The sequence below is a fragment of the Dermacentor albipictus genome, chromosome 1, assembly GCF_038994185.2.
Source record: "Dermacentor albipictus isolate Rhodes 1998 colony chromosome 1, USDA_Dalb.pri_finalv2, whole genome shotgun sequence".
NCBI lineage: Eukaryota > Metazoa > Arthropoda > Arachnida > Ixodida > Ixodidae > Dermacentor > Dermacentor albipictus.
The window spans coordinates 465,459,344-465,530,239 of NC_091821.1; the positions used below are offsets into that span (position 1 = coordinate 465,459,344).

At 46.9% G+C, this 70,896-nt stretch overlaps 1 protein-coding gene across 5 annotated transcripts; it reads right to left on the reverse strand.

Annotated features, from left to right (window-relative positions):
* Positions 1–478: 478 nt before the first annotated feature.
* LOC135905614 (uncharacterized) lies at positions 479–57,157 on the reverse strand. Of its 5 annotated transcripts, none has more exons than XM_065436566.1 (16): positions 57,049–57,157; positions 54,709–54,750; positions 54,531–54,576; positions 48,525–48,661; positions 45,671–45,688; positions 34,139–34,171; positions 32,996–33,022; positions 27,713–28,009; positions 26,564–26,596; positions 23,419–23,571; positions 22,663–22,883; positions 16,325–16,425; positions 13,984–14,089; positions 11,504–11,668; positions 8,999–9,124; positions 479–675 (listed from the first exon to the last, which is right to left on the reverse strand). In XM_065436566.1, exons 1-16 carry the CDS (start codon positions 57,065–57,067, stop codon positions 484–486), a joined length of 1,716 nt encoding a protein of 571 aa, XP_065292638.1. In that variant the 5' UTR covers positions 57,068–57,157; the 3' UTR covers positions 479–483. The 5 variants fall into 5 exon arrangements, with proteins under 5 accessions (XP_065292638.1, XP_065292642.1, XP_065292637.1 ...); XM_065436570.1 differs by having other exon boundaries at positions 8,999–9,057; positions 32,996–33,025; XM_065436565.1 differs by having other exon boundaries at positions 32,996–33,025.
* Positions 57,158–70,896: the final 13,739 nt, after the last annotated feature.

The following is a 70,896-nucleotide window of genomic DNA, read 5'->3' on the forward strand; positions in this document are numbered from 1 at the left end:
TATACTGAGTTTGAACTTTTCTTATCGCTAATTCAACATCTTCATAAAATGTGCTTCCTCATCGTCGCGACTGGACGTTGGAGCGTAGGCTTGTACAACCTTATTTCTACACCTGACTTTAAGTTTTATTGCGACTACAGATGCATATTATCCATTTGTAACTTTGATTGCTAGCTTTAAAATTACAGAAGATGCACCCTACGTTCGTGTTCAATGCTCTACGCTCGCAAGGACACCTGCCACCCTGCGTGTCATAGAGCGTTGTCCGTTACTTTAAGCCCGACAGAAATTGCAATGTCATAAGACGTGCCTAATCATCTGTGTGTCTTATCCACGTATTTGATTTACAGTTGGACAAAGTGGTACGATTGCATCCTCTTGAGAGGCCAATTGCTTGGTTCTCTTTCAATAGCGCACCACCAGAAGCAACGGCTACCGAAGAAGCCTGCTAGGAAACACATTTGCCGTGTGCTGCAAATGTGGCTATGAAAACTTTAATAGTTCGCCCTTTGTTTCTTTTGTAAAACCAAATGGGCTGACCGCGCAAAGAACGTTCTTCTTTTTCTTGACGTGGAAGAAGCTTATCTGGCGCTGCAACTCCATGTCGTAGCGCTCCATGATAAACGCCACGGGTGATGCCCTCGCATGTTTCAGCTGGCTCAGAAGGAGATACACCTGCAGCAGATCAAGACAACCAATGGGAAAACAGCGTGAGGACTTACACGCAAATGGGTGCATGCAAGATTTCATTGCAACAACGCTCCTCGGCCATCGCTTGCCGTAGAGGGAAAAAAAATCGAGGAAGGGCTACCTTTTGTCGAAATTATAATGATGCTGAAAGACACGTAGCAACTTAATGCAACGAAAATTTTTTTCATGCCTTGTGGAGTGATTTTCGTCTCTCCAGGTAGTCACTTGCGAGTGTGCTGACGCCTAGCGTTTCCAAAATTGTCCCTTCAGACATCTCTCGAACATCAGCACAGTGCACCAGCGTATATAGCGTAATTGGCAGCAGATAAAAAAAATATTTCAGAAGGTGGCTGGAATTTGAGCAACTTTCAGTTAGTAACCTCCATAAGGTACGCCTTGATTGACACGCGCATTTGCGGCACTTCTTCGTAACGTCATTGCTGCGTTATAGCAGAATTTCGATCAGAATGAAAGCAGTGCTATAACTCGGCAGAGAAGTTACGACTAAGTGCCGCAAATTCTCATGTTCTTAGGAAGATGTACCCGCTCGACGTTGCTAACCGAATGTTGATGAAATTCCGGAGGCCTTTTGAACTATCATTTTCAAAAGCGTTGCCCATAGAGTTGTGGTGGTGCATTGCGGTGAAGTTCTCAAATGGCCGCAGGAGCCGTGTTCAAAATTCTAGGCTTATGGCTCTTAAATAAGCGGGGTTTCTTCTCTAACTTTATAGGTGTCATTGGCTCTTGATTCTAAAAATTATATATATATATATATATATATATATATATATATATATATATATATATATATATATATATATATAGTGAAAGCTCGTTAATTCGAACTTCAATAATTCGAATTTATGGATAATTCGAACTGTACGATTTGGTCCGGCCAAGCTCCATAGAAGTCTATGTATAAAAAAGTCCGTTAATTCGAACGCGAGAAGGTTCCCTCACGGATAATTCGAACTACGCTCGCCTGGCACACGGCCAGAGAAACGCGCCTACTGCCTACACACAAGGCTGTATTGCCTCCGAAACGGAGAGAACGGCGAGAGAAGGCAAAATCGGACAAAAATCTAACCGACGCGGGGTCAGCCAGAAGGCAGCGGCGTACGTAACCTCGGAGACTTCTTGCCCGTTGCGAATCTCGGAGGCTTTGCAAATCTTGTACAGCTGCTAATGTTGTGCGGAGATGGCACGGTAAGCTCCAAAACACAGCGAATCAAGTACGTCGCAGCTGCGCTTACAATCAAGAACCAACGAATCAGGGCCTTCGCCACCTTCATATGTTCAGTGTCTTTGTCTCGGCAGTCTTCATCGGTTGTGCACCTCTGTTTTCAGCTTAGGAGGTATCGGCCGTCACGATTCATTGGGATGGTGTTAAGCCTCGGCTAACGTTCGTTTCGGTGGACATCGGTGGTGTGGCACAGTCGGACCCAGAGCTTCGACTTGAAGATGGAATGTGCCCGCGGCACACGCCATCACTTTCTGAGACGCCAAATTTCTGACATGCCCTGCTGCTTCCAAATCGCAATGTACTGTTGCCCTCCTTCACTTTCGTTAGTTCGAACTTTCGTTAATCCGAACTGAAGCGGCTTCCCCTTGCGGTTCGAATTAACGAGCTTTTACTGTATATATATATATATATATATATATATATATATATATATATATATATATATATATATATATATATATTGTCACGCAAAGACAAAGATTTACCCGGCGTCGACGAGACAGACAGTTACACAACATGTCGTACGAGAACCCAAGCCGGCGTCCTCAGCGTCTACTTCTTCAGCGCCCACCTCTTGCCGAGCGCGCGTTCCACTCCCTTCTTTCTTATCGCTGGCTCGCGACACCTAGTGGCATTATTCCCCCGCCAAAGATAAGCATCGACCCGATGCTTTCTAAAAGAAAGTGAAAGTGCGAATGTCATATGAGATCGGGTTGTCGCCGCCTTAACGCGCGAAATACGGTTTGAGGCGAATAACATGCACTATCTCTGAGTGGTGCTGTCGACACCGAGGCGACGCGGCACCGTCGGAAATGACCTCATAGTTCACTTCACTAACGCGGCATATCACTCTGTAGGGTCCAAAGTATCTGCTCAGCAACTTCTCAGACAAGCGCTGGCGACGGATTGGAGTCCACACCCAGACTTGGTCACCTGGCTGGTACTCGACTTGTCGATGTCGAAGGTTGTAGCGTCATGCGTCTGTACTCTGCTGCTTTGCGATGTGTATGCGCGCGAGTTGACGAGCTTTCTCTGCGTGTTGAGTAAGTTGCTCGGCGTCGGAAGTGATGCGTCGGTGTCATGCGGAAGCATTGCGTCTAGCGTGGTCTGGACCTCGCGCCCGTAGACAAGATGGAACGGTGTGAATCGTGCTGTTTCCTGAATGGCGGTGTTGTACGTGAATGTAACGTACGGCAGGACTTCATCCCATGTTTTATGCTGGACGTCTACATACGTAGACAGCATCTCAGCAATGGTTCGGTTTAGCCGTTCCGTCAGTCCGTTGGTCTGCGAATGATAGGCAGTGGCCTTGCGATGCTGCGTGCAGCTCAGCTCGAATATGTCCTCTATCGGTTAGGCCGTAAAGGCTGTTCCTCTGTCGGTGATGACATGTGATGGGGCACCATGTCTTAGAACTATCTGATCGATAAAAAACTGGGCAACTTCGTAGGCCGTGGCACGTTGTACACCTTTTGTCTTGGCATAGCGTGTTAGATAGTCTGTAGCGACTATAATCCACTTGTTTCCGCTTGCTGACAAGGGAAAGGGTCCCAGAAGATCCATGCCGATTTGATCAAACGGCGCGCTAGGTGGTGCGATGGGTTGGAGTAACCCCCCGGGCTTCAAAGACGGTGATTTCCTACGTTGACACTCACGGCAGCTTTGCACGTAACGCTTCACCGTGGTAGAAAGTCTAGGCCAGTAGTACATCTGGCGTACTCTTGCAAGCGTACGTGAAAATCCCAAGTGTCCAGACGTGGGCTCATCATGGCAGGCTAGGAGAATGTCATTACGGAGGGTGGCAGGTACGACCAATAGTCTTTGTCGCTGGCACTCGAGTTTTTCTTATAGAGGACGCCCTGTCGGAGGCAGAAGGTCGAGAGACTGCGACAAATGTGTCATGGGATTGTAGCATTCTTGCCTTCTAGGTGATCGATGAGAGGGCGTATTTCGGCTTCTCCGCGCTGCCGTCTGATCAGGTCGGAAGCGGTGAGGGCCCCAAGGAATGCGCCATCTTCGTCCATGTCCTTATCGCAAGTTTGGACGGGAGCACGCGACGACGTGTCCGCATCTTCGTGTTTGCGGCCCGATTTGTAGACGATGGTAACATGGAACTCCTGCAGACGGAGACTCCATCGAGCAAGTCGCCCGGACGGGTCTCGTAAGTTCGCTAACCAACACAAGGAATGGTGGTCTGTCACCACCTTGAAAGGGCGACCGTAGAGATAAGGCCGAAATTTCATGATGGTCCACACAACCGCTAGACACTCTTTCTCGGAGGTGGAGTAGTTGATCTCGGCGCGTGAAAGGGTGCGACTGGCGTAAGCGATCGCTCGCTCGACGCGTTCTTGGTGTTGAACGAGTACAGCGCCAAGACCGATGTTGCTTGCGTCGGTATGTACCTCGGTGTCAGCGCCCTCGTCAAAGTGAGCGAGGACGGGTGATTCATGCAGGCGCTGCCGTAACTCGGTGAAAGCTCCGTCCTCCTCATCCATCCAAACGAAGGGTGTGTCTTCTCGCGTGAGGCATATGAGTGGTTCGGCGATCCGGGAGAAATTAGCGATGAAGCGACGATAGTACGCACACAGACCGAAAAAGCAGCGTACTGCTCTCTTGTCACGGGGAGTCGGAAAAGCAGCAACAGCAGATGTTTTATCTGGGTCAGGCTGGACGCCGTCGGCGTTCACGACATGACCGAGAAACTTCAACTTTTCGTAACCCAAGTGACACTTTTCTGGCTTTAGTGTGAGATTAGCGGAGCGGAGCGCCACAAGTACCGTCTCTAAACGCTTCAGATGTTCTTCGAAGGTCGCCGCAAACACGACGACGTCATCTAAGTATACTAAACAAATATGCCACTTCACGCCCGTCAGAACAGTGTCCATCATTCTCTGGAATGTGGCCGGTGCAGAACACAGGCCGAATGGAAGTACTTTAAATTCGTACAGTCCATCTGGGGTAACAAAGGCAGTTTTTTCGCGATCTCGTTCGTCAACTTCGATTTGCCAATATCCGCTCTTCAAATCTATGGATGAAAAATACCTGGTTCGCCGGAGTCAATCTAACGAATCATCGATCTGCGGAAGCGGATAAACGTCTTTTTGTGACGTTATTCAACTTTCTATGGTCAACGCAGAACCTAAGCGTTCCGTCTTTCTTTTTGACGAGGACCACCGGCGATGACCAAGGGCTTTGGGATGGTTGTATGACGTCATCGTCAAGCATTTCTTTCACTTGTGCATTAATCACGTTGCGCTCTTTCACCGATACACGATAAGGCATTTCTCGTATGGGACGAGCATCGTCATACGTGATTATTCGGTGTCTCGTGATAGGCGTCTGGCGTACCTTAGAAGATGATGCGAAGCACTCCTGGAACCGAAGGAGCAACTCGCCCAGCGCTTTCTGCTTTTCCTCCGAAAGGCCTGAATTGATGTCGATATTGCTGAGTGTCTGAGCTGGGTTCTCCTTCGTCGCAGACGCAAAGCATTCAGCAACGTCTGCAATGGGCTCAGCGAAATAGGTGCGAAACAGTACGATGAAATAGGTACTGATGTTCCTGGCTGAAATTCGTCACGAGGAGCACCGAAAGTCCACCTCGAAGCATAATAAGACTGCGGGCTGCACATACACCATGAGTCAGCATAAGAGAGGAATTGCCCTCTGCACCAGCTTCGCCGTCACGCACATCGTCGCACACGACCATTAGCAGGACACTTGCGCGTGGTGGTACGGTTACACTGTCGGCGTAAACTCGAAGCGCGCTACGTCGGTAATTGTCGCGGTTGTTCACTGCTCTTTCTGTCGAAAAAGTCACTGTGCACTCCCGGAGGTCTATAATGGCACCATACAATCGCAGAAAGTCGACGCCCAAGATGAGGTCCCGAGAACAATCGCGGAGTATAAGGCAGCTGGCTGGAAACGTGGACCCACGAATTTGTACTCTGACCGTGCACATGCCCAACGGTGTCACGATATGCCCGCCAGCAGTACGAATTGGCGTTCCAGACCAAGGCATGATAACTTTTCTAAGTTCCGTCGCTAGTTTTCCGGACAAGATTGAGTAGTCGGCCCCCGTGTCCATTAAAGCACTAACGTGGCGGCCGTCGAGCACAACAGGTATGTCAAGCGAGAGTCTGTCGCTAAGTTCGGCTGCTGTCGTCGTTGAATCGTGCTGAATGGACCGTGCTCGCGTCGATGGGAGGTCTTCGGAAGGGCGATTGTCAGCGGCCTCGCCCCCGAAGGTCGCTGTTCTTAGTTTTCCCGGCGAGGGCTTGGCGAGCGTCCCTGCACTGCCATTGGAGGGCTTCTAGGTGCGGGGGAAGAACGCCTGGGGGACGGCGAGCGCGACTGCCGCCGCGGGAACAGTGGCATACTCTGCTGTGTCAAGTATTCTGCAATCGCCCTAGGCCTTTCGCCATATCTGGGCCTCGGTGAATCCGCGGCAAAACCTTGCAGTCCGAGGCGGCGGTATGGGCACTCGCGGTATACGTGACCGGCTTCTCCACAATGATAGCACAGAGGCCTTATGTCCGGGGTACGCCAGACGTCAGATTTCCTTTCCAGCGGGCAACGATCCTCCATGCGTTGGATCGGTTGCACAGAAGGGAGCGGGGGAACGTATGATGCGACGTAAGACGTGGCGCGGTCGAAATGGGTCGGAGCGGGGACAGGGACTCGCCTCAAAACCTCCGCATACGACGGCCGCTGTAACTGTGCTGTCACAGGTGGTGCATTGCTGCTTGGAACGGGACCTTGGATCGCTTGCTGCACTTCGTTCCCCACAAGCGCAGAAATGGAACCTAGCGTGGGCTGAGGCGGACAGGCGAGCCGTTGAAGCTCATCACGTATCACAGAGCGGATAAGAGCTCGGAGAACGTCCACGTTTCCAAAGGCAATCGCGTCCGTCAGTGAAGCAGCGTTCGCGTGCCTGTCATACGGAGCTGAGCGCTGGTACGAAGGTGAAGTTGGGTTCAATTGCCTGTTATAGAACGCTGAGCGCTGGTGTAACATCTTTTCCATCGTGGTGGCTTCGGTTAAGAATTCAGCCATGGTCTTCGGCGGGCTTCGAACAAGGCCAGCAAATAGCTGTTCCTTACCTCCCCGCATTAGGTGGCGCAGCTTCTTTTCCTATGGTTGGGTCCACCCGACGGAAGACGCGCGTCATATCCTCGACATGCGACGTCACGCTCTCGTTCGGCAGATGAATGCGGGATTGGAGCACCCGTTCGGCTCGTTCGCAGCGATCAGCATTGGTGTAGGTCTCTAGCAAGGCACGACGGAACTCGAGCCACGATTTGATGAGCCCTTCTCAGTTCTCGTACCAAGTGCGGGCACCGTCCTCCAAGCTGAAGTAGACGTTCCTCAACTTCGCCGCGCCGCCCCATTATCTCGGCAACACGCTCAAACTGGACTAACCAGTCTTCTACATCCTCGAAGATATCTCCGTGGAACGCTTTCAGCACTCGGAGATTCTGCAGCAGGTACTGAGTTGCAGTTGTGGCCGTACCTTGCATAACGGTCCATAGAGAGGCCGATGTTCTTTCCATATTGGTCCATGGGGGCGTCGATGTTGCTGCGGAGAGATGGTCAAGCTCCGGAGGCAATCCTCGGATTCTCCTGCTGTCCCGGTGAACAGGGGTATCCACTAGTATGGGGCTGGTACTCCTGCTACCAGGAGGGGTTCGTGGCATCGGATGAAGCGTACCACGCACCTCCACCAGTTTTGTCACGAAAAGACAAAGATTTACCCGGCATTGACGAGACAGACAATTCTACAAGATGACGTACAAGAACCCAAGCCGGCGTCCTCAGCGTCTACTTCTTCTTCAGCGCCCACCTCTTGCCGAGCGCGCGTTCCAGTCACTTCTTTCTTAGCGCTGCCTCGTGACACCTAGTGGAAATATATATATATATATGTGTGTGTGTGTGTGTGTATGTGTGTGTGTGTGTGTGTGTGTGTGTGTGTTTCTATAGGTATAAAAATTGTTTCTCTCTCTTTTTCTTTTGCAGAACGTGAATGTAAATGCTTTAAAACGAACCACTTCGCAAATTTCTGATAAATCTTGCTGCCACTTCGATAGCGCTTTAGTGGTATAATTGCAGCTCAGTCAAATTTGCTTTGCTGTCTGAGCCCTTCATGTGTATTCGTTCAGATGTCACTGGTAATTCTGGGTGCATGGTGACGTGCTGCCTTCTAGCGGTAAGTACATTTGATGCAGCTGTTACTGTAACACGATGACACTGCTTTGTGCGCGCAAAAACGTGACGACACTGCAGAGTGCGAAACTATTGAAGAAATTGCTGTAATAAGTGGATGCCCACCAGCTCGATTAAATTTTACTAAAATACTCGATCCAAAAGATCCCCATGCTTTTTTTCACGCAACAATTCTGTGACTTCGCACGTGGTATCTAAAGCTCTACAATGCGGAAGGACTTTTCAGCAGAACCGAATCTCCGTTCGACTTCATGTTGCGTTTGTTAAATGTGGCCACATATGCAACTTGTTCAGTAAAATTACGTTCGAACATGGCGATGAGGTTTGCTTCATGCTAAAGCTTGCTCAGACATTGTGGCTGAGACGAATGTAATCCTAGAGAGGAGGACTTGTGATGAAATTGGCAGGATGCACTCAATGTTTCTTGCCTTTCTCCTTTCAACTATTTCATAGTACTTGCCAACTGGTGCACTTCCCCTTTCTTTAAACTATAGCGCATATTGCTTCTAGATATAACGCTGATTTTTGTTTAATAATATTCTTCGCCAAAGTTAATCGATGGCATTTTGTCATGATCTGGCTCTTTTTAAAAGGTCTGTGATGTTTAAAACTGGTGCAGGGCGTGACATGCTGCTTGTACAGAAAGCCTCGGTAACTCTAACCACGAGCCGCCGTGTAGGAAATAAAAACAGATCTAGCCGTTGTCGACATTGTATTGTAAGGAAAATGTATTTCTCGTGACTACTACCCCAGCTTTGAAAAAAAAACACTTAATTGCTAGCACATTGCCTTTGAATCATTCCTAGCTCCGTTGGGCTTAGACTGAGAAGCGCCGCTTTCACCCACCTTGGATGCGAAGGTTTGCTCCAGTTCGAAGAAAATGTCTTCCGTCAGGGCAGCGCCACCTGCATAACGCCTCGTCATGGCTGAGTAGTGATGACATTGGATATGGCCAGCAGGTATTGCGCATAACTGCGAGCACATGAGGATGCAAATTTCTGCAGTTGGTTACTTTTCTTTCATGTAGCGCGCAAGTCGCCGCAGGTTTACATTGCATTCAAATGGCACGGTTGCAGAAACATGCATAAAGACTTACGTTACGGGATTGACAAGCGAAAAAGAAATTTCTGTACGTAACATAACTCAATTTGAGCAATTTGTTCGCCGATCAAGTACACAATCCTGCCAAGTGTGTTTCGAGAAGCATTTTCAGAACACGCTAAACAGGCGTCGTTGCCAGCAGAAGTGTGGAAGAGTCGGCGGATGGTTTGTTTTACTTTGTTTCAGCCCTAGAAGTGGTAATGGCATCGAATCGGTTTAACTTGCACACCTATTCATTGAACCAGAAATTGCTAGATTATTCTATAGTATTGCAAGTAACCAAATCAAATTACTTCGCTTCTTTTTGTTGAGAAGCTGGCGAGCGACCAGGTTCTCAATGGCTCAAGGCCATTCAGTAGCTGGGCGCTCATCAGAGTAATATGTGTGGTGAATGCAAGCACTATACTGCCAGTTATGAATATCTTCTACGCTTACGAACTAACAGTGCTTCAAGAATGTATGATTCCACCGGATCTTTGATTGATGGTACATTTAAGGAAGTAATACCGTTTCATGGTGAAAGACAGTGTTGGCGATATTGCAAGAATAACAAGAATAATTCAATTAGGTAGCTTACAAGACGGTGCGCTTTCACTAGCGATATCCACGTGTCACCCACATTTAGGCAAGTAAACATTCCATTATTTCTGCACTTTTTAATATGACTACCTGAGTGAACTGATTTACCCTCCCTGGGTAAACAAGGCAAAACCCTGAAAATAGAGGCGCGTTTTAAATGTGACAGTGCATTGGAGGGCATTAGTTGTTTCAATGGGGGCGTTTATAAAACATATTATTACACATAACAAACAAGCATCCTTTAGGAAGGCCTGTAGCATATCAGTTCAAAGGCTTCTTGAATTACTTAGATTCTGCTCGTCCAAACTTGTTTGAGGAAGCCTATCTTTGTAAGAGGCTTTGCTGCAATTAGAATCTCTCCAATGATAATAAAAATAATAATAATAATCCAATAATCTCTCCGCACACCATCACGTGGTTTCCGGCTCACCTCGACCCCCAGCTTGACTCGTTTCCCAATCTTAATGACGTTGCCCACTCCCAAGCGCGCGCACTAACCCACCGCGCGGGAGCAAGATTGAGCTCAGACTCTCGGGTTCTCGAGTTTCGGGACACTCTCACTACTTTCAGCGAAATTACTACGCACTATCACCTGGGTAGGAGGACTTATCCTCCCCCTCACTGCAAACTGGCTAGACCTCTGGCGTCCACTTTACGCATGCTTCAGACGCAGTGCTATCCGAACCTGGCCCTTTTCCACATGATCACTCCAGAGGCTTTCAGCTCTACTTGCCCCGACTGTGGGGCTGTTAGCAATCTCGCACACATGCTCTGGCGATGCCCCTCGTTACAGGGACCCAATCGCATCACAGAACAAGACTGGAGCTCTGCCATCCGGAGCTCAGAATATGCACGTCAAACCTGGGCTGTCCAGAGAGCCCACGATGCGGTGGTTAGGCTCGGCCTACCAGTCCCCACGTGGAAGCGGCCCGCAGCTCTGCCCTAGGGCAAGGCGTCTCAGGACCTTGCTATTAAAGTTATTTGTCTGTCTGTCTGTCAGTTATTCCTGTTTAGTAAAATATATTATGACTCTAGAAGTTTCCATAGAAATGGCGTGATCGTGGCCAAGAACACAACTGTATTGTGAAACATATTTGTACTCATTTCAGACATTTCTACATTCTGTTAGAAAATGACTGCTGATGAAGGCAGGTAATTCAATATTCTCACTCTTTCTTTGCTCATTGAGAAAGCAGCCTCAATTTGTGTAGTAACATTTGCCACTTGAAGGGGTGTACGGTAGCGCGTTTAAAAGACGGCACGAAAGAAGGCGCACAGGGACACACACACAGTGCTGTGTGTGTCCCTGTGTGTCTTCTTTTGTCTCGTCTTTTAATCGCGCTACCGTACACCCCTTTAAGATGCATTACCAACAAGCCCACATTGCAACCCTCGTAACATATACATGAGACCTCGGCGAAAATCATCTATCACTATTACTCAGTGCAGTACATTCGACCGAAAACACTCCCGTGAGCCTGTTCGAAATAAAGGCTGACTGATTCATAAACCTGCACCATTTTGCGGATGTTCCTATATTTATCATGAGTGCAACTGCCTCGCAAAACACGTAGGAGTTACACTTCTCTTAGGGTTAACATCCAGCAGCCACGGTTTTTTGCTGAAACAAGGCGGAGCAGCAAAGCAGATAACACTTAATAGCATACTTACGTGCGTCAGGTTCAGAGGAATGTCAACGCAGCCGACTCCAGTCTGGAAAGTTGTCACGGTGTTTTTCGGGCACTGCTTCGCCATCAGGGTCATCGATAGTGCCACTGATTTGTTGCCGATTTGTGTGCTCATGGGTTGTATCAAATCATTGTATATGACTGAACTCTGTAAAATAAAACGCACCACTGTGCTTACGGCCTATTGACAAAAACAGTAACTATACTTCCTCAACCAGCTTTTATTCAAATGAAGTACATGATGGAACATGCGACTACTGTATTCTATTTTTTAGTTGCTATAATCTTCTCTGTCCCTTATTTCACTGCAGAAGACGCCCTTATATGCTGTAACAGCCATGAGCGAAAACGTTAGACATCGTTATTGATTACAGAACAAGTAAACTCAAATGGTGAGTGAGTGAGTGAAATAACTATAATAGGTCCTGCGAAGACGCAGGGGAGACCCCGCGCCACCCGGCTAGACCCACGTAGGGACCGCCAAGCCGAGCTTGACGGTCCGATCGCGGGCACTCTGAACGGCCAGGGTTTGGTCGTTGAGTTCCGCGCTGTTCAAGAGCGCAGATCACTTATCCTCGCTGAAGTAGGAGCCTATGGCTTAGCACTCCAACAATACAAGGTCCAATGTTGCCGTTAGTCTACAGGCAGGGCAGTCCGCACTGGGATACCTTTCAGGATATATGTGTTGTTACATGCTATCTGTTGCTTCATCCAGTTTGAGGCCTAATTTGCACCGGTAGTTGACTCTTTCATAAACGAAGAAGCGCAAAACAAATGAACGCTGTGTTATAGAAAGATGAAATTTTTATTATGGCATGGATCATGGTGTAGGAAGCTTGTTTGAAAGGACGCCCAACCAAGGTTACAGAGAGCTGAATCATATTTTTTTATGCATATATGAAACAATATGGCCAAAGTGCGGATAAAACTTAAGACAACAATAAATTAGCTTGTTTATAAATGGTTCAAAATTGTGTAAAAAGTTCCATGCACCTTCTTAGGGTATGTTGTGAGGCTATCGGTATGTTTCGAATAAAGCGCGTCTGCTGTAATCATTTCGCCTGACCCTACTCGGGAAGAAAAAAAGGTCACCATAGACTGATGCTCATCTCTTTAAGCAAACGAGGCGCCTTTTTATATTGCCTGAAAATTTTCAGTGCGTGTAACAGTAAATCCTATAAATGACTTTTCATATATTCAAACAATATTGGCGACAGATTAGTTCCAAATCTGTCATACATATTGACACTGCACTTGTTTATCTTTTACGCGTGACCGCTTTTCACCGGCAAACAAATGTTATCGCTCAGCGCGGGACGTGCCCGCAGGTGTCCTAATTTTCTCGAATTTTACCAATCGCTCATTCCGCTGTCTGTTGACGCCGGACATTGTGTAATCCGATTGCATGTATGCGCGACCCAAATGTTGCAGAACTTTCTGGAATACACGCGGGCACCAGCGGTTACTCTCGAACGTTCAAAGGCTGATGTATGAAATCTGACGCGCTTGATCCGCTGATCAGATTTCGCCGACCACCGACTGCGTCCACCGCTATCGTTGTGTTTTAGGTGTAGCCTGTTTTTGTGAGCACAGGTTTGCCCAATAAAAGGTATTTTTCGTTATTCAGTGTATGGCTACTGTGTTCTTTGCAGTCCCTACTACGTGACATTTGGCAGAGGTATTTTGCCTTCATGTACAGGACGCCCCCACAGAGCCGTGACCGAAGCCCGAACGCGGAAGACAACACCAACGTCGCCAAGAACCAGCTCGGTGGCCGCAGGCTGCAATGGCTGCCCGGAGCACGGACTTTTGCCTGAGACGACCAGCAACTTCATCGCTACTTCAACCCCAATGGCAGGCCAAGCGTCGTTCATCGCGCTGCAACAGCCCACAGAGCCACCGGCCTTCTGTGGATCATGATTTGACGAACCCGATAACTGACTGGAAACATATGAAAGGGTCGCTGCATTTAACAAGTGGAACACGGATGGCAAGATCCGGCATGTGTACTTCGCCTAAGGAGACGCCTCCAAGACCTGATTTGCGAACCGGGAATCAACCCTGACTACGTGGGACCTGTTGCGCAGCGGCTTCCTGTAGACCACCAAAAGCGTGTTCCACGAACAACGATAAAACTTCTCTACTCACCTCATTTCGTCTGACCCTACTCGGGAAGAAAAAGAAGCTGCAATACAGTGATGCTCGTCTTTCTAAGCAAACACGATGGCATTTGATATTCCCTGAAAATTCTCAATGCGTGTAACAGTGAATCTTAGAAATGATGACTTTTCAAATATTCAAACATCTGTGGTGACAGATTAGTGCGACATCTATCACACATATGTTGATGCTTGACTATGTATAGCTGTTTTGTTTACTTTATCGCAGCAGTCGGTTCACTGCGGTTACAGCTTGAGACATTGCAAAAAAAAGAAATGTAAAATACAGACAGTAAAAACTCACCAAGTTCTCCTCGTTCATCTTCTTCGAATAGAAGTTGTCGAAATACAGGTGTGTAAACGTGCGGCTGATTCCAGACACTCGGTACACGAAGGTGATTGAGGGTTTGCTGTTGGTGCAAAAACAAATGACGCAAATAAAAGGGATTTGCTATCATGTCTAAGAAGAGAACCAACACAAACTCCAATGGAGTTGTCTAAGTATGTGAAAGCATACCCACAAATATCAGTTGGCACGCCCTTAAATTAATTTGGCACACACTCAAACTTCATTTGGCCATCTCCGAGATGGCCAGGGGCGCTATAAGGTAGAGCTATTCCAACTTTTCTATTCCAATTCTGCAATCAGCCCACCACGATTGGTTAAAACTTTTTTGGACCACCCCCCTTCACCTGTCTGTCACGCGATGTCACGAAAACCGCGATAGCTCCCCATCTGATATGACGTGTACGCACTGATTATGCATAATTTGACCGAACAAAAGGAAAATAGTTTTTTCTCCTTCGACGCCTTTTCTCCATTAGCCATCGGCCATTTCACAAACGTTTTCTGGCTACGCCTACCTCACCTGCCTGTCACGTGACGTAACAAAACCCCAACAACTCACGGCGTCAAAGTGGCGTATACGCGTTAAAAATGTATTAATATGCCGATCAAATCTGAATGTTCTTCTGAATAGCCGCAGGCTGCCCCGTTCCAAAAGGAATAAAAGACGGCTGCCACCGATCGCTGAGGCACTGGCTGCTCGCACCTACCGGGGAGCATGGGCTTATTTGCATGTAATAAAACTTTGTGCGTGGCCATGTAACGTTTTGGAGAACTTTCGGCACGTTTACGACCTCATTCTGCCAATTCTTCTTTGCTGAAGATCCGTTTTAGCGTCATTCTTAAGCTTCGGTTGCATGCCGCCCCGATTGTCGGCGAGCCACCGCAAGCTAAGTAAGAGCGAGCGGACCAATCGCAGACGACGGCACCACACTCTTCATCCGGTTATCTATTTTTAGTGCACTGGCTCGGCCCCATCGAATCCCTCTCCACAAAAGCGTGCTCCTCGCCTCTTGTGAGCCAATTAGATAGGACAAGCGGCTTAGTGTAGTCAATGTTATTTGTTTTTCAAGCAAACAAAAGTGACCTCCTATGAACGAGGAGAGCGTTTGATTGGTTTGTTCAGACAACCCCGCGGGTGCCTACCCGATGCTTGCGTCGGTGGTTACGGAAATTTGGCATCAGGGGATTGGAATAAAAAGATATTGGGATAGTTTTACGTCATACGACCTCAGCCCCAACTTTTAAGTTGGACTACCCTCAAATTTCAAGTTCGCGCACCCACAAAATTTAGCTCACGCACCCCAGTTTTCAAGTTGCCCATCCCCGAATTTAAGTTGAACCACTCCCAAGTTTCAGATGGCCCATTCCACATTTCAAGTTGGCCCACCCTCATGTATCATGTTAGCCCACCCCCAAATTTAAGTTGCCCCACCTCGAAAGTTCAAGTTGTCCCACCACCAAGCTTTAATTGGCCCACCCCTACTATAGGTTTCACCGTACATTTGAAAGGGAGGCCTATTTATGCGCTTTCTTTTTTTGTAATAATTATTTTTGTTCAAATTATTTACACAATTGAATGATCAAATCCTTTGGCAAATTATGTATTTTTGTGGAGATACAAGGCATTACACTTTTCGCGTGACGAGTCTGGGGGACTCGTTATAGGATTATTAACAAACAAAATTGTCTAGCACAGCTGCTCAGCATATTTCACGTTAAAGAAACTAACAAAAACTACATCGGCTCACCACACATTCAACTGCGCAGCTTCGCGGACGCTTCTAGTAACGGCGAGGGCATCTGTGTCAGGAGAGCGGCCGCTTTAAACGCCTTGACAATGTTCAGCTTCGTTGTGTATAAATCGTCATGCGCAGCGTTATTAAACAGTTGTCTGTATTGTTATGGGTCAAAGCGGAAGTAAAAACTGCTACATTTCTTCACGCAGCAATGCGCCTACAGCATCACAGCCTAGACCAAGTTTAACGCTTTCCTATTCATGCAGTTAGCATAAACTTTATGTGGGAATTATGAATTCCCGCCAACTTCACAACGACCCGTGTGGTAGCAGGGCATGACGCTGTACGCCCGCTTCTGAAAACAGGCCAAACTGAGTTAACAAATGTACATGCTTACGCTGGCAGCAATTATTCGCATTTCATGCATAACTGACTTGTAAATTGGGCTAGTGAAAGTAAATGGCAAACGCCGAGGTCCTAATCACTTTACTGATTAGTTTTCGTAGTTTTGACGCCGTGTACTGGAACGGGCACGACGAATTTGGACACGCTCTTCCTACCTGGCCACACCCAGCATCATGGCCCTCAAAGCCGAACGATTTCCAGCGAAGACATCGTATCTGATCATGCCGTGGTACGACTGAATTTCATTGGATAAGACCTGCGTTTGAGACAAAAAGAATTGGCTGTGCAATGTTGTTTGCACTATCTCACTGTGACATCATGCTGCTTGTGGTCGTATCACACAATATAGACGTCACAAATGAATGCTATAGGCACAGTTGTTGAGAGTATGCTTCTTACACCTGACTATGCTTAAGAAGTAAAATCAAGTTGGCTAGCTAGTCGAAGTGAAAATTATTAAAAAAGCAAAAATATGAACACGACAAAACAGGAGACAAGGGAAGCCTTGTCTGTCTTGTTTCTTTCACCTTTTCTGATTTTCGCAAATCGTTCGCGAAGACTAAGCTTCAGAAGAAGAAGCAGCAGCACCTTTTCTGATTTTCGCAGCTTCACCAAGTGTTATGAAACAACTTCCTCAGCCTGCCACCCTTTAGGCGGTAGTGCTTTGAACACAACAGCGCGGAGAACGGCGCGGAAAAGAAACCCATGAAAACAACTCTCTGGCTTATCATTAAGCATGCGAATATACAATTGAAATTGAGCACTGCTGACATGCGCTTTTTCTCGTGCCGATGCGCTACTAGATATGACACAATACAGTAAAAGCTCGTTAATTCAAACCGCAAGGGGAAGCCGCTTCAGTTCGAATTAACGAAAGTTCGAACTAACGAAAGTGAAGGAGAGCAACAGTACACTGCGATTTGGAAGCAGTGGGGCATGTCAGAAATTTGGCGTGTCAGAAAGTGATGGCGTGTGCCGCGGGCACACGTCATCTTCAAGTCGAAGCTCTGGGTCCGACTGTGCCACACCACCGATGTCCACCGAAACGAACGTTAGCCGAGGCTTAACACCATCACAATGAATCGCGATGGCCGATACCTCCTAAGCTGAATACAGAGGTGCACAACCGATGAAGACTGTCGAGACAAAGACGCTGAACATGTGAAGGTGGCGAAGGCCCTGAATCTTTGGTTCTTGATTGCGAGCGCAACTGCGACGTACTTGATTCGCTGTGTTTTGGCGCTTGCCGTGCCATCTCCGCACAACATTAGCAGCTGTACAAGATTTGCAAAGCCTCCGAGATTCGCAACGGGCAAGAAGTCTCGGAGGTTACGTAGAACGGAGAGGCGGCAGCCACCGCTGCCTTCTGGCTGACCCTGCGTCGGTTAGATTTTTTTCCGATTTTGCCTTCTCTCGCCGTTCTCTCCGTTTCGGAGGCAATACAGCCTTGTGTGTTGGCAGTAGGCGCGTTTCTCTGGCCGTGTGCCAGGCGAGCGTAGTTCGAATTATCCGTGAGGGAACCTTCTCGCGTTCGAATTAACGGACTTTTTTATACATAGACTTCTGTGGAGCTTGGCCGGACCAAATCGTACAGTTCGAATTATCCATAAATTCGAATTATTGAAGTTCGAATTAACGAGCTTTCACTGTAATAAAGGCTGCATAAATTCTGAGAAATCTCCAGTATTGCTTGTTTGGTTCGGTTGTCATCATTTTCCCTTATTTTCGCTTACTTTCGTTTCTCGCCTTATGTGCGTCTGCCCATGGCCTTTCCAGTGGCAAAGAATGCTTACTCTGTAGCTGACAATTGTCAGGTTTTATTGCCGCATCCGGCCACTTCACTACGATCGTATCATTTGAGCCGAGACACCGGACGCGAGGGCGCCTCCACACAGCGGGGCGGTCTAAAGGGCGCACTAGATTCAGCAGTGGCACGTGATGCGTTGCGTTAGTGGAGAGAGCATCATCACGGCGATGCCTTGTCACCCTCGCTGTCGCTATCGCAAGCCTGCGTTATGCGCGCGTCCGTTGTGCACGCTCCTGCGTCCCGACTGCGCCTCAGTAAGGGTGAATGAAAACGTGCTGAATGTCTGTACATGCTTCCTTGCCTACGAAGTGTTGATAACTCGAACGACGCTCACCAAAGTTCAGTTGGACATTGGCCCACGCCACAATCTCACGTTGGCCCATACCCAAAATTTCAAGTTGGCCCGACCACTTATTTAAGTTCACCCATCCCCAAATTTCACTTGGCCCAATCCAAGACTTCAACTTGGTCCAACCCCAAATTGGCCCTCACCCAAATTTACCTCGGCCACCTTCGAATTTCCCGTTGGCCCACCCCTTAAATTTAAGTCGAGTCACCTTCAAATTTCAAGTTGGCCCACGCTCAGATTTCAGATGGCTCAATCCCACATTCAAACTTGGCCCACCTCCAAATTTGGGGGTGGGTCGACCAACCCCAAGTTTGGAGGTGGGCCAAGATGGAATGTAGGGGTTGAGCCCCAAATTTCTGTGGGCCCACCCCTACTATAAGCTTCGCCGTGCATTTTAGAAGTAGCTCTATGTATAGCTACGGGTATTCTTTTTTCCGCGAATTTTTCTGCCTTAAATTGTTCCTTATCGCTTAAAAGCTGCCAATCGTCTACATATACGCTACAATAAAGATGAAATGTGTTTGCAATTGCGCATTTTTGTGGACATAGAAAGCAATACCCTTTTTGCCTGACATGTTAGGGGAGCTTAGAACGACAGAAAGCTGAGATAGTTGGTAAGGATTCATTATGCAAGAAAGAGGTGTGGCGTGCAGGCAGGACACAAGAGTAGAGAAGGGGATAACACGAACGCCGACTATCAACTGAAGGGAGCACTGTGGCGAAAAGAAGAAAGAAGGCACAAAACTCATCTGCACAAGCTCAGGAATGGTATCACCACGTATCAGTCGGGTACATGCGCCGGTCTACGTGAAGGATAACTGTGAGATAACTGAACATAAGGGAGAGATTAAGTGCCTGAACATGTAACTCTACATGTAAACATGTAAACTCTACATCTTACAGTAAAAGTTTCGTTCTGCACGAAAAAGAAAATACAGAGAATCATACCTTATCCATAAGTTCAAGACACTGCAACCAATAGGCATAAACGTTTCAAAAGGAGCCTTAGAATCTATTCCCTATGCTAAATTTCAAGCTATAGGCACAACACTTAGTTTCATTTCTTTGCATATCCTTTTTTTTCTTTTTTTCCCTTTCCTTTCCTCTTTTTTTTTTCAGCCGGCGTGTCAGACGCCGGTTGACATGCCGGCCTACACGCGTGCGTTGACAGAGCGGCAGGGGAGGTGCCTGACCTTGGCCTTGTGCGCAGCTTTCCTTTACTCTCAATTCCACACGCTAACACAACTTCCCTCGTCACCGCACCCTCCCACCTTACACCCCCACCTCTTTAGAGAAACCCCCCTACATATACTGTGGCGAGGCAAGCATACGTCGCCTTGAAGAAGACACGTTCACTTGCCAAAACGTTGGCTCATCGTCTTGAATATCCATTTCCCGCATTCCCCGTGTTTTCCCTGGATTTCTTGTGGATGAGTATCACGTTGTCATTCTTTGAACTTTCTGGTACACTTAAAGTCTGTAGGTAATGCTTATAAAGGTATAGAACAAGCTTCTCATGTATAATAATCCATCCATCTTTGATTAAATAGACTGGTATTCCATTTACTGTCAGTTTTTCCAAGAAAATGTATTGCAAAGCCCTACTAACTTCATCGTTAGAGACACGTGGAACATCGGTATCCTGTTCATCACTGCTTCAAATCATGGTTGGGTGGCACTCCTAGGCGCTGTACAGATAAGCATCGAAGTCCTCCGCTGCCTTTAATATATCATCGAAACTGCTGATGACAACACCGTGCTTCTCTTTCACTGAAGGAACATTTACATCTTTGTAATACTAACAAATACAGGGCACATTACGGTCCGTGCTTCGGTTTTGCAAACATTTTCAGCTATAAAATCTTATAAAGACACGTTTAGTTCCGCGGACGCAAAGCTTCATCAACGAAATGAATATGAATCTACGAGAAATGAATGCACCGACCATGACAGGTAGTTGTGTGGGTTACGGGTGAGCTCAGGCTTTTGGATTTTCGCCTTGAAAAAAAATGCGTTGCTTCCAGGGTTTGCGTCAAATCATGGTGATGCTCGAGGCTCCGCTTCGAGTCGAATTCGCAAATCACAAAGCTTGTTTTCTGTTTCTTCGATATCATCTCTCGTTCACCTATTTCACAGGTCATCGAAATATGAACTACCTTCCGTACATGAGCTATGTACGAGTTCAATGTATACGCTTACAGCGCATCGATGTTTTTCAGGCTACTTGTCGGTATTAACTGTGCTGGTCGTACAAGACAAGCCACCGTGGGCACTGAGTACTTTGCTTTTTGTCTATCAAGCGGTGACATATCATCTCGTTTTCAGTGCATTCTTCATCCAGATATCTACAATACGGCTTTCGGATGGAAGGTATATGTGCGGGCAGTATCTAGTTCGCTCGTAGCCATGCAAATGGCTGAAAGGCTATTACAGAAGACTCATCAGCCTTTTCACTTTGTTATCAGGGACAAGCAGCGAAGCTGGGGTGTGTTTTACCTCAATCGAGGCATCTATGAATATATTATTATTATTATTATTATTATTATTATTATTATTATTATTATTATTATTATTATTATTATTATTATTATTATTATTATTATAAACTCGCTTAGGAGCCTATGACGTTACCACAGCGCACAACGCCCATTGGTGGAAACGGTGTGCATAGGACGCAGGTGGTCGTTAAACCGAGCCTCGGCGCGAGAGACAATATGCGTTAACCGGGGCGCAGTCAAAGGAGCGCACGAAGGAAAACATGTTTGTTTGTAATTTGCGATTGAGCACACTTCCTAGTTAGTTAGCTGAATGAAACTTGGATGGACTACTGCTTTATTTTCCAGGACAAACATCGGGCTGCCTGTTTCCCTTTTGTAGAAACCCATGTATTCATAGCGGACCGGAATTCCACAATATTTACAAGTTCGCTGTCAACTACATAATAATGGAAAGTAGATGAAACTTAGCGTAATGTTATTTTTTTAAATGGCTAATTGTCATGCAATCTTTTGGGGATGTTTTTGATAAAACAAGAGTTACAGTCGTTTTCTGTAAGCATTCTCCCTTCATGGGCGACCATGTATCAACATAAGAGAGGAATTCTGCAATGTTTACAACTTGACTGTGAACTAACTACGACAAGTAAATGAAACACGGCGTAATATCAGTATAACTTTTTGCCAAGGTACCTAGATTACATAGAGAGCTACACAGCATTCGCGAGAAACTGGGGATAAAAATTTTTTCGTGTTGACGCGACGCATAGACGGACAAGTTTATGTTGATTAATTAGAGCCAACGTCGATGTTTTCTTTCCTAAAATTTGTTTGCGCCCTGTCATTTTCAAAACTCTGTGGAACAAGTTTGTCATGAATCTAAGACCCGGAATGAACAACTTTATTAGTAGAATGGTGCGGCAGTATAGCCTGCATATACCGCCTGTCGTATAGCATGACATGGCGTGTAGGATACATATACCTTAATATATACGCAACCTCACGGCAACTACGAGGGTGAAAATTCGCTTGAAGTATCCGCACAATTGCCATCGCACGAAAACATCTAGCATTTTCGGACTTTGCCTTCCTGTGGAATCCTTGAGAGCAGCTGAGAAGGTTGTCAGTGTTCGTATACGACCTTCGAAACACTATTTTGCACTGTCGCAAGGGTCAGCGGAAGCTAAATCGTTTATGGTATTGTTTCAGTATCCATGGCTTCCTTATGCATTTTTCTTTCATGGCTGCATTTATAGTTATGCGTCCCCTAGACAGGAAACATACGTGAAGAAAGACCCGTTTCGCCGTTGCTTGGCTGTAGACTTCACCATCGGCCAGCACCTTAGTTGGTACTGTCTGCCGAGGAAGGAAATATGGACACTATGCGCGCCATACAACCGCACCTGCAGCTATGAACTGCGTGATCACATACGATTCCCATTCCCGTGGGGGTGCTGCTGACCCTATCTTGACGCGATATGAACTATTTATTCTTCAGTTTTTCTTTTCCTCTCCTTTCCCGATCACAGTCACTATTTCTCTCCCTTACGCCTTTCAAGTATCTGCAACTATGTAAAAAAACACACAATCTTCGAGTAGCGACCTCGCGCTGCACTAACGAAATGAAAATGAAGCCGTCGGCCGTCAATAAATCATCGTCCCCGAAGTCGTCATCTTGACGCTGCCTTCACAGATGCGCTTGGCGGAGCTCACTACTACTCGCCATACACTAACGCGTCGGTCCACCTCGTAACTCTCTGCGGACCCGTGAACTGTTCTGGATAGCCAGCTATCTGCACAATGTTTTGCATAGTGACCGTTGCCACAGCCCTGTCAGCGTACCTTGGCGTCTTCCAAGACGACTGCCGTGTCGGCGTCCGTGATCCGACGATCGCTCAGCGCAATGCCGTGCGCCTTCATGTCGACGACCTTCTGGACCAGGCCTCTGACCACTGCTTGCGGCTCGAAATGGCTGCCGCGAAGTGTGCTTCGTTGGACCACCAGCAGGAGCGGAGTGTCTTGTACGCTTCTCATGTGCTTTAATATGCGCTCCTCGAGCCCAGCTGAAATGCAGGCGGATGCGCGACTTTGAATGCGTGCGTTTGGTTAGCTGAAGGCATCGAGGAAGGAAAATTATAGGAGGGAGGATTACGTCACGCTGTCAGCCTTGGCAAGCGAATGCTCCGTGAAGCCACAGTGGTGGCCCAACACGTGACCTCTCGCGTCAAGGTCACACAGCAGGAATCGAGATGTTTGGTTCCAAGTAGCTATGCCAGCAGTTTCTATTCGGTGCGCGCTTGTTCCGCAGCCATGCCGTGGCTATGCCTGCAGAGCGGGAACACTAAAACCAACCGGGCACTTTGACGTGAAATCACATGTTCGGCCACCAGTGGCCCAACATATTTCAGCTTCCTCCATGGCTGAATGTAACAGGCACATCATCATCATGTTGTGAGAAGAATATTTCAATCCGTTCATGGTGGCGAAACTTGAAAGATCAAGTTTCAGCTGTTCAATACCTAATCTGTGTATTCTTTCGAGTGTCGTACGTGCTTAACGAATGACAATATCTGTGCCACAGCCCCTGATAATGAATACCTGAATTTATTTTTATCGTCGCCATGTACGAGTACATGGGATGCCGCTCAGGTGAGGACACTGGTACGTCGACCATGACGAAATCGCAGCTGCCCGGTATCTCGGCTCCGAGGAAGGCCTCGGCGTAAGTGTGGCACAAGAGGCCACGCAGATCTACAGAATAGAAGCAGAATGTAAGGCAGAAAGAAATCTTAGCCTGAATAACATTTATTGCAGCGCTCCCTTTTATTCATGGGCGGCAACGCCAAGGAGGTTAAAGAGACTCCTCTCTTGGCTCGCATTCGCGACTTCGAATTCGTGCGTCAGGGACACGATAAAAGTTACTGATATGTGTCATGTAAAGATCTATAATTAGGTCTTGCACTTGTATGTCACCAAATACGGCGTATTCTTTTCCCGAAATGCTTCGGAAATCGTAAATTATTTACGACCAAACGAGCGGAGTGACACATCTCTTCAAGCAGCGGCCAATTTGCATCATTTGTGCTCGCAATAAAGGCAGTGCGCCACATACTGCAAGAAAAAAGGTGCACAAATAACATGTTACTTGACGCGAATCTGTTTTCACAAGTTGCAGTGTTAATACATCAAATAGATGCTCCGCACAATGCGTCACAATTCAAAAACCGCTGCACCTCGAAATTCGCGGAGCGAGATTTCTATGACAGTTACACTCATGTAGTGCCTGCAGTATTGCCTGCTAAGTATCACAAAAGCGCATAGCATTCTCCGTTTACCCCCAAAAAAATGCGTTGATGCCCGTCAGCACAGAATATTCCACGACTGTGCCATGTTTCCTCTTATAGCGTTTTACTTGCGCTATGCGGAAATTGAATTGAAATATTACATTGTTATTTATGGTCATAAGTGATAAAACATTCATCTCAATGTGTTGACCACGAGAACACACCACGAACAACACAAATCGCTTATTTTTCATCCTTTAGATGGTCTTCTCGCTTCTTCTATGAAACCATGCTTTTGTTGAAGACTCTTTCTCAAAGCAATGGCCAAGGCTTTTTGGCTCTAACGTTTCAACAAGCCAGCTCATAACACCATCTAGACTTCCCCAAATGACCCTATGAATTGTAGGGTGTTATTTGCATGCCCTAGTGGTTTTTCTACTTACTTTGGGATGTATATACCTTCATGATCATCCTGGTTATTATCATCGCCTTATTTTTGTGTCCACAGCAGGACGAAGGCCTCTACCAACCATCTCCAATTACCTCTACCTTGCGACAGCTGGTAGAAAGTGGAATTCCAAGTGATTATATTTGTGCTGAAATCAAGAAAAAGAAATGGGCATGGGCAGGACATGTAATGAGGAGGGAAGATAACCGATGGTCATTAAGGGTTACGGACTGGATTCCAAGGGAAGAGAAGCGTAGCAGGGGGCGGCAGAAAGATAGGTGGGCGGATGAGATTAAGAAGTTTGCAGGGACGACATGGCCACAATTAGTACATGACCGAGGTTGTAGCAGAAGTATGGGAGAGGCCTTTGCCCTGCAGTGGGCGTAACCAGGCTTATGATGAAGATGATATCTGTCTATTTTGTCGTGTTTCCGAGTCCCCGCTCTTGCATTCGTCCTAAAGGACTCGCAGTATGTAGAAATGAAAATTTTTTCTCAATAAAGTCATGCAGCAAAGTGAGTTCACCTTGTTTCTCCGCTGCCGCCAGTCATTGCCGTTCCGGTTTCTCAAATGAATGTGGCTAAAACGCAACTTGCGCGACATCGCCCTTGGATATCTAGAACGCTATGAAAATAATTACGAAAATTCCGTGGAGTATTGGCAGCAACACCGCTTATCTCGATTTTGCCGCAATTTTAGCTCGCAGGGAAAGTGAATGCCCTGAGAAGAGGGGCTCGTGGACAGTCGTTGGAATTTTCGGGTATTTTCGCGGCACACTTCATGCACAACAGTTTGTACACGCTATCATTACTGTGGGGTCTGTGCACCACGTGCGCGATGCTCCAATATGGAAGGCGATGAGTGCAAAGCCTTCTTGCTTTTTTATTTTTGTGTGGTTTTGTGCGTGTGTGTGTCTTTTCTTGCATGAGCAAAACGTGAACAAGGTGAATGCAGGAGCCAACGTTTCGACAAGTGGACTTCTCTTCTTCAAGGCGACAAGTCCACTTGTCGAAACGTTGGCTCCTGCATTCACCTTGTTCACGTTTTGCTCATCATCTTGAATTGCCATCTCCCGCATTCCCCGTCTTTTCTCTTTTCCTGCATGGATTTTACTTTCGCTGGGCATTCGGATTTCCTATTTCCAAATTATTTTCATGCCCTTTTACATGGATTACGCGTAGTGTCTTCTGCCCTTGCCAATGTCTTACTGCCCCATTTATTCTGCTGTAACCTTGCCACTAACCTTACGGCCTACTTATTATTGAGTGTGCATTTTATTGTGGTTCATTAGTCTGATCAAAATGCAATTTTAATGCTACCTATGCGCATAAATCAGCGCTGAAGCAAAATATAACGTCGAACAGATTGCAAATCGGTGCTCGGAATATCTCGCGTAAACTTGCATCTTAATATTCTCTCTAACGTACTAGGCGTTAGCCATATTTTATAGCGAAGCCGTACAAGTCAATGTTCCCGGAATTTCTTCGTCTCTGTAGCCAAAAATTCAACCAATCACAGCGGAAGGCACTGGCTTCCTTGCAGTGCCATCAGATGGCGCTTGCCTCCGCGAATTCGTGGCAGCACGCGGGACAGAAAAAAACAACTCGAAAGCTCGCCTTCGCGCATAGCGCTCGCTGCAAGCGTTTCGCGGTGAAGATTACGGTTGCACAAGCTGCAGCTGCCGGTACGCGGCCACTGAAGTATACGAAGGAGGGAGTGACCTATTTCATTTTTTCTCAGCTAGCGCTGCGGAAAGGCCAAGCATAATTAGGACTCCCGAAGAGCAGCGTGAACACGATAATCGGCAACGGGAAGAGCAACGTCAATTTGCACAACGCCACCGTGCTCAGCCTGGGCAAGACACAGTTCAAGGCTACGTCTCACTGGTCTATCGGATCAGGTGATACCACAGTTTTGCTAGCCAACTACTCTCACAGCTTGGATTGGGTCCAATTTTTTTTTATAAAGCAAACACTCTTACCTCAAAAAATTTTACAGAAACTCGACTCACCCCTTCGAACGTAAGTTGGGTCCATTGGTCGATCTAAAAAAGATAGAACAGGTATATACCATTGCCAACACTTCCTAAATATAAACGACCAAAAGACAGTGGAAATATTACCCATTTACATCCCGCATAATGCTGCCATGTTTGTAAACAAACAAGCAAATCTAATTACAGGATGTTTATTGGTGTATCGAGACATGGACGCAGTAGGCAAGTGCCTATAGCGTCTTCTTCGCCACAAAACTAAGCTACACTTCGTAAAAAATTTGCTAACATCGCCAAACGTTTGCTACTATGTCGTAGTGCGCAAATAAACATGAATTCGGGAATACGTTCCGTCGCTACATTGCTCAACTGCTATTAGCCTACCGTCGACCATCACCGCGAGATGAGTTCAGCCGTAATTTTTCTAAGTAATTGCCTTCCTCAAAACTTGTGCCCACAACTGCTATTGAGGACGGGGTGCATTAACACTTTATTTTTATTAATCCATCAGTATGCCCCTAATTGTGACTTAGCCGTGCCTCCCATGCGCCCTACGAATCTTTTTCTTTCCTCAATGGTTTGTCCCGGTGTCTATCTGGCGAATGCACGCCTTCACTGCTTAACGGGTTCCAGGAGGGTGAATACGAATAAAGTATTCTCGCTCCCTCCCCGTATAACACCCTTGCTGACATAGAATAAGTGCGAACGGGAAAAAAAGACAAGATTAATTTCATCAAGAATGAAAAAAAACAGCAAATGTGAACCTTCAAAACATTGTCTTTCACATCCAAGCTGATAACATATCCCATAAATTCCCGTGATATCCCATCAATTCCCGTGTTCCCCGTTGAAACGTTATTATTAGAAATATTCTCTCAGAGCTCTGCAACGGCGCTGCCCTTTCTCAGTTCGCACGTGCGTCCAGAGACGCCCTCCTGAGTGTCCGAGACTGAACTCAAGCAAACATGGACGTTGCATTCCGAACAGTGCCCCCTTATATGCTCTGCTCTATTGGTGAAGGAGATTTGACTAACCCCCGATAGTGCCGCTTAATGAAATTCGCAAAGAGCGCCGTTAGGTACTGATGAATAAAATGAACTCCTAAAAAGAGATGGCAGATGGCAGCACTACATTAGACATTACAGACAGACATTAGATGACACCTACATGTTGTCGTCGTAGTAGTCGTGGTTGAAGTAGTCGTCGTTGTTGTGGTGGTACTGGTAGTCGTAGTGGTTGTGGTAGACGTAGTAGTACTTGTTGTAGTCGTGGTCGAGGTAGTAGTTGTTGACGTAGTAGTCGTAGTAGTCGTAGTGGTCGACGTAGTCGTAGTGCTAGTTGGCGTAGACGTTGTAGTTGTCCTATTCGTCGTAGTAGAAGTGGTCGTAGTAGAAGTAGAAGTGGTCGCTGCCCCTCCAACATTCGTTACACCGTCCTTCCATGGTCTAGATGTGATGTTTCTACCTAGCAAAAAGAAACAATTTGCCTTCTTTTATGCTGCGATTCTCTGCAATGCGAACATGAGCAGGTTGCAATAATCAAGCATATATGCGCAAAACTATAATAACCAAAGGAATGAGCGTACTCGGGACACACGATTTTCATTTTTGTGAACGTTTGCAACACCATGTGTCTATTCGTGCCGCTTTGCACATCTCGCGTTAACATCAACGAATTGAACTTACCCATGCTTTTATTTATTAGCGATATTCCTCTTTTAATCTCCATGCTTCATTACAAACTTTTTGGTTCACATCATATGGTTGACACTATAACCAATAGCCATCGTTTGTTTTACCCACTTCACGCTTAATGTGATGCTGCCATCTGGAAACCTACGCCGCTCGATGTGTACGGAGCATGACTCCACGATTCCATTGGGTGAGCGTTGTAACGAAATCTAGCAATTGCTCGTCGTGATAGGCCGCGAATCTTGGGCTGTATTCATGGAGCTTTTCGTTCTTAAATACTGTTTGCCAAATTGGCCATCCGTTCTCGGTAAAAATTTTCATGGAAGCAAGATTAAGTTGCCTGCTGTATTACGAACTGTTCTAGAGCAAGAACCATTTCTCGAATACCGGCCCTGAAAGGAAGTGTTGAGAGCAAGACTCTAAACAGTGCGCATTTGGCGTCAGCGCCTATCTCTTCAGCAAGAAAAGCGAGAAAAAAATGAGATGGAAAGCAGGTCACTCAGTTTATGCTTCGGGGGGATGGGGGGATTGAGAACATAAATAGTGTGAGCATAAGTTCCGACATCGGATGGCATGATCGTCGGGCACAACGTAAGGATTCCTTTCGCTGGATTCTATTCCTTTCTTATAAGCGACCTTTAGGGACCGGCTGTTGCCGGTGCTGCCGTAGTCTAAGTCTCACTCAGACACACTGACGCAGTCCCAAAGGAATAGAGTTGAAATAGAATCGTTACATTATCATGGCTCTAGCATCGCTGGCTGCCGCCGCCAGCGTAGTGGCGCTGGCGTCTCTGCAATGTGCACCTACGCGCCCCCACCGTTTTTACTAATGGCTACTCCCCCTTCTGGATTCGGAAGGTACACACTGTTCATGCTAGGACTGGGCGAGACATGCAATCGCGGTTTGAAGGCGTAAATTGCGTTTGCAAAAGAAGTGAAACTAAACTCTGATGTTCTACGTGCCAAAGCAGCAATTTGATTTTGATGGACGCCATAGTGTGGGGTTGCAGAATAACATCAAGCACCTGGGGTTCTTTAAAGTGCACCCAGTGCATGGTCAACGGACGTTTTCGCATTCCGCCCTCAGCTGAATGCGACTGCCGCCGCACGGATTCCACCAGCAACATCCAGTTCACAGCAGCTACACTATGGACACTCGGCTGCAGCGGCGTCGGGTTGTTGCATAAGATCACTCAGAAGAAAACAACATGCGGACTACTCATTTAGATTTTGTTGCAAATACTTCAGTAGTGAATTGATATTATGGCGGAGATGAATGCAAGCTCTCAAGATAGGAAAGCCAGAAATGGATCACTGTTGCGTTATTCAGCTACATCACGTTCAAGGGGAAACGTCCGTTCTTTCAAGAATGGAACATGTGATGGACTTCCAAAATGTGTTGTTGCCACAAATGGTGTTCGTGAATTGGAACGGTTCTTGAATGCTCACTTCTGTGAACTTGCTAGATAATTATGTTTTGGTTGCGTCTTAGTATCGCTGCACTTCTGTAGTGTATTTCTATTCTTTCTTTAATGTTCGTCAACGGAGGGTCGGCAACGTTTCTAAATACAATAATAAAATAATGGATGTGGGTGAATGTTAAAAAGTTCTCAATAGGAATCGAACATTTCACGCTAACTCTCGGTATTCGTATTTGAAGAGGAACTGTTCGGTATTTTGACGTAACAGAAAATTACTCGGATAGTTCGTAACAACTTACTGCTGGTAAAATCTGCCTGCTGTCCCCTGCCTGCCAAATGAAGTATCGCAGATCGCCAAGAGTGAAACAGTGATCATAGTTGTTGAAGCGACGCAGAAATAAAAGGGGCAAAGCAAGCCTCGTTTTAGGTTTTGCAGTGTAAGCCTACATGACAACCTGCGTTTTTTTTTTGCGATCTGTCATTTAGGTTTTTCCTAGTCTAGTTGATAGCACATTTATTTTTTCTGCTACAAGCAATGATGTTCTTGCAATAATGAGATTTTTCACACGTGTCTACGGCAGACAAGTCCTTCAGCAGTTCATTTTTCTTTTTCCTGCCGACTTTTCAGCTTTCTTCAGCAACCACTTATTTGTCGTTGGTGCAGAGCTCATCACCAGCAGCAATTCATATTTTAGAGCGCTTGTTTGCAAGATGGTTCTGAAAATGGTGAAGAGGATATTTGAGCAGTTTTTAATGACAAAGTAGAGATCTTGTGCTTAGAACTGATCTTTTGTAATTCATATACTTAGCTGTCCATTTTTGTAGTAGTAAATATCGGCGTGCTACCAAATTATACTGGTAGAAACATTGCCACTGTATTATATGCGCCTGCCTTTGCCTTTCCGATATTACATTCTAACTATTCGTATTCGATTCGCGCGCAAATAATTAGATATTCGCCCACTTCTGTAATAAATAATCAAATGAATATGTTCAAGTTAACTCAAGCACTGCGTCATTGATAGTAATAGTGGTTGTAACATTGAGTCCAATGACTGCTTTTCTTTCACTTTCTCCTCTGCTTCTCGGCGGTCTCAGCTGAAAATTCATCCGCGGTTTAGCAAGCAAGCTTTTTTCAAATACGAATCGCAAGCAGTGGAAACGTCTTACTAACCAGGATGTTCAGAGGAAGCAGTCATGGCGTCTTTATGAGCAGCGTCCAATGTAGGAACCACTGCGAATTTGTTCAGCGCGGCAACGAAAATCCCCGAAGTCTGTGCTAACTGGCAAAAGCACCCATAGTTTTGAGCTTTACCTACAATCTAGACGGTCCACTGCCTAGAAGGGCCTTGACCGTCCGAAGTCTTTACGTTTGATTTGCTGTGCTGAACTGCTCAAGGCAATGCTTTCGGCCAATCAGTGCTCACGTTTCCACAGCTTCTCGGACACTTCTGCACACTCCGAGACGACAAATTACATATACGACACGTACGCACTAAACAGTTAAATTATCAACGGAATTCACCTAGATTTCGCGTATAATCTTCCTGTCTCTTACGGCAGCTGGTACATGGACAGAGATGAAGTATGACAACAGCAAACTACGGCAGCGCTTCTATGCGAAGTAGCCATAAGCGTATCGAAAGCAACAGTTCTATGCACACGACCAGGCTGTACTTGGCCCCATGTGTTGGAACTTATTTAGAACCACTCGCACCTTAAAGGGCACCTCACCAAGTCTGGCCATTTTGAGCTGACAAGTACAGAGCATACCTTGCGCGATAACGATCGTGTCTGCAAATATTACATAGCTACGCATCTCGGAAAGATCTGGAATTTCAATCCGAATGCCGTTTTCCTCTTCACTCGCGGCCGCCGTGCTCCAAGCCGGAGGATGACGTAATTGTGCCCCTGCGCTTACGTAATAGTGTGCGAAGTGTGACGTCACTCGCGGTGACGCGTGACTTCGAGAATTATTGAAGACAATACCTGTTGTCTGTGCGATCTGTTGCTTGAATTCACGAATTGAAGTTTATAGAAGTAATAAAACACAAACGGAATGTCAGCCTGTTTTTTTTTTGTTTTACTTCGCACCGAAGTAACAGAGATGTACTCCCGCTTGGTCTGCTTGTTCCAACGGTTGCGCGGTCAAGTGCTCAGGTTCCGAAACTATGCCATATTCTACCATGTTCCATACGCGTGATCATGCTCTGTGATCCGCTCGTTCGGCCTCAGTATTCCTGTAGCACTGAATTATGCCATTATTCGCTGATTCCTTGTGCCTAGCGCGCAAAATCGTGCGCTGGGCGAACAAGACAACAGCTCGCGCGCGACGCCGTCAGCTGAAGTGCGTAGTGCCGAAGAAAAAAAACCAAGGAGAAAGAAAGTTACAGTGGGGCCTATGACATATGCGTGCGAACGCAGGAAAATAATTTCGCTTGCGGAGCCTAGACGCGGGGAGAGGAGCAAGGGTCTTCCATGGCAGTGGAGCCCGCTGGCTGAAATCATGGATTTGTGGCACTGAAATATTTCTATCTCGGCTATTAATGAGCCAATTTGAAACATTTTGGGGGCAGAACGCTCCCTAGAGGACACGTACCAACTTACAGCGCATAACCAAAATTTGCTATGGGGCCTGGTGAGGGGCCCCTTAAGGTGAACGTTATTTTTCACCCACCCGACAACAAAACTCCATGTCTAAAAGTCAAACGCTGCGATACTGAACCGATAAACCAAATTGCTCATGTGCCGCAGTTGCAAAGCTTGCTTACAACAAAATAAATGCACGAGTTTTTTTTTATGTATGTGTACGATAAAGAAGAAAAATATGGTCGGAATGTTATAAGTGACTTGCTCAATAATTGCAAGACCTTTAGCTGGGATCGCGCCTACAAGGCTCATTAAAGTAGATATCTCTATTGCCAATGTTATTAATCTGTTACAAAGCCACTTCGAAATAGTGCGGTTTCCTTTTTAGGGGCGTTCGATTGCAGTCGTCATAGCAAGATAACATGGCATTTCTCCAATAAGGTTAACAAAATTACCGCTGTCTTGTTGTTTGCTCGTTAATGTGCCGAATCTTGGAATTGTGCTTTATTGCATTCATATTTGCTAGGCTTGCTTTCTTGGCTAAGACAAGCTTTTCTAAATTTAAAGAATATTTGGTGTAAAAGGTAAGTCCTAATGAAGTTATGTGTGCATCTTTCAAATCATGACAGACACTGCCATTCGCGGTATTGCAATTGATGAAAGTGTTTCCAATAAAACGGTGTTAATTGGCACACTGGGTAGCACCGACTACGGCTAAAAGTCTTTATGAATGAAATCATGACACTTACTGGGGATTTCTTTATTCACCTTCAAGTCTTCTGAGGGCAGGCATGGTAAAGAAGCACAAAGAACATAGATAACTTTGCAGAGCTAGATTAGCATTTCATTAGAAAATTGCACTCAGCGGTATATTCACGCATCGATTAATTCTTACAGCTGATTTTTCACAGCTTCTTGCACTTCCGTTAGAAGAACTGAGGAGAGTCATCCTCTCCATGAAATGTGAAATGAATATAGGCCAATTGTTATTTGTTCATTTTAGTTCCTACTGATTTTCTAAATATCGCGTGTGGCAGACAGCTCTTTTCCGCATTTTCGAATAGCTTTTTGGATGTAGTTGAAATTATATGAATATAGAGAAACCAGAATGCGCTAGCATACAATTAAACTGCTTCAGAAATTATCCTACTTTTAGTACTCACTTTTATGCTAGCATTCGCACTACGCTGCAATCGACGTCACACGAGCTTCAGCGGCGCGAGGCCAGGTGGCGCTGCCATGCTTTTTGGGCTCGCACTCGCGTTAGTCCCCTCACTTTTTCACCCGACTGTACATACTAACACGTTGCGTGATTTCCTTACATAATCACCATGAATACTAAGCCTGTTATAAGTAAGTGATCTTCTAGCAAGATTTAATGATGCTGCAAAGTAAACGAGAATTCACTAGCTTTATTTCGGCTAATTATTATGCTTTCGCCAGTTCTCTGATGAAGTTCATCGGATAAAAGAGCAGAGGTCCACGATAGCGTCTGCGTCACTGCGGTGGGATCAAACCGTTGAGCCTTAAGAAAGGGAAGATGGCTGTTGTGGGCCACGTGTTGTCAGTGCGGGTAAATTTAGCTCAAATGTTATTAAAGCAGCGAAAGTCTTTGCTTTTCCGTATTAACTTCGTGCACACTCACTATGGTTTTGGTAAGCCTAAAGAAGACAACGCCCTAGCGTAATGGTTTTAAAATTTAGCGTGCTGGCAATACGCAAAACGCCTTCGCCGTATCTCAACGGTACTTTTTAATGGGCTTGATATCCCGGTTCGAACTGACATGCACAATAAAGAAACAACGAATAATTGCATATCTGCAAGAACAGTCACCTAACAGTAGGTCTAACAGCACACGTATGCGCCAGTATGTTAGATAGCATGAAACGTACCGTGAGGACTTGCCTCGTCATCTTCGAACGTATCTGTAAAGAAAAAACGAAACGACCGTACCTAATTTAAACATTGTAAAGCCCAAGTTAAGGGGTACTAGAAAACAACTCTTCTCATCTTTTCCATTCCGCTCTGCCATTATCCGTAAGTTGTCTACATACGCTGCGGTAGTATATAAATACTACTTAGGGCAACGCCTATTGTATTAGTGACCACTTGGCTTTCCGGTTCAGTAGCAGTTAACTTTCAAGAATGTTGTTATTAAGAAACTAGCAATATATTTCCTCTTAATTGGCATTTAATCGCTTTGTTAAGTATTCGTCTAGAAAATGGCGGCACATCAATCCTTTGCAGATGAATGGCGACGTTGAAGCAGTAACAATATTTTTTTTTATTTCTATGCAGATGGATGGCCAGATGATGCCTTTTTAAACAGTGTTGTAATATGGCGATGGCCCGTAGGCCTAGGAAAACAGACCGCGGGTCTCCCCACTTCGTGCCTAATTCGTTGCCTCATCACACAAGGCGGCATTAGTCGCTCCTTCAAAAAGAATGACTGGCTGCTTGAAAACCGTCCACCTACTTCGAGAACTGTTTAGGAAAAACATATACACAAATGTATTCGAACTATCCTCAGGAGAAGTTGGCGAGAAAAAAGAACGGCCATGAACGCCCCCATACAGACACCTAAGCGATCAGAAGGAAAAAGGTAATAAAAGTCCGACTGACAGGTGGAAAGAAGGCAAAGAGCCACATAAAAAAAAGGATCGTGCACAGCTGTGTAAATTTAGTATGGCTTAAAGCACATGATGTGTACAGTTTCAGGATGGGGTTTTTGTCCCGTTGTCAGGATACCGCCTGGAAGGACCTCGTACTCAGCGTCACTAATGGGTTGGAATTATCTCGGACAGGTTTGGCCGGCTGTTGGGGGTCCACAATCGGACTCAATCGCAAATTCGGAAAGGCGTGACTCCATGGCACAGCTTGTAGCGGCGAGCATCAAAATTATGTTGCTAGCTGATTTGAAGGCGCACCTGTTGACGGGCCTCTTCGGCGTGTTGAGCAAATTACGCGAAGGCATGACATCGAACAAGGTATGTGCATCGCTTCCGCAAACAAGCCTTGGCGGGGTCAAGCGAGTTCTTTTATAGCGAAAGCTTTACTAACCGCGTCACGCCGAGCTTCGCCGTCACCATGAATTTCACCTTCATTTGACCGCAGTTGCGCCGTAGCCTACCCAACGCATCACGTTACTCGCCGCGCCGAGCTCCACCACCACCACCGGCTTGGCGCATGCTTCTTTAGTCTGCCTCGCACTACCTAGTCCTACCGTCATTCGTGCCTGCTTCCCCCTTTAAGAAGCCGTGAAACACCTCTTTTGAAGCACCAAAAGTGCTACAATCATCTCAGGATGAATGTAAACAATAATTCATTTAGCATTCAATTTAGATAGGGATACATAATTTAGATAGGGATTGTACTGCCACCATCGAAACGAGTTACGTGTGAAGCGTGCGGCGCAGCGGATCTCCTCTTTCAGGCTTCCTTAAGAACATTTGACAACATTTAGCGGCAGCGCCGTGCAGCCTTTGCATGGCCTCCGAAATGCATGGCGCGCTGGGGCGTGCGAACTCTGCGCAACGCATCATCCGCCAGTCCAGGGGTTGTCTCTCACGTTTCTTTCTGGACACGCTGCGCCATCTAGTGGCGCTGCCGAGAAGTCTGCGCGTGGTCTCCGAGCGGAGAAGCGAGGCGCACCGGTGCATGCGAACGCTGAGGATCGTTCCCTCGCTTGTCACACGCGCTATGCCACAAACTCAGAGACCCGAGTTGGCGAGACGTCTACTGAAGAGTGACACATACTGAATTCATTCATGGCGCCGCTCGATAATGCGCTGATGGGAAAAACGTTCATTGAAAAGCGGCACATATACATTCCATTTGTTCGCTGCCTGCTAAAGCGGAAGACCACTGACCTTGAGGAAACCGTGTAACGTGGTTTCGATTCCGCCCAGCATCAGAGAAATTAAAAGCATCTTTTTTGCCATTGCAGAATGCCACGATCTCAGTGGCACATGCTTAATTACCCAAATTGACGTCAAAGAGGTTCATTGAAGAACGGCACACACCTACGGCCACGCAGCCGGTGACAAAAACTGCGATCGAAAAGGTTCATTGAAGAAAAACACGAACGAAATGGCACATACCAAGTGCTCCAAGTCGTCATCAAAGAAAATAAATTGGCAGTCACTTTAGCATACTCCAAAGAAAATCAAGTCGGAAGCGTGCCCGCTCAACATTCATTAAATTACTTGACGTTCTCGTTCGAATGCGTTCTTGCTTCTTATGAATTGTTTTCTCCGACCAAAGGTCTAGGGTGCGAGTCCCTGATTTGACGCTGCCACAATTCACTGCGCCTTAATTAAATTCGCCCTGATTGAAACCAAAGTCGTGGATTCAACTCCCACCAAAACTCGTGGGTTCGAGTACCCTAATTAATTGTGTGTGAATAACTTTGGCTTAAATAACTTCGTCTTAACACCAAAGTTTGTTGGTTCCACTGCCACATAAGCTCGAGGGTTCAATTGCCACCGAAGGACGTGGGTTCGAATGCCTGACTTAACTCTATCTTAATGAACTGTACCTTTTCTGGCATGATGAGAGGCATAGGAGCCAGGTGCGGAAGACGACCACTACGAATGCGCGAGCAGTGTCACAAGGGCGTGTTTGCGCGAGGCGACGTCAGACGACTTTTTGTACCACACGTCGCGTATTCCAAACCATTGCGGATATGAGCCACCTCATATCCTTTCGCCATCATATCCATGAGCCTTTCGCCTTGAAAGTTTTATTGAAGAGCCGTACATACCCAGTCCCGCATTTATATACAGTGGTCCATGTCAATGTGAAAGAGATTCGTTGAAGAGTGGCACAGGCGGGCACTTTGATGGGTTGTTGGTTTCTTTCGAACCCTGTTTCCTCAGCACTACAGCCCGATGCGATGCCCATTCGGCCATGCACTACCCAGTGACCCAGGAAGGCGGGAAAATGGTTAGAGTCATAAGCACTCACGCCTACGGAAAGTGCGTGAGGTAGCCTAAGATTATTAGAACAATAAAACACCTTCTAACAAGTTTTCTACATCACAGGAATTTGTTCACAAAATAGTTTTCATTCTGAAAAACCTAGCAGCAGCGCACATACAACTAGCGCCGTATTTACTTTTCTCATTCCCCCTGAGCCTTCTTTATTCCAATGGAGCGGTGGTGGTGGTGAAAAACATTTATTGTTCTCCGAAGAGAAGCATATGGAGGCACGCATAAGCCGGTCCTTAAGGGCCCGGCCCTTAATATACTAGGCGGGTTCCCTAGTACGGTACCCCAGTGGCGTCGGCCACTGCCCGGGCTCGCTCGACCAAGGCACTTTGGGCCTGCAGGTCGTAGCAGCCGAGCAGGGTTGTCTCCCAGTCCTCCCGAGTAGGGTTGGGGGAGGGCCAAACACTGGGTTAGATGGCCAGGCCCACACCATTTGGCAGATGTCCGAAGACTTCTCCGCACAGTGCGGACAACTGCGCGTGAAGGAAGGCTCAAAATGTTTGAGTGCTGCCGGGCACAGCAGAGTGTTCGCATAGAGACGGAGTACAAGCCGCTCCTCCGTCTTATATAGTCCTTTACTAGGGCGAGGGCAAAGGCAATGGCCAGATTGATAATGCAAGACAATGTCTTTAAAAGAATAGGCGGGATTGAATTCGAGATCCTGATATAGGGGGCCGAGAAAGGAAGCGCGGAGAGAGAGCGCGCGGGCAGCGGCATCGGCTGCCTCATTCCCCTCGAGACTCATATGAGCAGGAGCGATACTATGTTCCGGTGAGCGGTGTCCCCGGTGTAGGAGCAAGTTTGAAGTAGTCGATAGGCTAAGTATGGAGCCCAGCTTGCTCAACGTTTCGACAGGCCCCTCGCGAGTCGGTGATAATTGTTTTGGAATCAGAGTGGGTAGCAGCCAGCGAAATGCTGCGCATGAGTTATGTCGCAGGCTCGAAATGTAAGCCCGCTAACTGTTTTGGGCTGGTGGACGGCTGCGGCCGTGTACTATCCCCCATGGTGGGGGCAGGAGGTGTCCACGTAATAAGTGCCGGGTTTCGACCCGTAATGGCGGCCCAGGCCTTCGCCTGTGCCAGGCGCCAACCACTATGATCCTCACGTGTCACGTTATTAAGGAGAGGGCGTACGTGGAGGGCGCATCTCCACTCGAAAGGGAGTCGTACTCGCTCTTCCATAAAGGTGGTGTGTTGGATGTGTAGTCGGGCAAGGAGGCGGCAAGCCGACAGTGTCTTAGAGAGGCGTGTGTATTCGTTCGTTAAGTGAGCCTCTCGGAGCTCCCCGGAACGTGTCCACCATGCCTAGACCCAGGAGACGCTGTTTGGAGGTGTTCACGGGGGGACCAAGACCTCTCTTAATATTTTGCGGCGGATGACTTCGAGTGCATCCTCGTCTTGTTTCCGAAGGTGCGGGTAAAGAGTCGAATATAAGATTCGACTGGTCACGAATGCATGCGCCAGCCGCAAGGCGTCTTTGCACCGCAACCCCCCACGTTTGTTGGAAACCCGGCGGACCATTCGGCCCACCTGGTCCCCCACATTATGGAGCTTGGCGAGAGTAGTGTCCGACCGTCGATGTTGATTAATGAAAATTGGAGGACGCTTAAGCTTCGCCTTCAAGAGTGGGACGCGACAGCGTTCCCGTCGACCCGCCAAGGGGTATAAGAGAATGCGCTACGGCACAGCGATCACTTACGATGCGCCCCGCATCGGACTTAGCGCCCGCCTATCACGCGGTGAGCGTCGAGCAACGCAGCGTTCGGCGCGGCAACGAAACGTGCGCCTGAGCGAACGGAACGAACCAAAGAACTCGGTGTCTCGGAGGGGAAACGATCTACGCCAGCCAAACGTCGCGATCGGCACGGGCAGAGAGATAGATAGTAATCTAAACCGGGAGCACGGCGAAGCGTCGTCAGGGGAGAGGGAGTCCCGCGACGCGCCTGGCAGCGGTCCCAATGCGCGCGCGGCGCGCCTCCTGTCGGTGCAGCGCCGTACATTGAGAGGAGGGGGTCTTCTGTGTTTGCCGCAAGATGGCTCTGCGTGTGCGGAAAGCGCAGAAGAAATGCAGCGGAAACGCATTTCGCAACTCGTGGAATTGTGACTTCTGTACGTTACATGTTCATAATTACCGATATACAACGCAGTATAACTTTCCACGGCTCGTTTCGAAGGCAACACCGCATTCACTAGAGGCGCGTTTGCACCGCTTGGAAGCATCGAACTCGTGGCTGAGTGGTAGCGTCTCCGTCTCACACTCCGGAGACCCTGGTTCGATTCCCACCGGGCCAATCTTGGAAGTTGCTTTTTATTTATGAAGCGCCTGCCGTGATTTATCGCTCACGGTCAACGCCGCAAACGCCGACACCGACGCCGACGACACCGGCTTTTCTGCGACACGAGCTCCTTAACGCTATCGCGTTAAAAGCCCCAGTACCCGGACTTCTGTGTGTTCAGGAATCGGTTCTGTCTCCAGATAGAGCTCAATTTGGGCGATACACATTGGTGAGTGGCGTATGTGTACAAATTCAGACTTTTGAGGGGAGCATTGCAGGCCACAGTGGCGAGCATAACGGTTCACTATGGTCGCCGCTTGTTGCAGGTTGGCCTCCACGTCTCCGAGGGAGCCCTGCGCGGCCCACAGGGTGATGTCGTCGGCATACAGCGCATGCTGCGAACCAGCGACAGCACCCGATTGGGCCGACAGGTGCATCATAGCCAGATTGAATAGGAAAGGAGACAGCACTGCACCCTGTGGTGTTCCGCTGGTTCCAAGTCAGCAGGGGCCGTGTTCAGTGTCCTGGATTTTAATGTAGGATTCACGATCTGTCAAAAATTGCTGAATGCATCTGAACGCGTTGCGTCCGCAGCCGGCTTGTGAAAGATGAGCGGGTTGTCAAAGATGAGTCTAAGGCAAGTACGATCGTATCCTTGTGGGGGCATTCGACCGGGTCAAGGATATCTCGATTGAGTTATAGCAGAACATCCTATGCTAACCTGTGCGGGCGAAATTCTAACAAGGAATCTGCGAAGACGTGTTGATTTTCCATGAACTCAGATAACCTGTTGTTTGCGCACACACGAGGTGAGAGAGATAGGGCGAAGGTTGTCCATGTTGATGGCCTTGCCAGCTTTGGGAATGGAAGTGACCAGAGCGGCTTTCCAATCGTTGGGCAGCGGTGCGTCCCCGAGCCAGATTGAATTGACGTAGTCCAATAAGGACTGGTAAGCCGGGTCCGGTAAGTTAGCGAGTAATTTGACTGTAATTTTGTCCCGACCCGGGGCTGTGCCACTTTTCATTTTCGCCAGGGCTGCCCGCAGATCGCGAAGCTGGAACGGCTGACCCAGCTCAGCGTTCTCCGAACCTGCATAAGAGTACGCCGGTCCGCAGGGGTCATGGGTAGTGCTCAATACTGGTCCCATAACTTGTGCACTAGCTGGGTTGTGTTGCCGTGAAAGCTGTGTATGGCACGTTGTAGACGTTTATGAGTTTCTGCGCTTGTCTGCATTGGGTCGATAAGGGCGCGGAAGAGCTGCCAGGTATTCCTGCAGGACATCTGCAGCGCCGCCGTGTTGCAACGATCCACCCAGTTGGCATCTGTGAGCTGGGCCGCAGACTCGGCTGCCTGCTGGGGGAGCTCGGCAACTCGAGCCTTAAGTTTGCGGTTATGCTTTTGTCGGTGCCGCCGGCGGACGAGGCAGCGCCGCGCTTCCCTGAGATGGAGGAGGTGGTTATCCACGTGCGATACCGCCTCGGAAAGCTGAATTTTGGTTTCGGTGGAGCGCAGGCTGGAAACCAATTTTTGGTACCATGACTGGTAGCCTTGCTCGAGTATAGATTTCGCTGTGATGTAATTTTGCCTAAACTTGAACCAATCTGGGAGTCGGGCCTGTGTCGTGGGTTTCGCTAATGGCTTGGTCCGAATTGTAGTGTTTAGGATGCAGTGGACACTACCGAGGCTTTCCTCGGTGTCGACCCAGTCTGCATACTGAATGTTGCGGGTAAAGGTCAAATCCGGACACGTATCCCTAGTCGCGGAATTGCCTATACGGGTTGGGTGGACGGGGTCTGTGTGAAGAGTGAGGCCCAACGTTGACGCAAGCTCCGCCAACTTGCGTCCGCGTTTCTCTTCAGGCCAGTATCCCCCGACTCTACTGGGGGCGTTGCAATCGCCAACAATCAAGAGGGGTCCCGGCCCACAACTCTTAGCGCATGCCTAAAAAGGTCCGAGAATGATACATTCGGCAATTTGAGTGTACAGTAGACATTTATAATGTGCAATGGTGAGTCCTATTTGCGGAGGGGGAGGAGAGTCACCATTATATGGGAAAAGTGAAGGTGGAGGTTAATATCGACCATATTTGCAGAGTAATATTTATGAATGCATAGACAAGACGAGGGGTTCTGCTCAAACATCGTATAGTTTGTTAAGGTGGCGTCCCTTCCTGGCTCTTGAAGGGCCACCACGGCGGGCGTATGCAAGAAAGTTGAAAGGAAAAGCCGAAGGTCGGCCCGCTTAGTACGAGACCGCAGCCCTCGGCAGTTCCATTGAGTTACAGTGACGGGGGAGGTCAATTTAGATAAGGGGTAGCGCCTACACCGAGGTTGTCCCGCCATGTTCAAATTTAGGGGTTAGAGGAGGGAAGGTAGGTGTCCCGGAGCCAGCAACCAGGGGCTCAACTTCAGCTCCTGGGAGGGGGCAGGTTTCTTCATCATCTTCGAGATCAATTATTCGACGCGACTATTTGGAGGGCCGGACGGATACATCTTTAAGAGGACCGGCCCGGCGAGACGTGTGGGGGAGATTCGCGACATGTTGGGCAATCATGGTAGGAAGGCCCTCCATGACCTTGACAATGATGCGTTACATTGCCCTCCCGATAAAGGTCTCGAATTTGGCCTTAAGACGGGCTTCAAGATTGGCAACAAAGGAGTCCGATGTCACCGGCGCCCCCTCGTTGCTCTCCGTGGCTTCTGCTAGGTGTGCAGATTGGCGGGGAGCAGCGGTTTTAGCTTCTAAGGCTTCAATTCTACCAAGTAGCATATTGTTTTGGACCCGCAGAAATGCTACCAGGTTGTGGAGCTCGGCGTCGGTCGCCGAGCTAGAGGAAGGAGAAGGTGGTTGGGAGGAGGCAACCGTACCTGAGCCGCTCCCCTGTTTTCTGTTTTTGACCGCAGTTGCCCAAGCACCGGTCTCGCCTTAGTAGTGGGCTTGCTTCCCCGATCCGCCGTTTGGCGGCGGTGGTGGCACTTGGTCGCTCTTAACGTCTCGCCCGCTTCGAGGCGCTTGCTTCTGGGAGTTGGTGACGTCACCGCAGGGAGCTGAGTCACCGCCGGTGACGTGATGCTGTTGACGCGGCTTCTTCCTCGTCGCGCCAGGTTTTCCGCCATTTTAGTTGGCAATCTTGGTGTCGAGGCGTTACTTGACGGTACCGTCTCTGGAGTTTGTGGCATGGCCGCCAACACAAACAGCACATTTCGGCTTGCACTCATGAGAGGTCCGCATCCCTTCCACAAAAGGAGCCTGCAGGCCACACAGGCCGCACTTGTCTTGCGTTGGATTTGGGCATGAGTCTGCTCTATGGCCCACGGTGCCACACACAACAGGCCGGTATAGTGCGCCGGTAGGGCTGCACTTGCAAAATCTCTGAGTTGAAGTTCACTGTTCGTGGCTTCACTTTTCCGGCAAAAGTCAGGCGACCCTTATTGGGGGTTCCAAATTTGCGAATTTCTGAGATGGTGTCATGGCTCAACTGCATGCCGTCTGTCAGGGTTTCCATTGTTTCTTGATTGGCCACAGTGATGAAGCCGTAGGAAATTTCTTCGCCATCTTGCTTCAGATGGCCCCGCAGTTGCGCGTCTACCTGAGCCGATTTGATCACGAAATCGCCAAGCAGGCGGTCCGCCACGTAGGCGTTGTTGGTGCTCGCAATGAGTACATTTTACTCACAGGAAAGATGAAGCTGAGTTCGACCGCCATTTGCGCGCCTAGGTAGGCACGCAAGGCTTGGCCCAGCTCACCATATCGGAAGGCTCTGCCGATGGCCACAACAGTTCGGGGATTGATGACCATCACGAAATCGTCGGGGTGGAACTTGAGGACAGGTTTGGACCTCTATGTTGACTTACGTTGGCGGTCCTTGGCCACACGCGAGACAGGACTATGCTGAGTTGAGGTCGACTTGCCGGTTGTTGATGTGGCGCCTGCCGTCATTTTGGCGTTCCGGCGCTGAGAGCGGCTCTCAACGAGATGCAGGAGATTTTCGTTCCGCAGCTGGCCTGATGGTGCCGAATTGGATTCCGTGACTTGAGGAACCGTCGAACAGGCCATAGCGTCCGGGTCGTAGCCGTGTTGAGGTAGGGAGTTCGCCATGTAAGTGCGGAGGGCGGTTTCCTCACCGCCTGGTGCCGGCGCAGCCGTCAGGCTTAGTGGCGGCGCTGCCAAGCACGAGTGATAGTCCGCTCTTAATTGGCGAAACATTCGGCCCACCTGGATAAAGTGGCGCCCCTATGTGCCGGCAGCTTGCTGCGTCCGATGGATGCAAAATTGGTGGGGTTCGACAAATTGGTCCGTGGCTCCAGTCGAAAATTGACGAAGCCGAGCTGACATGCGTGCAATCGCTTCACTCACCGGACGTGGGCCCCTTGCTCATTTGATCCACAGTTTCTAACGTAGTCGGTGCGCAGTCTGTTTTCTATCGTGTGCGCACATAGGTAGCACGCATAACAGCTAGCCTATGGATCCCGCTTCGGTGACAAGCTTGAATATTTCGCACCGGAGTTACTGGGGCTTCCAGCAGCAACCCTATCTACAAAAACTTGAGTGGTATTGGATCTTGCCTTTGAGTGCGGGAGTTGCCCGACGTTAAGGGGGATATTGAGATGAAACTGAAGGTTTATTTACAGTAGTTGCAGTAATAACACGACGTAATTAACAGTCATAAAGTCATTGACGGCCGACAACAAATAACGAAAAATGAAGGAATGCGTGTTTCTGTTCCCTGTCTTTCGCTTTTAACCCCTTCGGTGTCTCGGGGTCACCTCATTTTTGACCAAACGTCGAGCCCGCTCAGATGTCGACATTTTGCTACAATGGCACGTGCCCATGCAAGTGCCGTCACATTCGGCAGATCGGGTTGCTCCAAGGGCTCCACTGTAGGACGGGTAACTTCTCACCAGCGCTGCCTCCAGGACTGCAAGCGCTCAGCTCGAGGAGACGGGTTGTTCTTCGAACGACCTCTCAGAGCTGCAAAACAGCTTTGCTCGAGACCAAGATCAACTACCTGGAACCATACTAGGCTCCGTTGCACTTTCGGGAAGAGTCAAGCAGGGGTGGAGACAACAGCTCGAAGGGCGGCCTCTCAGGTGGGGGTCGCGAACTTGCCTGACATGTCTGGGAACATGTTAGATACGCTTCTGCGCACTTTAATTGAAATGTGACAGCGATTGAATGTGGTCGGGAAACTCGAGCGACGCCAGGAAAAGGTTCCGTATCTAACAGTGGGTTCCCTGCTACTCATTCCGGGGAACTGAGGCCGTGTTTTCTACCTTTCACAGAGATTTAGCTACTGCCGTTGCGTGCGAATGGCAGAAAAGCACTGACGGGACAGCCGTAGCTTCACCAAAGTTTTCTGTCGACATAGAAGGCGTGGGCCAGGCACTTCTGCTTCAAGGAAGCAGCCACTCCAACGCGCGTACCTTCACCGGATGCGCAAGTAAACTGTCCTGGCAGGTATCGGCCAATAGGAGCCGTGTAAGGGAACCTTGCGTACGACAGCGTCTGCCAGTCACCGGCAGCTTCGTCACGGCTGAGGCGATGTCTGTTTCAAAAGAACCTGTTTCGCATTGTGCTTGTGAACCCCACCACAGCGCACGACTGCAATATTTGACTGAGATGTTCACCATGGGGTATATATCATCCACGCAATGTGTTTTTCCATCAGGAGAGAGGGGCAGCTCATAGCACCTTTCTCGAACGTGGTATATGGTCTGGTAGGCTAAGAGTACGAGCGAGCCGATTGCGTCATGCTACTGAGGCACTTGATGTCATCTGTAAGTAAAGTAACTCTGCCGGCTTACAGGCCTCTGAAGTGGTCGTTAGCTTGCTATCCTGTGCTACACATCTTATTCGAGCACGGAAAACTTTACTTAGAAGTCGTTTGAGTCAATGTTGGAAAAAACGACATTTAAATTGCATTTTAAACTTGAAATCGAAGTTTGAAATCGAAGACAAATCTGTCCTTCAACATGCATGGTCCCGGCTTTTGAATACTGTGAACTATGACCACCTTCAACGAAGCCTCTTAACAAGGGCGAACACGGTTCTTGTAATTTAGCGGTATTTGCAGCGAAAAGGCTTTGAAAAAAGACATCGTTCTTCTTTTCTTTTTATTGGGAAATCAGTGAAGAAAAGGAGAAGACATGCTCGGTACTTACTTGCTGATGAATGGGTATCTAAAGAACAGATGAGGTGAGGAAGTAGAATGAATAAGTGAGTAGATTCACAGGCAGGCCTACGTAGAATGCCGCTCTGCGCAATATATACAGCTCTTAATCTGGAAGTGAAATACAAATGAAATCTTAAAAATATATCTTCCGGTTTGTTTGTTCTTACTCGATAATTCGCAGTACGCGACAACGGTAGCAAGATTTGCCTTGATGTTCTGTTACTTTCGTCAACTGCCGTCGGCTGCAGGTTATTCGTCACATGCTTGGGACATATAACATGATGTAATCCAGTCTTGCCTTTCTGCGAATCGTTATATTCAGATATCAAAATACCGATGCCACGATTGCTTTAACACGACTGGTCCAACACATTAATATTTGTAGACGTAAAAAAAAGTTCGTGTTTTCTTGTGCAGCTAGCGTCTCCTTATTCGCTTTTATAGACTCATGATCGCACAGTGCATGACTCTATTGAGAAAGGACTGAGATTTTACAAAGTTTCTGGGACAAGGGTGAGTCTATTGCGCTGTATCTTTTGACGTGAACCTCTTTTTGCTATATGTAAAAGTCCATATTAAGCATCCTAATGTTGTTAGAGAACCCTCACATATACAAGATCCTTTAAACTTTGTTACCTTCCTCACATCATGTCCTCGTAGGAAGGTAGTAAAGCTTCCGGCTCGGTGCAACACCCTACTTTCTCGTTAATGGGGCTTGGACGTCCCAAAGCAACATAATCGCTATGAGGTCCATTTTAATATTTGTCAAAGCAAAATAAGTTGCCCGTAGAAAGCGCTGCCACTATGTCGGCAGCCATAATAAGGGAATGAACGAACATATTCATTCTGCAACAAACCAATGTGTAGGCAAGGCACTCATGGCTACAACAGTAAATTTTGCTCCTGAAAATGACAAACGCAACGACCATTTTTTTTCTCTCTGGTGTCCACCACGTAGAAAATATCTACTATATGGGAAATAAAGGCAGTCTTTGGAGGGCTTTTATTCTATGATAGTTTCTACTCACTGGTATGTTGGATTGTTTCCAAGACTGGTATGTTGGAAAGGCTCCATATAAAAGAAATTGCATCACACGTCAACCTTCACGTGCAATAAGGGGCATGTAGCATTCTGCTTAAACACAAAGGAACACTCCACTGCAAAGGACGTTTTATAATCAATATGCACATGCAAATAAAATCTGTTTATGCAGCCAGAAAATGTGGTGGCAGGAAAAAGCAATTCCACTGATTTTTACTGATCGCACTGCTAGATGGGATGTAAGCGTCGTATCGGTGCGAATGTCTGCAGGAATTCAAATGAGACTGTATACCATGTGCCGCACAAAACGAATCAGGTCGAGCCTAATTGTAGAACTCACAAGTTATCGAAATGAAACGAGTTGCAACAAGCACTTACAACTACACACCAAACAATCTTTGTAAAAGGTATAGATGCGGGCCACTAGCCTCATGAAAAGAAATGTTCACTCCAAATGATGTTTCGTTTAAATACGGAAAACACTGTTCATCTGTCGGAAACTTTTCAACTATTTAGATTGGTTAGGGGAGAGGCATAAATGGCAATATATAACAAGCATGAAGCAATATAGCGATATTTTTCAAGAGAGCATCTTACGCTCTACATCTGTAACTTTTTCATGGACGTCTATTTAAACAAATTTATGAATACCATTTACATTTCAAGGTGCAGTGTCAAATTTAGGAAGAATTCCGCACCTCCCAGGACGCCCGCCATAATATGTTGGACTTGCACTACGATTATGACAAACGTCTCCATCTGGGACAAGTCATTACATTTCAGATCATAAAGTGGTACGTACAGTCATTGACGTGGAAGGGCCCCGAATTTTCAGCATCGAAGTCATGGCAAAGAGAAGACACAAGCAAGAGATCGCTGGTGTTCCCTTTGTTTTGGGCCGAATTGCCCGGGAAGCACACCAAGACAACCGGCGGCTAGTACTGTTTCCACACACCTTGATTTATATTCTCCTCATTATTTCTACATTTCCAGTGCTACCGTGGTTAATTTTCCCTATTCACTCCATGGCTTCGAGGTTTGTTGTCCTCATATGACAGTGATTAACGAACTGAACCCCTCGGTGCCTGTCCTTCTCCATCCGAACAATGTTTTGTGACATCTCAGAAATAACGCGTGATGTCTGAGCCACAACTGCACCCACGGGACAGCTGAATGCACCGTGCAGGACTGAATGCACAATACAGGAACTTCGCCCCGACAATCATCCTGAACTCTACAAACGTCTGTTTTCCACGCTACGATACTTTTTGCTAGTACAGCATGAGTGCAGGTCAAACAGGAACCGCTTTCAAGGCTTCGGTGACCAGTGAAACCCAGAGAGTCCTTGACGCGTATTAAGAACAAGGTTTCCAAGGAGGTTTCTAAAAGTGCGTGGAGCACAGGTGTTTTGAGATTTAGAATGCTGCAGCATCGTAATACCTTAAGAAATATCAAGGGCCTACCATTTCTGCATTTCGCACTGTTTTGTCTTTTTGCAACTCAATTCTTCACTCTAACTGCAATCTGTCCCTTAAATCGTCGCTATAATAGTCCCTTCAACTGTAACAGTAAACTGACCGCAGCATTTATAAGCTCTAGGAATCTATGGCTCACGACTCTGAGGTCATTTAGTCACTTTTGCTGCGCCATTCTGTACCCATGCAGTACCCCCATGCTAGATAGCCTAGTTCTAATCATGAATGTTCTGCCAGTCCTTACGTCATTCATGCGTTACTTTGCTCTGTCCCCAGCATGTGAAGTATAACGTAGAACGTCATAGCTCCCCCGCGCAGCTACTCACCGTAATTTATTAGGTAGAGCAGGAAGTAGAGAAGCGCCAGCACGAGCACGAGGCAACAGATGGCGGCCACGACTGCAGCTTTCGACGAGTCTTCTGCATCCTCCTCCGTAGACGCCTCAATGGTGGGAGTCTTGGACCTACACAGAGGTAAAACAATACAGCGAGGATAGCGAGGAACACCGTGATGCGCCGTAGTTAGCACGAAACTACGAGAGAGAAAATAACGCCACGCCAGATGCGATATATGTCAAGTAGGCGCGGTGTATGAAACAGATGTGTGTGAATCCGAGCACGTCATTTATCGAAGACAGTGAAGCTGTATGAGGAAATTTGTTGGAAGTCTTAGTGGCTGTCAAGGGTCAACTTTATTTCTAAATTTCCTTTTTTTTACAAATATACAGGAATGCTAGGACAAGCACGAATATCTGCTAAGATCTAGCTTGGCTGTCTGTTCTGCCAAAGTACGAAATCCATGGCTTCGTAAATACTTTGCTGTATCAGGTGCAGTTTGTTCGCTTCGGCTGATCCTTTTCAAGCTGTATCCGCTATACTGACGCATGTACAGGCGACGACAAAAGTGCTATCCCACGCAGCGAGAGCCGAAGCACACTGCATCGCGACGCCATCTACATTGGCACGAGTCAAGCGACATGCCTGCAGATAATAAAGGGCACCTATTGGCTGTCTCAATCCCAGATGCTGTCTGTAGATGGCGTTGCGATGCAGTTTGCCGCTGCTCCGGCTCCCGCTGCCTGGAGTGTACCACTTTTATCGGCGCCTGTACATGTATAACTTGCGCCCCGTTTCTATAGTGCCGGCTACGCTCTGAACAACGCTCCTGTGCTGTGCTCAGTACATATCACGCCGCCACTGTAAGAAATCAACTGTGGAAACCTATCATACAGTGTGACATTTAACTTTTCCTACATTGGGGCAAGTCTTCCATTGGACACACTGGACGCCGCATAGATGAAAAATATAAGAAGCAAGGTAACTAAGCATAAGTTACCTATCAAATTGAGTTGTTTAACGTCCCAAAGCAGTTACCCTCAAATGCACTGTAGTGAATAGTTTTCAATTTTGACCACCTTGTTCATTTTAACGTGTGCTTAAACGCCTGTGCTATTTTCATCCCTGTGTGCTTCAACATTGGAGCGTCGCTTTATAAGTACAAGCCTAACTCAAACTGCACAACATTCTTTATCTTTCTTTTAAATTCTGCCTTCGTCCACCATGCCCGGAAATCGAACACTATTGCGTTGTGCTCAGCAGTACAACGTCATTTCCACTGAGCCACGGTGGCGGTTAAAGCCGAAATATTAAGAAGAATGGTGTGCCACAATTTCATGCACCCTGCAACACTGACTACTCACGTGTGGAAAGTGCCTTCCGGTGACAATAAATATGCCAAGCAGTCCTGAGCAAGAATTGGGCAAGTGTGCCCAAATGGCGAAGCATTACAAAAGTTTTACGTCGCCCTGAAGCGCCCTTTGAATCAGCGCGGATGAAGGCAGAAGCAAAAATAGGACAGACACAGAACTCTCAGCCTCTCCAGCACTCGCCCTGTCTGTTTCTTTCTCGTGTGCCGACAAAAAACTTTTCACGATACCGCTGAAGCCTCTCTGCTTGCACGCTGTCCTAAGAATGCGTGGAGGTGACACGTTGACGAGACACATGAACCGATGCAACTGCCTATGCAAAGCATTCACTGCACCATGGCAGCTATTATGCGTCTAAGAAGGCAGGCGCGATGAGCCACCGGAGTTGGGGGCATCGCAGCTCATTGGTGTAAAAAGACGAAGCACAGGGAAAAATAGTCAGCGTTTGCAGCTTGCCATGTACTGTACATTCCACTCTCACCAATGGATGCATAATTGTGCGGCATGCACAAAGCTTCGCAGCGGGAACCCAAGTGTCTGTGCGCACAGCGCTCATGCTAGCGCTGGGAGGCAGAACGCTGCCCTGCCTCTGCTGCAGAGGCGATTGAGTGGAGCGTGAGGGTGCGTCAACGCACTAGGCTTAGTCCTTTCCGCGACCGAACTCGCCGCCTGTAGCACGCATCTCTGGAGAACTCCTAACCTTCCAAACGCGAGCAGCACGTGCGCCGGCGCTACTGTGACAGAACGACAGTGGCGGCGACAGTGGCGCATCAAGCGCCCGCATATTTACTATCCCAATAAAGCTATACGCATGTAGAACCTTTAGAGCGCAGCTCTTAGGCGCCCGTTCCTGCAGCGAGCGCGGGCGTGTGTTTCTCTCGGCGTAACCGAGCGAACGAGTGCACCGCTATAGAAAGAAAGAGCGAACGCGGAGCGCTAGGGGCGATGATGGACGTCCATGAATACGCGGCAGCGGGCACCCCGGCCTGTGAGGGAAAGGATAAAGAACCAGAAAGCTCACCTTTTTGCATAGAGGATCGCCGCAAGCGTCTCCTGTTAAATATTACGGTTGCATATGCTACAGTTGCCCGGAAGCAGCAACTGTGTGGCCGGTCATTATATTATAGCGCCACGACTCTGTCAGTCGGTGCGGCGATCGGTGCAGTGATCGGTGCGATGCCTCAGTGTGTCCCGAAATGAAAACACGTGGAAAACGCTCAAACTGCGCAGTAGCGAGTATCGTAATCTTAAGTGAGTTTTTGAGGGGAAGGGGGTGGGGCGAGGGCAATGAAGGATAAAATACGGGAACGCAGCTTCTGCGCATGTTGTGCGACAGCGCTTGGCCCTAAAGAATTATGGGGTTTTACGTGCGAAAACCATTTTCTGATTATGAGGCACGCCGTAGTGGAGGACTCCGGAAATTCTGACTACCTGGGGTTCCTTAACATGCACCTAAATCTAAGTACACGGGTGTTTTCGCATTTCGCCTCCAAAGAAATGCGGCCGCCGTGGCCGGGATACGATCCCCCGACCTCCTGCTCAGCAGCCCAACACCACAGCCACTGAGCAACCACGGCGGGTAGCGCTTGGCCCTGGTTCCAGTTCCTCAGAAGAGATGCGGAATTGATGCTGCTCCCACGTGGGATAAGTACGCGCTTGTGCATATGTAGAAGAAAAAAGCGGCAAATTAAGTCAACTTCCACAATCACCGGTGGGTTCATTCAGCTATAGAATGCAAGGCGGTTATGTATCCTCTTCCCAGGTTTTAATAAACGCGTCATATGCGCACTACTTGTGCGGGATTTGCCTCCATTGATATTCCATTATTGCCACACAATGCAGTCCACTAGTATAGCCTAGGCGCTCTGCAAGGGAAGCGTACTGCGCAATAAAACACCGACCATATCAGTGATAGGTATCCCTACTGCTAAAACCAGCGGCTTCCAGTGTGAAACCAGCGTGTTTTTTTGGCATTGGATCGCACTAGGGACGCTGGCGCTCGCTGGGACTCACTAAGACACCAGTGAGAACACTGGATCAGAGCTGGGTCACACTGGAAGAGACGCTGGTTCCACTTCCATGACGCTGGGGCACACTGGTTTGTGCTGCACAGGTGCTGGTTCTCGCTGCAGTTCGCTGGTTCGCACTGGAAACTGCGCTGGTTATGTTTGCCCCACGCTAGTTCCGGTACGCAAGGACGAGCGCTGCTGAATATCAAATGCTTTATACAATTTCATCGCTTGATACTAGTCTCTTGTCATAAATAACGCTATATCTTGGGGTCATAAAACCCTAATTCATGTAGCAGCTTGGAATAAAGGTGCGTGAGCTGCCCTGTTTATTCATGGACATTTGACACTGAAGAACACTTTCGTTTTTTTTCTTCATTTTCCCTATTGACTGGGCGGATAGCTAAATTCTTGAACGAAACCACGCCAACGCAGAGAACGCCGCGTTTTTTAATAGTTCGCACGTAACGTATGATTGCGAGTTGTCGCCGTTGTCGCAGTGTTGTGGAGCGGACATGAATGCCGAAGTTGTTCGGACGCGCGCGAACGGACCCTGAGTTCGAAGCCTATCGCTGACTGATATTATCGCACTGATAACAAAGCTGAGGTGATTCGTGCGCTTCCACTTTCCCTATTATACTGAAAAAAGTTCTGAGGCTCAAATACACACATTTTAGCTTTCGCCAGCTACCCGCGCCGAGATCGGTCCCCAACGAAGCTTAGGCCTAGCGTATCCGCCGAGTCCGTCTTCACGCTATCGACGCGCCTAGGCTGAGGAATGAAGAAGTATAACAAGGATAAATCACTCTATACTTCAGCTTTCGGATCGGTGTTCTTAAATAAACATTTTTTTTTTCATGTCTACAGTGCCAGCACAAGAAGTGATGACACCCGCCGCGGTTGCTCAGTGGCTATGGTGTTAGGCTGCTGAGCACGAGGTCGCGGGATCGAATCCCGGCCACGGCGGCCGCATTTCGATGGGGGCGAAATGCGAAAAACACCCGTGTACTTAGATTTAGGTGCACGTTAAAGAACCCCAGGTGGTCAAAATTTCCGGAGTCCTCCACTACGGCGTGCCTCATAATCAGAAAGTGGTTTTGGCACGTAAAACCCCATATATTATTATTAAGAAGCGATGACCGCCGATGTGACGCGTCATAAACATAGGTATATGTGCTATCGCCGAAGGCTCCCAGCACTAGCCTGCGCTTCTCTGACGAAGATATACGACTAGACAGACGCGTTGACTGAAAGACATCGCTGAACTAAGAAAACGTTGCATATCCATCGCGTGAAGAACATGAAATGGCTATGGAAAACAGCAGTAACAGCCCATACAGCATCCCGGGTCGGCGGATTATTTAGGAGTTTTTTCGAAGGTAAAATACCAATCACAAGTGAAAATCGACGTTGTGGCACTTCTGAGCATGTTACTGAATACGAACAGCAATTTTTTCTTTGTAGTACAGGCGTGAGTTTTAGTTGCTGGGCGATGTCGATTTACAATGTCTGTGCGAGAAGTAGCTCATCGAAACTAAAACTGCTTCTCGATTTTGACATAGCAAATCATCCGTTTATGCTCGTCTGCTCGCGTGGCGTAGCGATAGAGTGCCGGGCTCGGGATCTGTAGGTCGGACGATCGAATCCTGCTTGGAGTAGTTTTACCTTAACGTCTTTCCCGGTCTTTTATTGCCGTAAAACGCTCTTTGTTGCATCCTGTATTCAATAAAGTATATGGTGTCCAGGCACCGCATATTTAACGCGCTAGAGCTCTTTTGCGCACGAGTAGCCAGAGCCTCCCAGTACACCGCGCCTGCCCAGCGCCCCAGCATCCAGCGCGCGGCGCTGGGCCCATAATCCGGCACACTGGGTTTTGCAATAGGGATCAGTTTCTAAAACAATCTAATAAAAAAGAGTTTCAACCACTATTCTTATCAGTTGTGTTTGCTCTTCATCGCGTGCATCCCTGTATGCCTACGCATTCCGTTGTCAATAAACGAGTACCACTTGTGTCGTCATCAATATTCCTAGTTTCTCTTAGTGTACTTTTACTACTGGCAATTGTGCATTTCAGCAAGTTCTTCTATAGCTTGCCTGGCAATAGGTTCTTCTAAATACAAGGCATCATACCTGCAATCAAAGTTGCCATCCCAACGACAAAGTACGTTTTCATAAAATAAGTGATGCTGTACTGCAAAAGTAGGTAATGGTAAAAGAAAATTTTGGCATGACTTTATTTCTATTTACAAAATTAGACAGTAAGTCATGTCTTTAGGATAAATTTCCGTTTATTGTTATGGAACCTAAAGTAAACAGGCATTGTAGGTGCAGTAGATAAATGCTGGACATCTAGTGTTCAAGAAGCACATCAGTTTTCTATACTCCAATAATTTGCCGCATGCGCTCCCCATAGCCCGGACGTTTCTGTACAAGCAATTAGACGCTTGTCGACGCGTTCCTTTCGAGACAACGGCTTCTTTGCAAGCGATATATTGATGGAGTATTCCTTAAGGTAATAAGCAGAGCCAACGTTTCACACCGTCCAAGAAATAATGTTATGTCTAGTTACCAAAAGTAGTCCGAAATTATTCCGTGGCAAGACAACGGCGAGAACTTACACTTGAAGCGGCGTCTCCAGATATAGAGGCTGATCAGTTGACAAGACTGCAAAAAAAGAAAAGAGAGCAGTTGTACAAGTTTACTTCAAAAAAAGCACAGCAATGTGCAAACGTTTAGGAAAGAAAGTAAGTGCACAGGTGTTATTATAACCATGCGAGATGAATATTTTTCACCTACCTTGCCCTCCGGTTGCATAATAAGTGTACTGTCGTGTTCCCTCTGTGTGACAAAAAAAAAGTGCACGGACACCAACGTTTAAATTGGCCAGCCATTCATACTTTTTCAAAGTGCACCGAGAAATGATACGAGACGGTTAGGCGACAAGAGCTGGCGAAGTTCTTTACCCCTGCAAAACCATTGCGGCAGTGAGTAGTCCAACAGCCTACGGGCTGTTGTGTCCAGTGACCTGTGTCGTATATCCTGTGTGTACAATAGTATTTTATACTGCATTCACGTGAACTATAATGTTAGGCCTGCCACCAGGTAAGCCCCTGTAATTTTCTTTAAGGATGCTTTCTTCAACAGCCTATAGCATGTCCACCATTGAAAGTAAGAGATGAAGATTAATATCAGTGCCAATGCCTGGAAATACGCATTCTGATTGTACAATATTTCCCACTATCTTGCATGTGTTTGAGCACATTATGAAGAAAGCACGCAACTGCGGGGAGCACACACGGTCAGTGTCAAAATACATTCCCGCAGAGAAACAATGACACTATCGGGCTATTCAGTGAAATAATATTCCCCATCTAGTATTATTTGTAATGTCTAATTAGAACGTTTGAAAATGCAGTGCTTCTAAATAAAAGTTGGCATTCATTCTAGAATGTTGAAGTAGCTTTCGCTTCTGGGATAACAATTTCAGCTTGCAATACACCGCTGTCAGCGTTTCTTCCACTCCATAGAAAAAACTTCTGATGCCCACTGACTTACTGTGATTGTTCTGTCTGCAGCTAATGACTTCTAATAACACGAGCCCAGAAGAACAAAACTGAAAAATTTGTTGTGCCTTCTGAGGCAGCGGTTTCTTCCACAACCTTTTATAAAGCTATATATAATACGAAAGGATGCTAACATTTCTTATCTATTCTCTGCCCTTTCTCAAAACAGTGACTCCTGACGTAAACGGAAATCCAGCGAAAAGTCGCAAAGTGTCCCCATAGGGCCATTCGGAGCACTGAAAGTTGTTGTAGGTCGTCTAATTCGTGTAACTGATCTCGTCCGCTCACGACATCATTTATTTCGCCAGTGATGATTTTTTTTGACGCGTTCAAGTTCTGCAAGCTCGATATGAAGAGGTTCAATTCTTACCTAGCGCCGCTTAGCTGAAACGATGACTCCAGCACTTTTATATTTGAGTACCTATTTACCGACATCTGCACAAATCGTTGTGCTTCCTTCCATATGTCAAATGATAGTATCCAGCCTCGTTATTCGCTGACTGTTCGCTGCAGCACTTTACAATATATTCTTGAGGTGTTTTATGAAAGCGGGCAGCTGCTTCACGGAATGGAACCAAATCCTCTTAAGTGGTTTATCATGCATAGATGTGGCCATATGCAGGTTTTAACGCCGTGCATGTTTTTAGGAAGGGACTTATTTGTAGAATCTTGATTCTCAATTTCTTAACAAAATTTTCAAGTGTTTCTCAAGTACATAGTTCGTATTTTATGGCACTACACAGGTTGTACAGCCGGTACAGCTTATCCTATAAGACTTGCTCTGCCAAAGCTCTTTTTGACAGATTTGAAGAAAACTCGTGAAGTGTATCAAAAAGGCGATCTCGCTAAGGCAATTGTGAACCTGTAATCTAGTTTTCTCCCAAGTGCATTTTCTGACAACGACATCCTCACACAGGCCTTAGAGAATAGAAATGGCGTTACTAACACCGACATGTCATGTGAGCAAGACCTGTACGTCAGAAACATTTTTGCGATAATCTAAAACAGTTGCAACGGCAAACTATTTAAAAAACATATCGACAGTTCTAACAATTTACTTGCTGCAAAATAAGCAGCCTAATTAATATGTAAACTCGACAGGACGTCTCTGTACTAGAGCACCAACTATGTCCTTGCGTCTTCGCGTGATCATGTATATGTTTAACCCAACTGAGAGCATTGCTATGGACGTCAGCCTGTTACACGATGCCTCGTGAAAATATCACTGAAAAACTATGTACTCCTTTAGAACAATGAACGGCGAATATTTTTCGCTCACTAGCCCGTACTTCCGTGGCCCCTCTTGTGGCTGCTTACTCGCGGCTAGCGTGCGGTGTAAAGGCAGCTACTGTAGAAATGAAGGAGCGACTCACGCGTACTTTGCCGTCTGCGAAAGCACGCGCACGGTTCAGAGTCTCAGCTAATGATATGGGCAGGTCTTCATTTCATCACTAGTTGCATGTGGAGGAAGGCACGTCAGCGCTCTCTTACATCTCAGAATATTCGCGGATGTGTCTAGCTACAAATAGAAGGAGTAATGCGTGTTTAAAGTCAAGCGGTTATCCATTCTTACCGGCAAAGGTGCCTTCCATGTTCCCTTTCTATTTCTGACGTCGCCAATGCAAGGAAAGACTCAAGAACACTCAACGGATGAGCACGTCGTCTTCTTCTGGTCCTCTGAATGTGTGGCCCATACCCACTATGGTGGATTGTCCAGGACTCAGCTCTTGCTCGCTTGTTTGTCTCTTTTCTTTCTTGGATGTTTGTTTGTTTGTTTGTTTGTTTTAGCCATAGCCATAGCCATACGTAGTTTTAGCCATAGCCATACATTTAGCCATAAGTAGTATAGAGAGTTGGCAATGATGTGGATGGAATTACAAGGCGACTAGTAATTCCGTGAAAATAACTGAAATAATTCGGAAAGTATAGATGGAATAGAAAATGACTGATGGTTACAAATCTACCTAATCTACCTAAATAACGGCACGCACTGAAACGCCTCAGCAAGCATCAATGTGCATTGCCATGAATGCTCTGAGAGAAAATACTGCAGCAATTGCAAAATTTTCTGAAATTTATCTAAATGTTTTTTTCTCAAACGCTTTTTCTTGCATGTTAAGTCGTCTACAGAATAAGATAAAATGGTCAGTTCTCTCACCGTCACCGGAAAACAGACACTGCGGCGATAGGCCGAGACTAGCCATGTGTTGCTAAAATGTTAGGGAGCTATTTAACAACACCATCGAATGAAATTTACATCTCTTTTGTGCGTTGGAAAGAAATTTCTGCGCCAGGGTCGATATTCTGCAAAATTAGTTATAGTTGGGTTTATAGTCAAGCATAAAAGCTTATAAGTTGACGCTAGCCTTAGTAATGTTGACTCCGAAAGAAGCACCGGCATAACTGGGCCACTGAGGCTCCCTCTGACCAGCCTATCTGCCAATTCCTTCATGAATATTTCCTTATGCCCCTATACAAACACAAGTCCGAATAATTATAACTGGGCAGGCACAAAAACATGGAATGTCTGCAAAGTGTGAGAGTCACTATTGGCAGTGAGTTATGAACATAAGGCTAACGAATCAGTTATTGTGACTACTGATGAAAGTGGTGAACTTAGTTTTCGGAGGGCTAACATGATCAGGGGGAAAATGCTAATATCGGACTTTTCTTCACATTTTGAGCCATCTGTAGTAATCATAGTATCTATGGCCAGAGAGTAAGATGTTCATGTAATAACCCATTTAAAATTCTGTAGAAAAGATGTTTACAATTACGCGGATATATATAATGAAACTTACATCTAGCAATTCCCGCGCACATTAGTTATTGGTATCTCACTGATGCTTACATTCAAAGGATCAACCATGTTTTTTAAGAAGTCTGCTTGTAGTGTATGAAGTCTCATTCAGTGAACTTTAAATATAACGCTGGCTGGAATGGTTTCTAAGCTTCTTTTTAACCGTCACGTAGTAGTGACGGTGAAGAAAGCAGCAAAAGTGGGAATGGCCAAAATAGCGTTTTGTGCCATGAAAGGCGAAAGGCGAACTTTTGCCCTCAAAAACAGCCTACACCGCGGCGAACACAGTCGGCGATCGTGGAAAGTCTGATCAGCAGGTCAAGCGCGTCAGCTTTTATGGTTGTTTTCTCATGGTCTTTTTGTTCACACGCGTTGCTGGGTTTCTGGGTTTCATTATTCCCAATAAAAATTCTTTTCAAAGACCTTGTATAAACTTTAATAACTTTTTTCTCGTGTGCTATACTCGAGTTTGCTGCTTATAAATAATCTATAACGTACCGTGTATGATTTTGCTGCCTGCCAGGCTCGGCCACTCGAGCCTTCAAACGCTTTGGCAGGCCTATATGAATGCACTGATTTGATTATCGGCAATAAAGTTATTATTATTAATATTATTAGTATCTTATACATCAGTCATCGGAGGTTACAGAGTAATCGCCGGTGCCCGCGTGTCTTCCAGAAAGTTCTACACCATTCGCGAGGCGCATACATGAAATCAGATTACACAGGGTTCGATTCCAACAGACAGTGGATAGAACCATCGATAGCTGTAGAGAAACTTCCGATACAGGCAGTCGCGTTCTGCAGTGTGCCATCACATTTCTTAGGCGGTGAAACTGGCTCACCTGATAAACAAGAATACGTGCCAATACGCTCTCTTAAAAAAAGCCATCGTTCTGATGCTGTAAACATAACTGGAGAGTGGAACACGAAAGGGCACTTATTAAACAAAAGTAACAAAACAAGAAAAAGAGTCCAAAGTAACACAGTAAAAAAAAAGTGGCTGTGGCTTAGCTAAGGTTAAGCCCAGGATGCGAAGCATACCAGCTTTTATTTTAATTGTTGAACCACTGTTTAGCCTGGTGAACTGCTGTTGCTTGGCTGTATTTGGTTCGGCTAGACGAAGAAACAACACATGCGTTACTCTGCTTCGCCTTCAAGAGTGGAACGCGACAGCGTTCCCGTCGACCCGCCAAGGGGTGTAAGACAATGGGCTACGGCGCAGCGACTACGCGCCCCGCATGGGACGCGGTGAGCCTCGAGCAAGGCAGCGTTCGGCGCGGCAACGAAATGTGCGCCTGAGCAAGCGACGCACGCCTGAGCCTTAGAAACAGCTCGTTTCTAAGGCAACACCGCATTCACTAGAGGCGCTTTTGTACCGTTTTGAAGCATCGTACTCGTGGCTCAGTGGTAGCGTCTCCGTCTCACACTCCGGAGACCCTGGTTCGATTCCCACCCAGCCCATCTTGCAAGAGTTGAGCCAAAGCCACCTAGAAAATCAGTCTCTGTAGCACGCCTCAACCTTCGCTTCTCATTCCAACGAGCAGCTCTGTCTCCAGGAGGCATCTCACCTCGTGAGTGTCTAGCACAGGCAAGCGCAGCTGATTATATACCACCGCGACGCCGCGAGCGACGGCGCGAGTTGGAGCCCCATTTCTCCTCTGTCGTGACGTCACGGTGTCACGTGGTATTGAAGGCGACACCGCCGCGCCTGAGGAGCTGGGTTGAGCTCTCGTAATCATAGAGTTTCCTACAAAATTACTAGAGGGAACTCTGGCGCTGCAGTCGTTGTCCTACCATGGGAATGATGGGAAGTACATGGATTTGTCTGATCTTCGTGCTTATGGATTCAGACGTTCTTGTGGCTTTGTATATTACGCTATATAAATCTTATTGTCGTATATTTCAGCGCAATCTATATTCTTCGAAGTGTAGAAGACGCCGGGAACGCGTACAATTGCTATTAATTGCAGCGATTGAGCTTGTCTATGTGCCTAAATCGAAACGCGCCAAGCGTCTCTAGCGTCTCAAAGCACTGGCATGCCCGCGATAAGTTCATAAGTGCGTTCCATTCGCTTGTCGATACATGCATCCGTGGCTTAATGGTTTCAATATCCGGCTCCTGTACTAGAGTCCCTGTGTTCAAATCCTGCCATCGGGCAATTTCAATGATGTTTATTTAATTATTTATTACGCAATAAACTGTTGAAAATGACGAGTTTACAAAGTCACAAAGCTGTTTGAAGCCAAAAGGACGAAGTTTAGGCAAATCCATGTACTTCCCATAATTCCCATGCTGGGACAAGCGCTCCCATTGAAGCTCACGTAGACACTAGCGCCAGAGTTCCCTCTAGTAATTTTGTAGGAAACTCTATGCTCGTAATATGCTTCGCATAAAAAGAAGGGCCAAACTTCAGCCATGCAAAGTCCCAAAGTTCGTTAGGGCTGGTACAACGGCTTAAGTCGCACAACATGGACTGACTACTTCACGTCGTGAGCGGCGCCGCTGCGATAGAGAAATGCCATATGGCAAGACCTCATAGTCGAGCGCTCCAAGGCGTTGGATGATATTGTAGAGCCCCAAATAGAGTCGTAAAAACTTCTCGCAAAGTCCTCGTCGACGTATTGGGGTCCAAACCCAAACACGGTCGCCGGACTGGTACTCGACGTAGCTTCGTCGAAAGTTCTAGTGTCGGCTGTCCGTCCTCTTCTGGTTCTTGATCCGCAGGCGGACGAGCTGTCAGGCTTCTTCGGCGCGCAGCAGATTTGTGGCGACGTCAACATTCTATTCGTCTGTGACCTACGGCAGGATGGCGTCGAGAGTCGTCGTCGGCTTCCTGCCCTAAATAAGCTTTAACGGCGTTATGTGTGTTGTTTCTTGCATCGCCATGTTGTAAGCGAAGGTTACGCACGGTAGGAGGGCATCCCAGGTCTTTGTGTGCGATGTCGACGTACATTGCCAGCATATTGCCGAGGGCCTTATTCAGGCGTTCCCTAAGACCATTCGTCTGCGGGTGAGAGGAAGTTGTCTTCTGTGGCTTTTCTGGTTGTATTACAGAATGGCTTCAGTGAGCTCCACTATAAAGGACGTTCCTCTGTCGGCGATGAGGACTTCTTGGGCGCCATATCGCAGCAGCATTTTCTCGACGAAGTTCGTCACTTTGGCCCCACTTCCTTTCGGCAGTGCTTTCGTTTCAACGAAGCGCGTGAGTAAGTCCGTCGCCACGATGATCCACTTATTTCCTGATGTTCACGCCGAAAAAGGTCCCAACAAATCCATTCCGATCTGCTGAAAAGGATGGCAAGGAGGCTTGATCGGCTGTAGTAATCCCGCTGGCCTCGTCGGTGGTGTCTTGCGTCGCTGACAGTCTCGGCATGTCTTGACATAACAGGCGACGTCGGCGGCCAGGCACAGCGAGTAATACCTTGCCTGTGTACTCGATAGCGTCCGTGAGAATTCCAGGTGCCCAGCGGTCGAATAGTCATGTAGGGCGTGCAGTACTTCTGGATGCAGCGCTCACCACAACAAGAAGAAAGTAGTTGGCGCGGATTGGTGAGAAGTTCTCCTTTACGAGTAGGTTGTTTATAAGCGTGAACAAAGACAATCCTCGCTTAGGTGCCCTACGGACAGCGCCGCTGTTTCCTTCCAAATACTCGATGAAGTTCTTTAGCTCCGGGTCTACTCGTTGCTGTTCAGCGAAGTCTTCCGCACTCATTAATCAAAGGAAGGCATGTCATCCTCTTCGTCTTGCGGCTGCAGATCAAAGGAAACGCGTGATAGGCAGTCGGCATCAGAGCGTTTTCGTCCTGATTTGTAGCTTACCGTGATGTCATATCCTTGAAGTCTGAGGCTTCACCACATCAGGCGTGCTGAAGGGTCCTCGAAACTCGCTAGCCAACACAATGCGTGATGGTCACTGACGAATTTAAACGGCCTGTCATATAGGAAAGGGTGGAATTTCGCTGTTGCCCAAACTATGGCAAGGCATTCGTTTTCGGTTGTAGAAAAATTTCATTCTGCTTTTGACAGTGACCGGCTAGCGTAAGCTATCCCCCGTTCAAATCCGTCTTTCCTATGGACTAGCACGCCACAGATGCCTAGGCGACTCACGTTAGTGTGGAATTCTTCATCGGCATCCTCTTAGAAGTGCGCAAGTATCGGTGACGACTGCATGCGTCGTTTGAGTTCTTGGAAAGCGTTGGTCTGTGGCGTTTCCGACTTGAACTCGACATCATATTTAGTTAGATGTGTAAGCGGCTCAGCGATGCGTCAAAAGTCAGGACAAAGCGCCTGTAGTAGGCACACATACCAAGGAATCTACGCACTACCTTCTTGTCGATGGGCTGCTGGAACTCTGTGATAGCAGCTGTCTTCAGCGGGTCAGGACGGACTCCAAATTTGCTGTTGACGTGACCCGGAAACAGATGCTCAAAGAAGCGGCACTTTTCCGGCTTCAGAGTCAGCCCTGATGGCTTGATGGCCTCCAGTACTGTCGCAAGCTGCCTAAGGTGATTGTCGAAATTTTCAACGAAGACGACAAGGTCATCCAGGTAAACAAGACAGGTCTCCCACTACTAACACCATGTCCATCCTGCTAACACCATGTCCACGACGTGCTGGAACGTTGCAGGCGCCGAGCACAGTCCGAATACCATTACTTTGAACTCATAGAGGCCTTCTGGTGTGATGAAGGCCGTATTTTCGCGATCATTCTTGTTGACTTCTATTTGCCAGTAGCCAGTCTTGAGATTCATCGACGAAAAGTATTTAGCTTTGCAGAGCCGATCCGATGCGTCGTCTGTGCGTGGAAGGGGGTATACATCCTTCTTTGTGATCTTGTTAAGTCGACCATAACCAACGCAGAAACGCAGGGTTCCGTCGTTTTTCTTCAGCAAGACTGCAGGAGAAGCTCACGGGCTTTTCGACAGCTGGATGATGACGTCGCGCAGCGTTTCGTCGACTTGTTGTCTTATAGCTTCCTGTTCTCGCGCGGAAACTTTGTAAGGGCTCTGACAGACGGGTGCAGTACACACTTCGGTTATTATGCGATGCTTTGCAACTGGTATTATTCGAATCCTCGATCACGTCGAAAAGCAGTCTTTGTATTGTCGGATAAGATTTCCAAGCTCTTGCTGCTTACTCACGGGGAGACTTGTATTTATGTCGAAGTCTGGTTCGGGAACTATGGCCGTTGGGGCAAATGCGGTGAAATCCGAAAGGGTGCATTGCTGGTATCTTCAATTTCCTCGATGTATGCCATCGTTGTGCCCTTGTTAACGTGCTTGAACTCCTGGCTGATGTTGGTAAGCATCACTTTCGCGTTTCGCGGCTTTCGCGGCTTAACTTTCTTCAAATGGGTGGCAAGGGTCCACTCATCACGGAGTAGTCGGCTCCTGTGTCCCCTAAGGCGGTGACTGCATGGCCATCGAGAAACACGTCGAGGTCGATGGGTCTTTGTCTTGCGTTACACTCAAGTCTCGGCGTCGGATCACGCTTGCGTCATGTTGATCTGTTGATGTGTTGATGTGTTGATGCGGTGGGGGTGGGGGGAGATCAGAGAGCAAACGGGGATAGCCGATATACTAGCTGGAATTAGGAGAACGAAAGTTGGGCAGTCTAAAAGAATGTTTGACTGAGCTGGTTCGTTCATTCTTCAAGAATTGTAGCTGCAAAAAATGTGGGACACAGACACAGAAAGGCACGAACAGACGTGGACGTAGCTGCAGGTATTTTGGCACCGGCAGCACTACAGGCAGCACGTCTCACCATTCTTCTTGTATATTACAGGTTCGTAACTCTCGTGTACTGTATGCACGTTTTATTCTTTTTTTTCTTTTTTACTGTCGCCGCTGCCGCCCATCTTGTCCTTTTGCGGATGCATTGAGTTGGAAGCATGCCTAAGTGTTATACTCACTGAGCTGTAGTGAATAATGACAAGAACGCTATTACATGCAGCGTTTGAGAATTTAGCTTTCATGGCACGGTCAGTTCGGGCATGACTGAAGATGCATTTGCGACCAAGCGCGATACTAAGAAGAACTGCAAGTATGATGCTTGCTGGCCGGGCGGTACGAAGGGCCATGCACCGACTGTAGATCTATCTGTTCGGAGATGACGACAAAAACTCATGATGGTAGACATGAACAAGAAGGTAACCTCTCTCCTCCCTTTGACCAAAAAAGTTGTTGAAGTGGAAAGGATAGCTCAATTGCTCTCCGATAAATATGATAACATTCAGGAGTGCCTAAAGCAGCACGCGAACGAGATAAAATGCATTCATGGACGAGTTGATAACATTAAGAAATCCTGTAATGCTAAAAGTCTTGCCCAGCTACAGCTTGACGTTGACGACCGTGAACGGCGCAGTGCGTGCTTGAATATTTAAATCCGTGGAATACCTGAGAAAGAGGGGGAGGACCTTCTAAATAAAGTCAATGATGCTGCTACAAAGTTGGTTGTCAGCACACTTGCCCGCGCAGACATTTCAACCCTTCCCATGATGGCATCTAAGTCAGGCAGGATGCGGGGGTGAGCCTTCACTTTGTGCAGCTGGGGCGCTATACTTTTCTATTCTTTTCTATTCCAATTCCGCAATCAGCCCTCCGCGATTGGCCAAAGTTATTTTGGGCCACCCCCACTTCACCTGTCTGTCACGCGACGTCACGAAAACCGCGATAGCACCCCAGCTGATATGACGTGTAAACACTGATCATGCATGACAGGACTGAACAAAAGAAAACCAGTTATTTCTGATTCGCCGCCTTCTGGCCATTATACATCTGCTAATTTTCGGGCTGCACCCACTTCACCTGCCTGTCACGCGACGTCACAAAAACATGAAAACCGACCGGTTCAAAGTGATGTGGGGAGCTATAACGTAAAACTATTCCAAACTTTTCTATTCCAATTCTGCAATCAGTCCTCCATGATTTGTCAAAAAACTTTTTTGGAGCACCGCCATTTCACCTGTCTGTCACACGACGTCACGGAAACCGCGATAGCTCCCCATCTGATCTAACGTGTACACAGGGATTATGCATGATTTGACCGAACAAAAGAAAAATAGTTATTTCTGATTCGACGGCTCTTCGCCAATAGCCCTTGGCTATTGATCAAAACTCTTCGGGTTGCGCCCACTTCACCTGCCTCTCACGTGACGTCCCGAAACCGCAAGAACTCAGTGCGTCAAAGTGACATGTACGCGATAAAGATGCATTAATATGCCGAGTAAAAGTGAATTTTTTTCTGAATAGTCGCACGCTGCCCCGCTCCGAATGGAATAACAGATGGCTGCCGCCGATCGCTCAGGCACCTGTCGGAGAGCATGGATTTATTTGCGTGTAATAAAGCTTTTTGCGTGGCCGTGTAACGTTTTGGAGAACTTCGGCATGTTCACGACCTCGTTCTTCCAACTCTTCTTTGCTGAGGATCCGTTTTAGCGTCATTCTTAAGCTTCCGTTGCATGCCGCCGCGATTGTCGACGAGCCACCGCAAGCAAAGTAAAGGAAAGCGGACCAATCGCAGACGCCGGCACCACCCTCTTCATCCGGTTATCGATTTTCAGTGCAGTGGCTCGGCCCTATCGAATGTCTCTCCATTCGAGCGTGGTCGTCGCCTTTTGGGAGTCAATTAGATAGGACAAGCCGCTCGGTGTAGGCAATGTTATTCGTTTTTCAAGCAAAAACAAAAGTGACCTCCTACGAACGAGGAGAGCGTTTGATTGGTCTGCTCAGACAACCCTGCGGATGACCGCCCGATGCTTGCGTTGGCGGTTACGCAAATTTGATGTCAGGAGACTGGAATAAAAACATATTGGAATAGTTTTACGTTATAGGGCCCATGTACGCGTTAAGCATGCATTATTGCGCCGAACAAAACTGAATAGTTGTCTGCAGAGCCACAGGCTGCCCCCTACCGAAAGGAATTAAACATGGCTGGCGCCGACTGCTCAGGCAATGGCTACTCGCACTTTCCGGGGAGGTTGGGTTTGCTTGCGTATAATAAAACTTTTTGCCTGGCCATGTAACGTTTCTGGGCACTTTCGACATGTTTACGACGTCGCTCTGCCAACTGCTCTTTGCTGGGGATCTGATTTAGCAGCTTTCTTAACCTGAAGTTGCACACCGCCGTGATTTTTGACCAGCCACCGCCAACTAAGTAAGGAAAAGCGGACCAATCGCAGACAGCGTAACCACCCTTTTTATCCGTTTATCTACTTTCAGTGCGCTGGCTCAGCCCCATTGAAACCCCCTCCAATTGTGCGCGGTTCTCGCCTCCTGGCAGCCAATTACGAAACGCCACTCAATGTAGGCAATGTTATTTATTTTGAAAGCAAAAAAAGTGAGCTCCTATAAACTAGGAGAGCGTTTGATTGGGCTGTTCAAGCAACGCTGGGGGTCACCGCCCAATCTTTGCGCCGGCGGTTGCGCAAATTTGACGTCACGTGATTTGAATAAAAAGATTGGAACAGTTTTACGTTACAGGGCCCCTAATTGCATTTAAGCGGTGTTGAAATGCTCTCGATAAAGAACTTTAAAAATCAAAGGCAATCTGTTACTTTCGCCTATTTTCTTCCTGTTCTAAATGAACAGATGTATTAGGGGACAAGTTCAATTCACTAATGGGACGGAGCGACAGAAAGGATACGGCGACAGAAGTCTTACGTGGTGGGGGACAGTCAGTCGTGATCTTATCGTCAACGCGTTTAACGACTGTTTTGCCTACTAAGATTTTGACGCTATTGCGCGTGCATCCTACACAGCTCTTGATTCTCATAATGTAAACACGGTCTTTTTAGAAGCAACAGTACCACGTGAAGTTTGCCCTGTTTTCTTGGGCTTCAAAAACAGCCGTAGCTGCGGTGCTGAGGGGCTCCAAGTAGTACCATTCAAATACGTAATTATTAAAATGGCTCCGGTGCAGACACACAGTTATAACTTAAGTGTTTCAATGGGTGTATTTCCATCCAAAATGGAAGATGGTCGTGTAGTGACTTTATATGAGAAAGAACGCAAAAAAGACGTCCCGAATTATAGACCAGTATCGATATTGCCAGGATTTTCGAAAGGTTTTTAGAGAATAATCTATAATCGACCATATCCTTTCTGTAACAACCACGTGACAACAAAGTGTCAGTACGGATTCATAAAAAATCGATAAACAGAACTAGCTCTTCTAGACCATAAAAACTATATAGCGGAGAAATTTGAAAAAAATAAGCACTTTGTTCTTAAAATGTTGATTTTGAAGCATTGATTAAATCAATCATAAAATTTGATTTGACTAATTAAGTCAATGTGGCATCCGTAGGCTTCCCCTGAGTCTACTCAAAAATTCTTTTTCGGGAAACCGTCAGTTTCTGTCGATGAATAAAATATTAATCGACAGCAAGCAAATAATCTCAGGAATACCACAGGGTAGCTTTCTCGGGCCTTTGATCTTTATTTTATGCATAAATGACATAATCCATAGATCTTCAGATGCTAAATTTATAATTTATGCTGACGACACCAGCATGCTTGTTTCGTCTTCACCAGATGCCAATCTTTGTCATAAAGGTAATGCCGTTTTATAAGAACTAAGGACGTCGACAGCTAATAATCAATTAAAGATAAATATAAAAAAACAAAGGCTGTGATTTTTCATTCCATAGGTAGGCAGGTTTCTGTAATAGGTAACCTATTTTTTCGCCGCTCGGAGATAGATGTAGCCAGTTCTATTAGGGTACTTGGTGTTTGTATTAGGGTACTCCTCCCACTGCAGAATCGCTGCAGTGGGAGGAGCATGTCAATGCGATATTACAAAAGTTAGATGCGATAACGGTGATTCGGAACCGAAGACGCTACTTAATTCTGAAGTCAACAAAATTGTTTATCTTTAATGCCCTTATAGCTTCCTATCTTAACTATTATCATTTGGCTTTGGGGACCACAACACAATCAAACTTCTCGCGGCTATTAGTAATGCAAATGAATTATTAATGCAAATGCCATTATGAGGGCGAAGGACTCTCTCAAGCCGAATGGCTTTTCCCTTCGCCTCCCATCTGGGGATATTTATTTATTTATTTATTTATTTATTTATTTATTTATTTATTTATTACTTATTTATTTATTTATTGATTTATTTATTTATTTATTTAAAATACCTTACAGGCCTTATGGCAGCATTTTGTAAGGGGGGTTAGAAAATCGGACATAAAATAAAAAAAGAGTAAGCAGCTTTCTGAAGTCTGGTACAAAATATACGTCCCAATGCAGGGCTCATCAACACTACCAGAAAGATCAAAACATGAAAAAGGAAACACTGAAGTAATAAAATTCCACAAAGGTACACTTCAAAATTTCACGTAAGACACTAATACCAGAAAGTACAATTCAGGAAAAATGAAAAGATGAAAGAGTACAACGCTTCAGGGGATATTTAGAGAAAAAGACGCAAAAAGCAATAAGATATACAGGGCATACAAGTGAACACGTGATGTTGCATAAAATACGAAATTCATAAGAGCGAGATAGTAATGCTGGAGGGAATGATCGAGTTTCATTTGCATTACGCTGGAGCGGTGGCTATAAGAGTGGGCCCGGCAGCAGCGCACCGAATACCATGCTGAACCTGTTCTCACTTCTTGAGCACGTTCTTGCTGTCTGCCTGTAACCGCAAGCTTCGTCGCGTTCACCTGCACCGGGTGAATGGCCTGCCAACTACAACAGTGATCTCGTGTGCCCTCTATCTCGTCCTGGCACCTGCCCTATCACCGAGATCTTCATATGCTCTCCGACACTCGTGACCTTCCCCGGGTACCATGTGACTGCACCGACGGCTATAAAAGGCTTCGCATCATCGACGATCGCCAGTGGGCCCGGCAGCAGTGCACCGAATACCACGTTGAGCCCGTTCTGCCTTCTTGCGCAGGTTACTTCCTTTTTGTCAACTGAATCCTACAGAAGTGGCAACCGGTCTCTTTTGCTGCTGCCCTGCCCAATGTGCACCGGAAGCTTAAATTACTCGATACTGTATCTGAATGGTTTTCTATGTTTTTCTTGTTGATACGTGCTCAAGATGTTGAGCTTAATCCAGGTCCAACCACCCGCTCCGAATCACTTTTCAACGTGGAAAGCTTGCCTGATGATCCAAAAAAAGCAAATGCCAATTATGTTCCAGTTTCTAAAGGAAATCCATGCGCGCTCATTGCAATCAAGTAAATCTCACACAAAGCTCGCCGCTGATATGAAAGCAATAATAGACGGACAAAAAAGCATTCAGGCCAAACTTGCGGCGTTTCAGAATCACTTGGACACTTTGGAACAACAGGCTATACAGGCTCAAGACTTGTCACAAAAGATGTCTTCCTTTACAGAAGAAGTCAAAGATTTATCTTCGCACAAATACTCATTTCAGTCACGACTTGACGAAATGGAGGACAGGTCATGTCGTGACAACCTAATTTTCTATGGCCTTCCCGATTCCATACATTCTTGGAATGACACTGAAAAAAAGTTAACAGATGCAATAATTTGTGTACTTCCCTTATTTTCTGCCGACTGCACCCATTGTGCTCACCGGCTAGATTCAGACTCTCCTGCCAAACCGCGTACTAAGTCCTAAGCCCTATTTGCCAAGTTTTCCAACTTTAAAATTAAGGAAAAGTGGTATAACTGCGTGAGCAGTTCGATACAAAGAACATATCCACCAGTCAAGACTTTTCACCCGCAACCCGCGTAGCTAGAAAGAAACTAATGGAATTTGCTCATAGCCGACCACAATCGTCTTCGTCCCAGCTGCGTTACAACAAAATGTTCTTAAACAAAAAAAAATCATGTATAATCCTGCCTTCGATAAGGTTGAAGAAATGCAGATACGTGGAGGGCCTGTCATTGCTGCACCTGACCCCGGCGCCTCAAGCTAGGAAAGCGCGAGGCGCGTTGGGCACTCAAGCTGTTCTCGTGTGGCTGTCCTTTTTACCAATGCAAAAAGCGTATTAAACAAATATAACTCCTTATGATCCGCAATAGACGCACTTTCTGCTCATATAATAGCGCTGACCAAGACGTGGCTATATGATAACGCTCAGAATGTGGAACTCTTTCAGGATAGATACCGTTTCTGTATTTATCGTTGTGACAGAGATGCGCGCTGTGGTGGCGGTGTGCTCGTCGCGGTCTCTAAAGATTTTTTTGTCATCGCGCATTCACATCAACACTAACCTAGAAGTCATCTGGGTGTCCTTAATAATTGGCTACCAAAATATAGTCATGGGCATTTGTTACCGTCCTACCCCATACACTAATTCTTTTGTCCTGGAACTTCATGGCAGTATTAATGATCTTGTCTCACGTTTTCCTTCATACCCCATATTTTTATTCCGTGATTTTAACTGTCCTAACATAATGTGGAACACAGAACCAGCTGTTATGTCGCCATTTTCCTCTCAGGCTTATGATTTTTTAGAACTATGCTCTACGTTTTCATTGTCGCAGTTAACCAGCCAGACTACTACAATCACGCCTGTCTCAGCCAACACCCTTGATCTAATCCTTACTACTTGATCTAACCTTGTTTCTAGTATTTCTTATTTGCCAGGTATAAGCGACCACTCGTTACTCTGTTTTTTATTGATG

Bases quoted from the DNA above. Each gene is read 5' to 3' on its own strand.
- LOC135905614 (XM_065436565.1), bottom strand. The intron at 16,426-22,662 runs GTACGCTGACAG...TCTCAAACGCAG, and splicing joins TCGTCTTGGAAGACGCCAAG to GTCTTATCCAATGAAATTCA. The intron at 11,669-13,983 runs GTGAGTTTTTAC...TTTATTTTACAG, and splicing joins AGATGAACGAGGAGAACTTG to AGTTCAGTCATATACAATGA.